The sequence below is a fragment of the Cyanistes caeruleus genome, chromosome 11 (genome assembly GCF_971803275.1).
Source record: "Cyanistes caeruleus chromosome 11, bCyaCae1.hap1.1, whole genome shotgun sequence".
NCBI classification, from domain to species: Eukaryota; Metazoa; Chordata; class Aves; order Passeriformes; family Paridae; genus Cyanistes; species Cyanistes caeruleus.
This window is the reverse complement of record NC_141711.1, coordinates 21,122,051-21,190,631: the sequence shown is the minus strand read 5'-3', so window position 1 is coordinate 21,190,631 and position 68,581 is coordinate 21,122,051. Positions and strand designations below refer to the sequence as shown.

Below are 68,581 nucleotides of genomic sequence, written 5' to 3'. Positions count from 1 at the left end.
CTGCCTGTGCAGATCAGCAGAGATGAGAGAAGCTTCTGTGGCTGTTTAGTTACAGGTGTGTCTGCAGGGAGGACTTTGCCAGCTCCTGGGATGGTTACTGCACACAAGCCCGGCTCCCATCACAGGAGTAAGTGGTGTGTCCCTCCTGACCCCACAGCCTAAGCAATGGTTTTGCGGGATCCATTCCTGGAAAATGGAAATATTCTGTTCTAAGCTCCCCAAAGACAGAAGACCAAAGACACAGCAGAAGAGGAATCCCAGAAACGATCTGAACTTATACCGCAAATGCTGAAGGAAATGCAGCAGGGAGGACAAGGTGGGTCCATGTCCCTCATCCTTCTCCTGAGACTCAGCAGCCGGGGGCTTTCTCTGCACATCTGGACACGCCGTGCCCGGCACAGCAGGAAGGGATCCATGGTATCCTCATTGCCCCACTGCTGCTTTCACGGCCTGCAGGGCTGTTCCCCAGCCTGGCCTGGCTGCAGCTTCTCCCCAGCCTCCACAGGAAGGCATTTGGCATCAGCTGACAGGGAGCCCAAACTGCACCACAGGCCGTGCACACCCTGAGATCCCCTGCAATTTCTCACTCTCCAGGTAGATCAGGTCTAGGGGCTGTTTGGAGAAGGGACCAACTTGGGACAATCCTGAAATCCTGGGTGTTTGCTGATCCTTATCCATGCCTTTCACAAATACTGCCTCCTGAAGATGGCACCTCCACAATGAGGAACAGCCCCATCTGATCCAGCTGTCCCTCTTCCATTCTCCAGGAATGAAACAAGAGCCTGTGCAGCAGGAAACCATTCCCGAAGGAAGCAGTGATTCTGTGCCTGACTCTGCTGCAGGAAGGGAGGCCATGCCAGGCACAGTAACACAAGGTAATTGCTGTGCCTCTGGGCCTGAGCCCTGCTGAGGCTTGAACTGCCATCTCTGCTGCTTGGCAGTGCCTGCCCTTCAGGGATGTAGCACAGAGCATGGAAAGGGTGTTGAGAGTGACCAGGAGGCAGCCCACAGCTCCCCTGGCCCCTCTGCAGCTTTGGCCATGTCCACTGACACCTGGCTCCCACGGCCTTACCCAGCCCCATTGCAGTACCCAGTTCCCTAAGGTTGAAGGATATCTCAGCACACTCTGAAAAAGGTTCTCATCTGTGCTCCCTTCCAGATAATGTTGCTGGCAAGGTTTCTCCATTAGCTTGGCTGCATAATGTTGTGAATCTCACTGGGCCTCCTGCAGGTATGTTCTTAGTGTACCATGGTGGAATAATCATTGACGACCTGTCAGGAATCAGGTGACAGAAGCTTCTGTGGCTGTTCAGTTACAGGTGTGTCTGCAGGGAGCATTGTCCCAGCTCCTGAGCTGGTTACTGCACCCAAGTCCAGCTCTCAACGCAGCAGTGAGTAGTGTGTGCCTGCTGACCCCACAAGCTGAGCACTGGTTATGTGGGATCCATTCCAGTAAAATGGAAATATTCTGTTCTAAGGTCCTCCAAGAGAGAAGACTCAAGATACAGCAGAAGAGATATCCCTGAAACAATCTGAACTTATACGGCAAATGCTGAAGGAAATGCAGCAGGGAGGACAAGGTGGGTCCATGTCCCTCATCCTTCTCCTGAGACTCAGCAGCCGGGGGCTTTCTCTGCACATCTGGACATGCCGTGCTCGGCACAGCAGGAAGGGATCCATGGCAGCCTCACTTCCCCACTGCTGCTTTCACAGCCTGCAGGGCTGTTCCCCAGCCTGGCCTGGCTGCAGCTTCTCCCCAGCCTCTGCAGGAAGGCATTTGGCATCAGCTGACAGGGAGCCCAAACTGCAGCACAGGCCATGCACACCCTGAGATCCCCTGCAATTTCTCAATCTCGAGCTAGATCAGGTCTAGGGGCTGTTTGGAGAAGGGACCAACCTGGGACAATCCTGAAATCCTGGGTGTTTGCTGATTCTTATCCATGCCTTTCACAAATATTACCTCCTGAAGATGGCACCTCTGCAATGAGGAACAGCCCCATTCTCCTCTGTCCCTCTTCCATTCTCCAGGAATGAAACAAGAGCCTGTGCAGCAGGAAATTCCTGAAGGAAGCAGTGATTCTGTGCCAGACTGTGCTGCAGGAAGGGAGGCCATGCCAGGCACAGTAAAACAAGGTAATTGCTGTGCCTCTGGGCCTGAGCCCTGCTGAGGCTTGAGCTGCCGTCTCTGCTGCTTGGCAGTGCCTGCCCTTCAGGGATGTTGCACAGCGCATGGAAAGGGTGTTGAGAGTGACCAGGAGGCAGCCCACAGCTCCCCTGGCCCCTCTGCAGCTTTGGCCATGTCCACTGACACCTGGCTCCCACGACCTTACCCAGCCCCATTGCAGTACCCAGTTCCCTAAGGCTGAAGGTTATCTCAGCACACCCTGAAAAAGGTTCTCATCTGTGCTCCCTTCCAGATAAGGTTGCTGGCAAGGCTTCACCATTAGCTTGGCTATATAAAGTTTTGAAGCCCACTCGGCCTCCTGCAGGTATGTTCTCAGTGTCCCATGGAGGAATAATCATTGACAGCCTGTCAGGGACCAGGTGACAGAAGCTTCTGTGGCTGTTGAGTTACAGGTGTATCTGCAGAGAGGACTTTCCCAGCTCCTTTGCTGATTAGTGTGCAGAAGCCCCACTTCCATCGCAGGGGTGAGTAGTGTGTCCCTGCTGACCCCACAGGATGAGCACTGGTTTTGTGGGAACCACTGGGAAATGGAAATGTTTTCTGTTGAGGTCCTCCGAGTGGCAAAGAGAAACGTACAGGAGAGAAGGAATCACTGGAGTCAAACAACATCTGGAAACAAATTGTGGAGGAACTGCAGAAAGGGCCTGGTGGGTTCTTGTCCCCCTAAGCCTCATCCTGAGACTCAGTAGCCAGGGGCTTTCTCTACCCATCAGGACACGCTGTGCCCTGCACGGCCCCCTGCTGCTTTCATGCCCTGCAAGGCTCATGAAAGCTGGCCTGGCTGCAGCTTCTCCCCAGCCTCCACAGGAAGGCATTTGGCATCAGCTGACAGGGAGCCCAAACTGCAGCACAGGCCGTGCACACCCTGAGATCCCCTGCAATTCCCCAGTCTCTGAGCAGATCAGAAAGGGCAGCTGTTTGGAGGAGGGAGGGCCCTGGCCCAGGCCAAATAACCTGGGCACTTTCCTGGTCCCTGTCACTGATAAATACTGGCTCCTGAAGATGCCACCACCCAAATGGGGAACAGTTCCGTATGATCCAGCTGGCTCCTTTCTTTCTCAAGACATGGACATACAGATTCTGTGGAAGGCAGCATTTCCTGCAGGCAGCGGTCACTCGTCGACAGCCTCTGCTGCAGGAAGGAATGGGATGGCACACATGAGTACGGGCCCAGACACAGGAGGTAATTGCTGTGCTGGGCTCAGCCCTCGGTGGGGCTGTGTGCCAGCAGCTCTTCCCCCAGGGCCGGCCCTTGCACAGTGCGGCGGCAGCCAAAGCTGGAGGTGCCTCAGCTCCAAGGCCTCTGGAGTTCGTTCCCAGCCCTTGGGAAATGGGACTCATGCACCAACATCACTCCCTCTGCAGCTGCTCCCAGAGCTGGTCCTGAGTGCCCAGAGGCCCAAGGCACAGGAGCAGGGAGCCCTGCTGAGAGCCCAGGGCCACTGCCAGCCCTAGCACACCATGGGAGTGATTCTCATCTTGGTTTACTTCTAGATTTGGTTGCTGGGAAGGCTCGTTCCTTAGCCTTGAGATATGAAGATTTGAAGCCCTCTGGGCCACCTGCAGGTATATTCATTATATATATTTTTATTATATATATAATAAGGAATAATCATTATCAACCTGTCAGGGACCAGGTGACAGAAGCTTCTGTGGCTGTTTTAGTTACAGGTGTGTCTGCAGAGAGGATTTCCCCAGCTCCTGGGCTGGATGCTGCACACAAGCCTGACTCCCATCCCAGCGGTGAGTAGGGTGTCCTTGCTGACCCCACAACCTGAGCACTGCTTTTCTGGGATCCATTCCTGGGAGGTTGAAATATTTTTTGTTAAGTTCCTCCAACAGAAAAGACCAAACACACTTCAGAGAAGAAATCCCAGGAGGGATTTGAAGTCATATGGAAAATGCTGAAGAAAATGCTTCAGGGAGGACAAGGTGGGTCCATGTCCCTCAGCTTTCTCCTGACACTCAGCAGCCAGGGGCTTTCTCTGCACATCTGGACATGCCGTGCCTGGCACAGCAGGAAGGGATCCATGGCAGCCTCGCTGCCCCACTGCTGCTTTCACAGCCTGCAAGGCTGTTCCCCAGTCTGGCCTGGCTGCAGCTTCTCCCCAGCCTCTGCAGGAAGGCATTTGGCATCATCTGACAGGGAGCCCCAAGTGCACCACAGGCCATGCACACCCTGAGATCCCCTGCAATTTCCTGATCTTGGGGTAGATAAGGAGGGGCAGCTGTTTGCAGGAGGGAGTGCTTTGGCCCAGCCCCAACAGCCTCAACATTTTCCTGATCCTTAACCATGCCTTTGACAAGCTTTGCCTTCTGAAGATGCCACCTCCCCAGTGGGGAATGTTTCCATCTGATCCAGCTCTGCCTCTTCCTTTCTGCAGAAGTGGATGAAGAGGCTGTGCTGAAGGCGGTGTTTCCCGGAGGAAGCAGTGGTTCACTGGCAGCCTCTGCTGCAGGAAGGGAGGCCATGCCAGGCACAGTCCCAGGAGGTAATTGTTGTGCCTCTGGGCCTGAGCCCTGCTGAGGCTTCAGCTGCCATCTCTGCTGCTTGGCAGCGCAGGCACAGCCTGGACAAGACCGGCACAGCCCAGAGGAATTATCCCCAGCAGGCTCAGGACACTCGGTACTGAGCAGTCCTGTTGGGCTCCCTGCATGGGAGACACGTCCCAAAACCCAGCAGTGGCTGCAAAAGGGTGCCCGTGGTGGGGAAAGGGCAGAGGGGGAGGTCAAGGCTCCACTGCATCCTGAGAGGGCCTGGCTCTGTCCCCTTGGGCTGTAGGAGCTGTCCCAGCAGAGGGAGGGCAGGAGGGATGGAGCGGGGAAGGGATATTTGTGGCACTGCCTGCTGTTGTTTTCCCCAGGGCTTTAGGGAGGTTTTTCTCTTTGGGAGGGGAGAGAGCTCCCAGGAGCCCCCGGCTACCCCACTTTCCTCTCCAGGGATGTTGCACAGGGCATGGAAAGAGGGTGGAGAGTGACCAGCAGCCAGCCCAGAGCTCCCCAGGCCCCTCTGCAGATTTGGCCCTGTCCATTGACACATAGCTCCCATGGCCTTAGCCAAACCCCTTGCAGTGCCCAGTCCCCTAAGGCAGAAGGGGATCCCAGAATGGACTGAAAAGGGTTCTCATGTGTGCTCCGTTGTAGATTGGGATCGTGATATGGATTATCTGGAAGCCCTGGTGGAAAATGGCTTGAAATTCTTGGAGGATGTTGGAGGCAAGTTCTCAATTCCCTTTTTACTTACAGAATAATCAATGTCAAGGTTGCAAGAGCTCAGCCATGTGCCATTTCCCTTAACATAATCTCAGCGGTGATGGATTCTGGAAATCTTGTCCCACTGCCTCCTGCAGCCTGGAGGGATCCCACAGGATTGCTGTCAGTGGGAGGAAGGAGCATTTAGCTGTCAATGTTCTTCCCATGTGCAATAGCAGTGTCTCTTTCTGCGTGCTCTGTGCAGCCACGGAGAGGAGCAGAGAGTGAAGGGGCCAGGCCCAGGGCTGTGCCCCGGGCCTGTGCCTTGCACAGCTCTGTTGCTGGCCCCAGGGACCCTGAGAATCTCCTATAGAGCCACAGCAGCTGTTCTGTCCTGCCTTTCTTTGCAGCCAAGCCGCTTGGTGAAGGTGATGCAGCTCCTCAACCCATACCCAGGACTGAGCCTCAGGGAGGTGGTGAGGGTAGGTCAAGGCCTTTCCCCCAGGGGGAGCGGCCAGCTCAGAGCCCAGAGCTCGGTCAGGGCAGCATCGCTGCAGGTGCCAGGACAGAGCCGTGCACGTGTGTGCCCTTGGCCTGCGCGATCCCCTCACAGCTCCTGCAGCTCAGAGCTGCCTGTGCAGATCAGCAGAGATGAGAGAAGCTTCTGTGGCTGTTTAGTTACAGGTGTGTCTGCAGGGAGCACTTCCCCAGATCTTGAGGTGGTTACTGCACCCAAGCCTGGCTCCCATCGCAGGGGTAAGTGGTGTGTCCCTCCTGACCCCACAGGCTGGGGACTGGTTTTTTGGGATCCATTCCTGGGAAATTGAAATACTTTGTGTTAAGGTCCTCCAAAAAGAAAGACCCAAGATAATGGAACCAAAAAGTCTCTATCATCAAATGATTTCCTGAGACCAACAGAGAAAGAAGTGCAGGGAGGACAAGGTGAGTCCATGTCCCTCAGCCTTCTCCTGAGACTCAGCAGCCGGGGGCTTTCTCTGCACATCTGGACACGCCGTGCCCAGCACAGCAGGAAGGGATCCATGGCAGCCTCACTTCCTCTCTGCTGCTTTCACAGCCTGCAGGGCTGTTTCCCAGCCTGGCCTGGCTGCAGCTTCTCCCCAGCCTCTGCAGGAAGGCATTTGGCATCAGCTGACAGGGAGCCCCAAGTATATCACAGGCCATGCACACCCTGAGATCCCCTGAAATTTTTCGGTCTTGGGCTAGATCAGCTATAGGGGGTGTTTGGAAGAGGGAGGGCCCCAGAGCAGTTCCAAAAGCATGGGCTTGTTCCTGATCCTTATCCATATCTTTGACAAGTATTGCCTGAAGAAGACCAGCACAGCGCAGAGGAATGATACCATGCAAGCTCAGGGGTTTGGGTACTGAGATGTCCTGTGCAAAATGGGGTGGCAAGGTGCCTGCAGGCCCCAGCTCTGGGGGAAACAGAGAACGTCCTGGCCATATCCACCGTGCTGCCAGCTCAGCAGCAGAGCACAGCACGGGCTCACGCTGCCCATTGCTCCCACAGATTCAGCCGGCACCACAACTCATGCTCAGACTATCTGGGAAAGTATGAGAAGAATTTTCAGCCCGGGAACACATGGTTTGATTAAGCTAATGGCCATTTTGGTTGCTGGAGCCCTTTTTCTGATGATGTGCTGTGCTGGAATCTGGTATTGCTGGAACAGAAAAGGGTGAGTGTTTTGCTGATCTCTACGTCAAACTTGTGGATAGTCCTTGGTAGCCCAAATATCTCTGCTGAGGGTTCTGATGCTGCTCAGCCCTTTTATTGGCCTCCTAATTGCTGGGCCTTGTCCTGGGGAGCCCACTTGGGCTGCAGCCAGTGCTGGCTGCCACTGAGGCTGCCTGGCCAAGAGCAGCCCCAGGAGCAGCAGGCAGAGGCAAAGCAAGGTGGGCAGGACAAAGAGCAGGAATGAGATTGCCCTTGAAAGGCAGAGGTGCTCTGGGGCCTGCTCCTGGCCAGGGACCCTGCCCAGAGCCATCCCCTGCTCGCCGGGGCCTTGAGGGGCAGCTCTCCAGCTGGGCCAAGCTGTGCCAGCAGCTGCAGCCGTGCTGGGGAGCCTTGGCCGCTCTGGGCCCTGCTGTGCAGGAGGGTCTCTGTGTGCCAGCGGCAGCTGGGGGCCTCAGCCACCTCCTCTCTCCACAGGAGCATGTCTGCACCTTCAGAAGACCAGCCAAAGACTCCACTCAGCGAGAAGCTGACCTGTCATCCCCAGTCTTTAAATCTGTCCCCATCTGCTGTGCTGCAGCCCCATTTTGAGGGTGTCCCAAAACCCATACCTCCAAAGCTAAACCCTATTCCCCAGACCCCCCTGGATCTGCTCCCTCGTGTGCAGGAGGTGCCCTGTGTGCCAGGAGCAGATGGGGCCTCAGCCGCCTCCTCTCTGCTCAGGAGCACCTCTGCACCTTCAGAAGACCTGACAAAGACTTTAGTCAGCGAGCACTTGACCTGTTATCCCTGCGCTTCAGCTCTGTCCCCATCTGCTTTGCTGCGGGTGCAGCCCCGTTTTGAGGGCGTCATAAAACCCAAACCTCCAAAGCGAGACCCTCTGCCCCTGAGCCCCCTGGCCCTGCACCCTGGCCAGGACTGAAGGTGGGCAGCCCCTGTCCACCAGAGCAAGCCTTGGCCCATGTTTTGTGTTTAAATATTGGCCCATGTTTTGTGTTCAAATATTGGCCCATGTTTTGTGTTCAAATATTATCCCATGTTTTGTGTTCAAATAAAGAGTTGAAACTGTTACCCCAGTGTCTGGCTGGTACCACCAGCAAAGCCCACAGGGCACCAGCCCCGGCTGAGCTCCATGTCCAGGAGCAGCTGGTAACTCAAGCCAGAGTTTTCCAGCTAGCTCAAATACAGGTTTTCTTCTCTCTCCGGCCCACTGCCAGGAGGGATCCCTGCCAGAGCTGCTGTCTGGGTTTAGATCAGGATTTGAGCAGTCCAATTCCCTCTGAGCACAAGTCTATAGACCAAGTAAAGAAGCTGTAATAAATTTTTATTATTTGTTAATCAAATTAAATATTATTATTAAAACATGATTGCTAAGGTTGTTTTAAAAAAGCTAACATAGCAGAAACGCCTAACCACAATGACCACATATGCGGCTGTGAAGGCAAGAAGCTGAAACTGCAGAGCTGGAGCTGCAAAATGTTTTCCAGCTGTACAAAGGGGAAGTAGAACATCTCCTTATTAAGGACAATTGCCTACCCACGACCACCAAGAGGCAGAAGAAGACCCCCTAGCAACAGGAGGCGCAGGTACTGATGCGATCCAGGAAGACACAGATGCAGGGACTGTATAAAAAAGGGAACCTCCTCAGCCAAGGCGCGCGCCATGTGCAGGAAACTTAGGAGGAAGTGTCCTCCGGCTCGCCCCCAGCTGGGTTTTTGCTTGCTTTACTGCTTGCTGAATTAATAAAAATTGGCTTTCATTAATTATTATATAAATTGTCCCTTCTATTTTGTCACGACAATTTATAACAGAAGCCACAAGGGGGACTCTTCTGGGTTATATTTCACAATGTATTCTTGCAAAGGGAACGCCAGGAAGAGGCAAAGGTTTGGGGGTCTGGGCTGATTATTTTAACAGGACTTCTTTGGAGGGTGCGAGTTTCAGAAAGAACCAATTATTTTTCACAGCTAGCAAACTTAAAAACTTTTTACAAATCAATGTTAAACACGCTAAGATAAGAAATAACAGACACAGACTCCTTCGAATGCCTACAAAGGTGTAGGAGTAAACTCACGGGAGGGGACCTGGGTATTCGGGGAGAGCGGGGCAGTGGACAGTCACCCGACCTCCTTTAGATGGGACACAGGAGACGGAAATGCCCCGGGGACCACCGGCGAGAACACTTCACTATCCTCGGGAGACCAAAAGGCTGAGTCCCCCGCACGTTCCTGGGCTGGGGCCGGAGAAACACGGAGCGGCCCCGACTGCTGGAAATGACAGCGGCGCTTTCTCTCCGTCCCCTCAGGCTCCCCGCTGCATCCCCGCGGCGGGGCAGAGGGGGAGGGCGGTCGGCACGGCCCCCGGCAGCAAGGACTCAAACAGAGGGGTCTGGAAAAAGGAAACTCCAGTAACAACGATAAACCCGGGCCCCGGCAGGGAGCGGGGAAGAACAGAGGAAAAAAGCCTCAACCTCTGGCGCTCCTCCTGGAGTGGGGTACGGGGGAGGAGTGGGCACTCCCCGAGCTGACAGCCAGAGGGGAATGACACAACAAGCTGGGGCTGACCACGGTGTGGGCAGGCAGGAGCCAGGCAGGGGCTGCTGTGACCAGCGGTGGGGCCCCGAGGGGCTGGGGGAGTCCAAGCTGAGCGTCCCTGGGCTGAGGGCACATTTCCTTCAGTGGCATCACCTGGGCCTGCACCTCATGAGGCACGCAGGGCAAATTTCAGCTCTCTCCTGAAGTGTGCAGGGTTCCCACATGAGGTGTGCAGTAGGGTTTAATTGAGAGGGTTTTTTACTCTTCTCAGCACAGCAAAGGGGACACTCTTGGCTGAGGTTTTGCAGTGCTTGGAGAAAACCTCTTGCGAGCCCTTGGGCCTTGCCTGTGGGCACAGTGGGCAGGTGGAGCCCATCCCTTGAGGCCAGTCTGGGCTGCTCAGGCCGGGCTGGGCCAGGTGAGGGCCCTGGCAGGGAATGGCCACAGCCGTGTGGTCTGATGAGGCTGCCAAGCTTCAGCCTGGCCCTGTGCTGCAGCCAAACACACATTTACAGCTATGGCCATTCTCTGGGGCACAGGAGGCACCCAGGGGTATAACTGTGGCAGTGGCTTCTCACCCTGAAGGGAGGCTGGCTCTCTTGGTTCCGAGGGCACAGCTTCGATCCCAGTTACCTTTGTGAACCTGCTGGGGAAGTGTTGAGGGGCAGAGAATTCCAACCCTTCTCACTGGGAAGCATGGCTGCTGGTGTGGCGTTTTTAAATTTTTTGCCCTCTAAATTTGTGTCCTGGCAGAGGGTTAAGTTTGCTTGCTCTCAGTAAGAGCCTTTTCATCTTGGTGCTTGGGGGGCTGCAATGCAGCCAGGATTGAAGAAGGATCAGCAGCTGCTTGGTCCATGTTTGTGGGATACCTTGTGGGGCACCTTTTGGCTGTGATTTATGGTAGTGCTTATGCAGGCATTTTACAAAAACTGGCTTCAGTTCTTTCATCTTGTCAAAGTTGGGAATAAATGTCTTTAACACAACTTTAATATTAAGAGCCAGGCATTACTTGCTTGAAGTGCTGCATGCACAGGCCATTGGAATCACAGGCCCAAGGCACAGGAGCAGCCCCGAGTGGGAGCCCTGCCATGAGCCCAGGGCCACAGCCAGCCCTGGCTCCCAACTGGGCAGGGCCTGCACTGGCTCCTGACAGGGCCTGGCTCTGTCCCCTTGGGCTGGGGGAGCTGTCACAGAGCAGGGAGGGTCAGGGATGGCTGTGGCTGCTCAGGGATGGCTTTGGCCTGTGTCCCTGGAACGAGCCACTGCCCAAGCAGCTGCGCTGTCCCTGGGCTCTGCTCCCGGCCTTCTGGGCTCTGTTGGGGGGCACAGCCTGTGCCAAGGGGCAGCAAGGTGCCTGCAGGCCCCAGCTCTGGGGCAAACAGAGAACGTCCTGGCCGTATCCAGCATGCTGCCAGCTCAGCAGCAGAGCACAGCACGGGCTCACACTGCCCATTGCTTCTGTAGATGTTATCACTGAAACAGGAGTCTATGTCAAGGATGCAGTGAACTGTCTGCCCCCAGGATGTCCACAGGTCCTGCATGATAGGCACAGTAGTGACACTGTTCACTGTGCCACTTGTCCTGATATGCTGCTGTTTTGGGATTTGGAAGCTTTACGACATGAGATGGAAAGTTGTTGATTTTTGTCCACAGTCATGCTGCTGTGCACTTGTGGGTAGTCCTTCATTGCCCAAATAATTTTGCTGAGAGTTGTGCTGCTGCCCAGGCCTTTCTTTGGCCTCTTCACTGCAGGGCCTTGTCCTGGGGAGCCCGCTCGGGCTGCAGCCAGTGCTGGCTGCCACTGAGGCTGCCTGGCCCAGAGCAGCCCCAGGAGCAGCAGGCAGAGGCAAAGCAAGTTCACAATATTTGGCAATCATTTCATGATAGGACAGAGGTTATTTAAGAGCTCATGTAAAGTTTCATGGTAACAGTGATGTTACTGGACAAGCAAATTTGCTGTAATTCAGTGTTAAAACAAATCCAACCTGATGAAATTTTGGCTTTGGCCTTGAGACTTTGCTTTTTGTGTGAGCCCTGTTCTGGATTGACTCCCAATCAGTCTTGGAGCCAGTTCTGGGTGAAGGCTCATCCCAGCCCTGACCCTTAGCAGATTTGGGCTCCAGAGGAAACTGAGGCTGCACTGCACGTGACTAGGCTGCAGGGCTCCATTATCAAAGGGCTTTGAGAAGTTTAAATGACTATATTTTTACTACATGGCTTTGTATATGAAATTAATTCACTTTTTTTAAACTTACTTTTAGAAAAACTTATTTTCCAGTTCTTTTTCCAGTTCTTTGATTAATTGAGTGTAATTGAGTAAATTACAGCATAATCATCCTATGGCTGAATTACAAGGCTGTAAGTACTATAAAATGAAATAATTTTTATACTCTTCTGTCTTTCACAGACTATTCAAACTTACATTGGTTCGATGTGACCAGCAGAAGAGTTTTACTCCTCTTTTACTTCAAACAAAGAGCAGAGCTGGAATCTGTTGGAAAGAATCTTTTCACTTCATAGCTTATGCATACTACCAGGGTTCTTTCATTTTTTTCCAGCTCTGGGCTGGAATATAAAAATATTACAACAGCAAATACTCCTGTGTTGGAATACAAAATAAAAGCTTTAATACATAAATGAGTATAAGCAGAAATTCTGTATTTATTTTAGGCTTGATGATGTCCACAGCTGCACAAGCATAGTGTGACAGTAATGACATTAATATTTAATACTAGTATATTTTGAATTGCAATATATAACAAATCAAGTATGTCTCATTTTCTGCTATTCAAAGAAAACTAATAATAAGCTGATAACATGCAGCTTGGGAACTATTTCGACACTTTTGGTTAAATTACCACTCCTGACTGTAAAACCCATGATAAATAACAATTTTAATCTACTACTCCTCAAAATAAAATAATTGTGACATCATGGCTGTCATAGGGTGACTTTACCTTTAAGATAGCTTTGGGAGCTAAGGAAGTTGAAGCTGCTGGTGGCTGATGGGAGTCTTTTCTCCTGACCAATTATTGGTCATTTCTGAGAATTGGTGGTGGTTTTAACCATTGAGAAGTGAGATCAACCTGTGAACACCACCTTAAGATGTAAAGCCAGGGTTCTCTTGCTCTCTTTGGTGTCCGACTTCTGAAGAGGTAACAGGCTCTGTCTCGGCCTCCTCCCCCTCCCCCGTCCAGGCCGGACAAGGCTGCAGAGGGTGGGGGGAAGAGAAACGGAGCCGGCCGGCCTGACTGGGTTTGCAGTTTCTGCTGCTGAACTGAAACCTGACACCATGAACATCTGCAGCTTTCCAAGACTTTAACTCTTTTACTACCTGGATGAGACGTACAGATTACTCCTTTTTCCCAGAGAGAGAGAGAGACAATCAACATGAAAAAAGACATCATAAAACCATCAAAGACAGTGAAGAAAAGAGTTAAGTTTTAGATGAGGAAGAGAGAATAAGGAGATGCTTTATAAGCTGAAATATTTTTCTTTTAAAGCTATGGAGATGGACAGTAGTGTTCTGAAAAAGCTCCTTTAATTCATGACAGAGTATATTGGGAGGAATGGAATGTTCAAAGTGTGGATTTTGAGCAAAACAGTGAAGTAGTTGTGATACAGTGAGGTGGTGGAACAGAGGAGAAGAAGTAATAGTTGAAGATTTGGGGCTCTGTTGTGGTTTTAAAATAGTAACTAAAAAATTACTAGAAAACTTACTTATTTCTTGCTGTGAGATATGGATTAGAACAAGAGCAAAACAGGGGTAAAACTTAAAAGGAATAAAGAAAGTTTATTAACAAAAGTACAAGAATAAAAAAACTAAAATAAAACTTCCAGAAAACTCCTTTTTTTCTCCCACTACCCAACCATTTCCTTGTTTACATGACAACATAGAGACAAAAACTTTGGAACTTTGGTGTTTAAACAGTCCCCAATTCCTGCTAGAATCTTTTCATCAGTCTCTGTAGAGAAACAGAAGTCTTCTTCTGCAAATCCATGGAGTTTCTCACAAGAAAACTATTTCTGTTACAGTTTTCTATTTCTCTGATGCCTGCTGACCAGAAATCTGTCATCAGTCCTCTCCTCCCATTTCACATCACTCTGAGGTGTGTATGGGTCCATGAGTCTAGGGATGTCATTTTTAAGGATGAGTTATTCAAATGCAGAAGTTCTCTTCATCTGTCTCTGTGAGCCTCCCTGGAAACAGAAGTTTTCTCTTTGCCCTTCAAGGCCCCAAATCTTCAACTATTACTTCTCCCCGCTCTGTTCCAGCACTTCACTGTATCACAATTACTCCACCTTTTGCTCAAAATCCACACTTTTAACACTCCATTCCTCCCAATATACTCTGTCATGAATTAAAGGAGTTTTTTTTCAGAACACTATTGTCCATCTCCATAGGTTTAACAGAAAAACATTTCAGCTTAATTAAGGCATCTCCTTATTCTCTACCTTTTCTGAAGCTTAAATCTTTTCTTTACTGTCTCTTATAGTTTATAAAGTCTCTTTACATGTTGATTACTCTCTTTTTCTCTCTCTGGGTAAAAGGATTAATCTGCAAGTCTCATCTGGGTAATGAAAAGGTTAAAATCTTGCCCAGGCTTTGTAGATGGTTCTGTGATCTCTGCCGGAGCAGCAGCTGGAGATGTCTGCAATGGAAGATTCTTCATGGCTGCTCTGGAGAGTGTGGTCACTGTCTCAGCCCGCCACAGGTCAAGAGCTTTCTCTCTCTTTACTCAGCAGTCTGTGGTGAATTCAGTCACAGCAAAAACTGCAGCCGAGCCAGGGACCGGCCTGGCCCGGCCAGAGCCCAGGGCAAGCCCCGCAGGCCCCATCTCCCGGCCTGGAGCCGCTGGGCCCAGCCCAGCCCCTGCCCGGGCCGCATGGGCTGGGCCGGGGACGGGAAGCCAGCTGGAGCTCTGTTACCTTTCACAGCCAGGAAACAAAGAAATTCCCAGGCTTAGGTCTTAAGGTGGTGTTCACAGGTTGATCTCACTTTTCAATGGTTAAAACTGCTGTCAATTCTTAGAAATGGCCAGCTGTTGGCTAGGAGACAAACTCCCACCAGCCTCCAGCGGTTTTAACTTCCTTAGGTGTTTCTCTTTGTTTTCTTAAATGCCAGTCTATCACAGGCTGCTTGAGGCAAAGAAAAAACTTCTTTTTCCTGGGAGGATCACAGAAACAGATGAAGAAAACTTCTGCCTTTGAATAACTCATCCTTAAAAATGACATCCCTAGACTCATGGACCCATACACACTTCAGTGATGTGAAATGGAAGGAGAAAATCTGATGACAGATTTCTGGTCAGCTGGCATCAGAGAAATAGAAAACTGTAACAGAAATAGTTTTCTTGTGAGAAACTCCATAGATTAGCAGAAGAAGACTTCTGTTTCTCTACAGAGACTGATGAAAAGATTCTAGCAGGAATTGGGGACTGTTTAAACACCAAAGTTCCAAAGTTTTTTGTCTCTATGTTGTCATGTAAACAAGGAAATGGTTGGGTAGTGGGAGAAAAAAAGGAGTTTTCTGGAAGTTTTATTTTAGTTTTTTTATTCTTGTACTTTTGTTAATAAACTTTCTTTATTCCTTTTAAGTTTTACCCCTGTTTTGCTCTTGTTCTAATCCATATCTCACAGCAAGAAATAAGTAAGTTTTCTAGTAATTTTTTAGTTACTGCTTTAAAACCACGACAATGGCATTAACATTAAAAATTATATTCTTGCATACATAACACAGAACTTTATCAAATACTAAAATGTATTGAAAATCTATTAGGTAATTGCTTTTATGTGTTCTGTGAATACAGCAAATTACCATACTCTAATGTTGCTAAAATATAATTTTAATGTATCCAGTTTCTAGAGTGTCTATAGTACAAGAACAAATATATGCAAAGGTCTGGTTTCACTTCTAACTTCTTCCAAATAGTTGTGTCTAGTCTGCTGCATTTATTTTAGTATTTTGATTCTGGTTTATGATATGGATTAAGACAATGACAAAATTCTTGGTCTTTTCAGCTACATACTGAAAAATTACATACATAAGAAATTAAAAGCCTTACCTGAATGAATTTACCTCTCAGAGACAAATTATAGTAAACACGTGCCTATCTTTGGTACAACAGTAGTTTCTGTCTGAGCATTCCTGCACAGTGTTGAAATGTTTTTGGTAGATCTTCAAGCATTTCCCATCTGAGGCTTTTTTCCTCCATAGTAATCCTGCAGAAAGATAAACCTGAAAACTTGTTGGTAACACATTCAAACAAGTCACATCTAGGTATATAACAGCGAGAGAATGAAGAAAAAATTTTGGGTGGTCTAACAAGCATTGAAAAGAAACAAATTCTTTTTCTAACACAATAGGCCCACAAAAGCTAAACTGACTGAAGAACACTGGGTTTTCTTACCAAGGCAGAGCAAGATGTTACCACCTGTCTAGAGGATATTCATAATAATCCCTTCAAAAGTACTGGAAAACAACTTTTTTTTTTTTTTTAATTAAAAATACAGTCACACTGTTAAATTATCACATTGGCCATATTCACTGTTTTTCAAGTATTACTGTTGGAGGGTAATTTTCTCACAAATGGGATGGGACCACCGGCTGAAGCTTTTATTTCAGGCACCAGTCTCAGCTACAGACACAGGAGATGGCACAAGCTCACGTCTACCACAAGCAGCTCCAAAATCTCTTTGTTACAGAACATTTTATAAGTTTTGCAGGCAATAGCATATTGCTAAAGCTTACAGACAGTTGTTCTAGCCAAACATTAAAAGCACATGTACACCTCCAAACAATGCTTGTTTGCTTTCTATTAACAGTTTCTAATACTCTATTACTAAGCTTAAAACCTTCTACTATTTTGTAAGCATGTTTTTCTGCAGTCTTAAGGTCCAGCTTAGCCAAGCCTAACAACTCAACTATTGTTTCATGTCCTTGCATATTGTACCTTCTTTACTTTTAGGCTTTGCAGCTGCAGCTAGCTCTAAGTTCTCTGCTTTTTCTCTCATGAGGCCTATTTTCACAGCTTCTGAAAGTCCTCTTACCTTTACTGTTTCCCACATATTATGTTCAAATGACATTTTTCAGAGCATATACAAAGAAATATTCAGAATGCCTAAGTACCTTCCCCTGCCTTGGCACAGATTCTCTTCAGAAGCAGCCAGGACTGGGAGATACTGGAATTGCTCACCAGAGAGTATTGCCATGTCGCTGTCACAAAAAGTCAATCTCAGACAACTTCCTGTGCCCAAACCTCACCTTAAGAGCTTACCATGTGTTTTATATAAACCAAAAATACTTTATTACTGGATTATTATTTTATTACCAAAAATATTTGTTTACTGGAATTGTTTTGAAACACAAAATGGAATAAAATTCCTAAGTGCCTAAACATCTTAGGCATTAATTTGAATAGTTTTGCATGGCACATATCTCAGTTCTTTAGAGTACAGCTGAAAGAAACCATATAATAATTTTCTTAGAGAAGGGGAATGGAACCAGGTTTTTTCCTCATTTATTCCTATCAATGGAATATTGAGCACAAGAACGTAGTGTATAAAATATATTGATCTTGGACATGAAAATGTTGGAAAGACAGGCATACATTAAAGGTGGCTGTGGGTTAAACTTGATGAACTACATCTACAAGCCTTCCCCCCTCAGCATTTTCTCTAGTATGGGTAAGAGGGGGAGGTGCATACAGTGTTCCAGGAATGACCAGAGGATATCAGGAAGCACAGTAGTGCTAAGACAATTTAAAAAAAAAATAAATTGGATTCCAGCTTTTGAGGTCACTTTATCTGGCAGTAGTGCAGTAGGATTCCTGAGGGTGCTATCCTACTGTAAAACCAACTTAGAGCCGCCCATTTGCTATTGAAGAGCAGCTCAAGCAGGACATAGCCCTTGTTGCTGAGATGCACCCAGAAGGGTGGGTTTAGCTTTGTTAGTGAAGCTTGTTTTCCACTGCGTTATCTGCTTGCTTGAACATCATTTCCCCGTAGTTATCGATTTCCTGCTTGTGCATGAAATTCATGTGTCAATTCACTTCCTGACTCCCTAAGCTTATTTTCCTTTTCTTAAAACCAAAAGCCAGTGAAAATCGAACTGTTCTGCAGCTGCTGAATTATTCTCTACATCATGTCTTTACCAATGCTGAGGGGCTGCATCGTGCAGCTGCTTATAGGAACTGCACTTGAGATCATCCCACTGAGTGGATGGCGAGGGACGCTGTGTAAGTCCCTGGGTATTAACACCGTGGGAAGAGGGAAGATCTTTCAGTTCCAGTCTTTCTTAAAAAGATGTAGTATATAAAATGTTCCAGTTACATAAAGGGAGGACAACAGGGGCTGCAGCAGAAGAGGAGCTGTGTGAGTCAGAAAAGGAAAAGAAAGACGTGCTGTGGTGGCTAAGGATCGACCCCCAGCCCCTCTCGTGGCAGGTCTAGTGCCTGCTGGAGCCTCTGTCTCATCTGAGATGCCACCTCAGCAGCCCAAGCCCGCCCAGCTCCAGCATCCGCCACCACCACGTCCTGCTCCGCTACCCCTCAGAGGAAAGGGGCTGGAGAGCTGCGGACCCGCTCTGGGCCACGTCCCTCCTCGCTACCTGCATCGGGGCTCGGCTGGGCTCGGCTGGGCTCGTCTTGCTTCGGCTCAGTTCGGCTCCATTCGGCTGGGCTAGCCTTGTTTCGGCTCCATTCGGCTCGGTTTGATTCCATTCGGCTCCCTTTGGCTCCATTGGGCTGGGCTCGCCTTGCTTCGGCTCAGTTCGGCTCGGTTCGGTTCCATTGGGCTGGGCTCGCCTTGCTTCGGCTCAGTTCGGCTCGGTTCGGCTCCATTGGGCTGGGCTCGCCTTGCTTCGGCTCCGTTCGGCTCGGTTCGGCTCCATTGGGCTGGGCTCGCCTTGCTTCGGCTCCATTCGGCTCGGTTATGCTGGGCTCGGCTGAGCGCCACTCGGCTCCGCTCAGTCGGCAGCCCCGGCCCGGTGGACGCGGAGCGGAGGGGGGTCGGTAGGCGCCGGAGTTGTCCGGAGACCTTTCAGGCCGCCCCCGACTCTGGGAAGGCGGCGCCATCTCGCGTCTGGCAGGGCAGACGCTGGGCCCGCGTCCGCAACGGGGCCCGGCCTTGCTCCAGCGGGTCTGGGCTCTCCGCCCCATCTCGGGGGCAGCCGGGCACTGCTCGCCGCTGGTGCCGGCGGCGGCGGCTGAGGGGCAGCGGGGACGTGCGGGGGGGGCGGGGAGCAACGAGCTCTTGCGGGCCGGACTCGCGGGGATTCCCGGATCCGCGGCAGCCGGGGCTCCCTCTCAGGGGGTCGCGGGCCCCATGAGGCTCTGCGGAGGGGGCTGGGGGTTGCCGGCCCCGGGGCGGGAGGCCACTAAAGCTCCAGGGACCTCGGCAGAAACAGGTGCAGGGCAGCACAGCTGAAGACGGGGTGACCGTCTGCTCTAGGTCTGTCCTCGGATCCTGCTCAAAAATAGGCGCTATTGAAACGGACACTCCGATCAGCCTTTTGCTGACTGGTAGGAGAGTTCTCTCTGCTGATGTCCCCTGGAGAAAAAAACCTGCATGTAATCTTTTCGTATGACAGAACGAGATGTGGTGAGGGGGGTTAGGACTTAACCTTTGACTGTCCTGCTTTGCTAGTCTGGCGTTCGGGGAGAGAGATGTTGTTGAAACCATTCACCTATCCATTGCCAGAAACAAGGTTTCTTCATGCTGGCAGGCATGTGTACAAGTTTAAAATCCGGTATGGCAACTTCAACAGGTACGTGTGTTAAAGCCAAGAAGTCAGCCTGCTGTCTGTTGACTGCATGTGGTAGTGAGTTAATACAAGACCTTAAAACACAGAATACAAGTGGGTAGAAAGTTCGCACAGAGCAATCTTTGGAATAAGGGATTTTTTTTAAGAGTAATAAATGAGAAATTAATCTGCCTGTTAAGTATTTTTTCCTGTGGGAAATTCAGTGGGAATTATGTTTTGTTGCTGTTTAAACTCTTACATGAAATGTAGCTTTGTTGCATTTTGACTGGGATGGTTCCAGCTCTCTCTTTGTTTCACAGTTCTCCCAATCTCAGTCTCACTGAAAGTGCTGCCAAGGAGTCAGAGGTAGGAGCTGAGGCAGGTCCATAGGACCTCAGATGGGTGTTAGGTGAGCAAATGCTTGTTATGGCACTGACAGTATTTTGTCAAATGCAGCATTTCAGGTGTGAATAATGGGGAACTTCCTGGAGAGTCTGAGTGTGGAAAAAAAAAAAATTACATTAATGAAAAATATTCCTCAACAGACAAAATTTAGTGTAGAAGAGTCATGCTTTTGTTTGAAATATTCCAAAGAAGCTACTGACTCTTAAAATTGGACAAATGGAAACTCCTGTTTCCATGTTTCAACATTTCCTGTTGAGTTAGTGACAGTTTCTATCTGATTCCTCTTCAGAGTGATTCTTGCAGGAGCTCTTTCTCAGGATTTTAGTCTCCACCTCAAAACTGACCATCAATTTCAAGTTGTCCGGCTTTACTGGCTGTTAATACCCCTTGGTTTTTCAGGAGCTGTGGCAATACTGGTGGGCTGGCTTGATGGAGGCTAATCTAATGCTAAATTGCATGCGTTTTCCTTGCAGCTGTGGAACCCATGGGTGTTCTTTTAAGGATGCCATTGCTTTGTGTCCAAGCACAAATTGATGGTCACAATTGATGAGTTGTGTTATTATCTTCTTCCTGAGACATAAGAAGGACTCTGCCATTACTGAGAAATTGAGACAAATATATTGCCTGCTTAAAAATGTTCCTTCCTATTAATTTCTAAAGATATTCAGAATATAGTAATAGCAGTAAAAACCTTACTGAAGAAAATGTGCTGATTTTAATTGATAGGAAGAATTACATTTCTTTTTTTTTCACTTTTGAAAATATTAAAAGGTATTACAAGAAAAAGTTTTGTGTTTGTAGAGGAGGAGCTTGTTGGGGCTTAACTGCAGTTTCCTTGTAACTGATTTGGGTCAATATTCAGAGAAAGAAGAGTAGGTAAATGCTATGTGTGTTTTGCTGGAAAAATGAAATGACACTCCTTAAATTTAAAGCTTCTTAAATATAATTTTCCTCATTTTTCCATAGTAATTCTTCTATATTAATTTTAGATTAAGATACTCATTCACCTAAATTTCTATGAGTCTGTCAGTGCAGTGCACTCTAAAATGGCAGGAGGGAGTGGGGAGGAGAAGGGGAGAAGGAAAAGCAGAGTATATAGAACCTGGTCTTCCATAATTCAAACCTGGTCTTCCATAATTCACAGAAACGGTAAAGTAATGTTAATTTTTTCCCCAAGCCTTGAAAGTGTACTTGACAGTGGAATTGTGACGATGTTTTTAATATTTTTCCTTTGTTTATTTTTTTGGCCTCTCCAGGAAGTTTTTCGAGTAATCCTTGGAAATCTTGATGATTTACATCCATTTTCTACAGACCACTTCACTGTCTTTCCATGTATCCTTTCTTCCCTACTCGTAGAAGATTCAATGACTTGTATCTTGTCTCCTTTGGGACCAGTCAGCAGATCTTTTCCATCTTCCCTAAAGTTTGCAGAGGCGTTGGGCTGCTGTCCACAGACAGTGCTGTAAAAGCTCTGTGCAGTTGCACAGCATGGTCATAGAGAAGCTGATACTATACATGAATATTGGCATGCACAGCTTTTGAGGAGTGTGGTTTCCTGGGATTTCACTTTTGATACAGAAGTGCTGTGGCATTTGAGATTGGATTATTCTAGCTAGCAGCTGTACTGCAGGCTCCTCTGCTTTCTAGGTGTTTTTTCATCAGAATGCACGGACTGGCCTTCGTTTTTGTCTTCTGGCTTGTGCAACTGGACAGAATTTAGTCGTGTCTGCTACATATTCTGCAGATTGTTAATTTAAAACAACAGTAATTTGAAAAAAGAGATGACTTCATATTTCTGTTGTAGTTGCTGTTGTGTAATGGGTTAAGAAGTTACTCTCCTGAGGCTTTTGTTGAAGAGAAAAGTAATTCAGTTAAATGTTAGCATTTTCCATCTTAAAGGTGTGTCAGCTTTTGGATCAGATCTGGCATCACCTCCTGTGATTCTGAGTGCCCAGGAGTCATGAAGAGCTCCAAGGCATTCCCCTCCTGTCTTTGAAGACTGCATTATGCCTCCTAATAGCAGACAGGAATGAGGCCATCCTCTTTCTCTGTTTGAAGCAGGTACATACGACAGCAACCTATTCCTGTTAGAGGCAGGAAGATAATGTAGCCAAGAGCATCATTATACAGGAGGCAGCCAACCCAGCCATTATTGGTTTGCTTCTCTAAGCTCAGCCAGTTCTGCCTGTGTGTTGAGGAGTGTTTGGTTCACAAACTTGTATTTCTAGAGCTTGTAAGTCCATCCACATGCTCAGGCAGCACTGGGCCTGGAAGAGAACTGTGAGCTCAGAGGCCTGGCATGAGGAGTTGTCTTTCAGTTGGTGTGTCAGGCTCCTCTCTGTAGAGTGACTCTTTGTTAATCACCAGCTATGAGTCCTTCAAGCCAAAACGCAGGCAATTTCAGTCCTTAAAGGAACTGATTGTATCAATGTTTCATCATCGTCTGTCCCTGGGATGTTAGTTTCTGCTAACAAATGTGGACTGACAGTATACATTTCACCTTTTTCTCCCTGAGATCAGAGGTGTGTGAAGAGACATGTCCAGCACCAGTTGTTCTTCCAAGCAGAAGCTCCTGGATGTCAGACCTGCACTCACATGAAGGAAAGGCTATAACTGTGGTGGCTGTCATGTAAATTATCTTTTTCCCCCTGTTTTGAACTGTGAAGTAATGATGCTGCTTCTATGAATCCAAATCTTTTTCAATTTTTAAATAAAATTTTAAAATAAAATTTTAAAATAATTCCTTTTTAATTGGGAAGACTGCTGAGGGGTTTTTATTATTCATAGGTTTAGAAGAGCCTGGCATGGTTTTTTGCAGGAGGGTGCCAATACTAAAGGCAAACACAGTTAAGGGAACAGAACACTCTTAATACAGGTGACTGACGGGGCAGTGTGGATAAGTAAACCTGGATAAGTGTTTCCTGTAGTGCGTTACACAAGTTAATAGTAGCTGGTTGTATTTGCTCCTTTGTGCACATGTGCAGTGTGCTGTGTCTTTTGAAGCTTTAGGAGATATCTTCAGGACTCGTATTCCTTTGAAATGTTAGTGTTGTGTTTTTAAATCTTACCATTCTTCTCAGATTTGAGTAAATGGGAGCGAGTATCAAAGATGAAATTCAAACATGAGAATGTCCATCTTGTGCCTTATCCCTACATTTGTAAGTTGTACCTAGAATTGAACTCATTTCAGCAAAGTATATCTTGTGGTAAGTCACTGTGATTGTGTTTGGGTAATTTTGGGAAACATCTACGATCTATGTCTTGCTTTTCTCTTTTCCTTCTCCTACTGTATCTGAATCAGAGAAAGCAAAACTGCATGTGGGATAACTGTACCATGAGTCTGAAATAGAGCATAACAGGGTGTTCTTTGTTGTCTCATATTGCTTTTCTAAAATTCCCTGAATTTCCTGTTGTCTTTCCAACCACAGCTGACTCTTTAGTTGGTATTTTTATGAAGCAGTGCCCATTGGCTCCCAACCTTCATTTTTAATGTCAGTCATTGGGCTGGAGCCAGCACATGCATGTATATGGGACACCTTTTTCTTCCTTGTGCTTTACTATGTTTGTTGACAGAGAACATCCCACTCTTTGTTGCTATTTTACTAAAGAAAGAATGGATTTCTGTAAAAAAATAATGATAGTAATCATGGTAATAGCCTCTTTTATATAATTAGCAAACATTTTCCCCTCAACAGTGTCTCGTTTTCCAGGTTTTCTGTGAATTCTCTGAACAACCTCAGGCTGCAACTAAGGCCTCCTTAAGGACTCTACATTTAAACTTCTTTTGTGAAAACTGAGTATTCTTACTATTTCCTGTTCTGATTATCAAGCTCTGAAAAAAGTTACTGGTTTTTTTTCTTTTAATGACTGCTTAGCTGATAATGTGATCTTTATAAAATGACCAAGAGAAAGAAGAAGTCTAAGAAACTAATAATTTCTTAGACTATCAAACATCCCATGTTTGGATGTAAAAGCTTCTAGCCATGGAGAGTTCACGAACTTCCCTCTACACCTGTTCCAGTATTTAATTGCCCTATCCAGATAGTTGTAGTGCATTACTGTTCTAAAATTAGGATCAGTATAAGGCTCTGTTCCTTTCAGACTTGATGTTTCAAATTTCTGTTGGTGGGGATTTGTCTTCAGGGAAATACATGTGAACCCCATACATCCTACAGCTGGCCAGTATTCTCTAGGGGCTGTGTTCCAGATGTCCTTGCATCTTCCATCTGGTGCCCAAAGCACAGTGAGATGCTAACTGTTCTTCAGGCCCTTGTCTTCTGAAGACACCTTTGACTTCTTGAAGACAAGCAATTGTCACATCCCATTGATATCTGGTGTTCATAGCCAGGAATTCTGGTTCAGGAAGAGCTGTATTTGAACATTTTCAATTTCAGTGTATCTTGTGCAGGTCCAGTAGTTTATCTTGCTCCTGGAAGAGGAACTGCAGTGCAAAAATGTATTTTTCAGTTGGTTAAAGTCCAGTCTAAATACTCACCAAGTTTTATACCTCTCTTGCAGGTAAAGAAGTAAAAAAGGGCAGTGATAAGCTTGTAAGTTGTGCATCTGGTTTTCTTTTGTTGTTCTAAGTATTCTTGAGAAGCAGAATATATGCCTTTAGGCAATGCTAGAGTTCTCCTACCACTAGGAGTTAGTCAGTCAGTGTAAAGTGGCACCAAATTCTCACCTGGAACCATCCAAGGGAGAGAAGTTCTTGTGGTAGTTCTGCTGGGCCTGGAAAGCAGTCTTGTATCAGGACCTAAGAGCCTGCTGCCTTGAGTTCCCCGGATTTTCTGCCAGCCTGAGTGAGCTGTCCAGTCTTTTCTCACTGGAAGAATCTGTGAGGTTGATATTGCTGAGTAATTTAGTTCCCCAGGTACTGTGTTGTAAACAGCAAAGTTATGCTTATTTGAGGAGTTTTTGTGTAATGAGAGCTCAGGGTAGGTTTATTTTCAATATAGGTAAGTGTCTGAAGTGAATTAAAGAAGAATAATTCAAATCCAAATTTCCCCAAAGAAGTGTCCAGATTCCCCTACGGATTTTTTTTCTACCTCTGCATTCCTGCTACTTACATTCCTTGGCAGTCCTCTGAAAATGGAGGAAATAAGATATCCTAGAAAGAAATACTTTGTTTAAAACGGTTGAGCATAATTCTCTGGCTAACCTGCCAGTGCTTGCTTCTTCAGTCCTGAATCCTTTTTTGGTTTTCAGTGTATAAGCAGGGACAATTTTTGCAAAATATGAATGTACATTAACTATGAATTTTGTTCTAAAATAGAAAAGTCAAAATCAATTGTTATCAATACCCAGTTTGCAATGTTTTGAAGGTCAGGAGAAGAAACGAAGTGTCAGAAAGTACTGCAACGAAAGAAGCAGTGAAGAGGAGAAGAGTGGAAGTCAGAGATGATATCTCATGCCCACAATCATGTATGGACAGGTCAGTTGACTCCAAAAGAGTCTCCCAGGACACATATTAATATTTTTAATGTCTCTTGTACCTTCTTCATGTTTCATTTCTGTGCAATCCTTTGCCCCATTTTTCTTCTTCCTTTTCTTCCTTGGGTAACACAATCTAAGCATCGTTGCTTATATTGGGAAGAAAGTGGTCCTGTACTTTCCAAGTTCCCATACCATTCACCAAAGCTCTGCCTGTTTAATTCCTCTGTGTTCACATCACCTTTTGAGTCACAGTGAGGTGATAGCTCAGCAGCCAGACAGAACAGTGCACTGACTTGCACACCTGAGTTTAGGACAGCAAGGGAAGAACTGGAACCAGTTTTCCACCTGCCTCCCAGCCTGCTCCATTGAGCCAGCTGATGAATTCTGCCCTCTTGGTTCAAGGCTGATGGCAAAACACCTTGGAACTTGCTCTTTTCCAACTGCTTTAAAGTCTCGAGAAATTGCATATGTTGTGTGTACACAGGAGTATTCTCACACAACTTCACCATGTGTTTCTTCTGTAGCTATACTTCTCATGGTGATTCCCAAGTAGATCTCTAGCTTTGGATTTTACAGAATGGTTGAGGTTGGACAGGTCCTTTGATATCATCGAGTTCAAGCCCTCCTGCTCAAGCAGGGTCACCCAAAGCAATTTCCCTCAGGTCTTGAGTAGACTCTGAGGGTGGAACCACCACAACTGTGAGAGAGAGCCACTTGCAGTGTATGACCACAGTTCTAGTCAAAAAGGTTTTTCTTGTGTTCAAATTTAATTCCATGTTTTGCAGTCTGTGCCTTTTTCCTCTTGTCCTGCCAGAAGACAAGAGGGTTGAAGAGAGCCTGGCTCTCTGTTCTTCATTCCCTCCTATCAGGTGTACATTGGTAAGATCCCACCTAAGCCTTCTCCAGGCTAAACAGCCTCATCTCTCAAAGCCTCAGTTTACCCCGGTGAGTCCCAGTCATGTACTGGGGTTTCTGCTCCAGACTGGGACAGAGGTGCCTCAGCAGCCTTGAGCAGAGGGCAGAGATCACTGCTTGAGGACAGTGATTTGGCAGAGCTCTGCCTAATTCAGCTCAGGGTGTTGTTGGACACCTTCAGTGTGGGGGTATAGAACTGGCTCTTGGCTAACCTTGGGCTTAGTTCTTGACTACCTCTCAGAGACCCAGTGTTATTTTCAGGCTGGCAGGCTTCTTTTATTTTTTTTAAAAGAAGAAAATGTATACCTGTATTGGATCCTCACAAGTATGTGTCAAACAGTCGTGGATCCATCCATGGTCAGAAGTGTTTACACACACCTTTCCCCTCCCATGTACAGACTATATGCAATTATCTACCTTGTTGCCTTATATCCTTCCCAATTCCCAGATGTGTTTCATGCAGGGATATTAACAAAGTTTGAAGCCAGTTCTTCTCCTGCTCATGCAAATGTAGTCCTTTAATCCCTCCCCCATCCCCCTGGCTTGTTTCTACTTGCAGTACAACTGTTGGATATGAGGGAAGAATGAGCCCAGGATTCAGAATGCTTTTATTTCTTTTAGCCAAAGACAATCAAGTTGTAGATTAATAAAATACAAGGTGAAAAAAGACTATTTCATGATCCAGTCTAGCAGTTCTCTGTAGGTCCTGTATCTTGCCTCAGCAGGTATGATTAGAACAATCCATAATTCCTAAGTGTATGCTTGAATTCAAAATCAAATTTGTGAGCATTAGCTTCAAGCCTTCTGTCATTTTTTTCCAGTTACACTGTTATACTGGAGAGCTCATTCAGGCTGAGCATCTTCCCTGCCCCAGGAAGGAGTGTGTCTGCTGTAGTGAGACCAGCTCTCTGTCTTCTTTCTGGACAAGCTCTTTTGCTCCTAAATTCTCTTGGGGGGGTTGGGTTTTCTTGGGGTGCTACTGAGCATTGAGAAATCAGAATTTCCAAGTGACACTGCCAGTGATTCTGATCACCTCAAGTGAAGCCGGGATGGTTTTTCTGCACATGCATCCCTTTGTACTTCTCCATATGGAGTTTCCTCTGTCATTTTAATGCCCCACAACCAAGCCTTGCAAGATCTTTCTGTGGTTCTTTGCTATCTGCTCTGGTAACCTTGTAAGATTCACAAGCTCTCTCAGCTATCTGCTCATCCCCCTTTTCATTTAACACTTTTTAACTGCTTGTTTGTCATAGAAAAGCAAAATGAGTGCATATTTTCATTTTTAAGGAAGAGTTTGAAACATGAGTGCAAATACAGATTAAGGGTATCTATCTTGTTGAGTAGAGTCTTACTATAGTCCTGGTTTCTAGTGATGTACTTGGAGTAGCTGATTCCTTCTTGTTACTTATTGTAAACTCAGTTTTTATTTGCTTATCTTTAGAACTGGAGCAGAGTGTCTTCACCAGATGAGTAAAGCAGAGCATGGATTTGAAAAGGTAAGCTACAGAATATTCAGAAAGAGACAACAGCACCAATTAATCCTGGACCCTTACAGTGGCAAGCATAAAAATGCCTGCAGGTAATTAGTCTCCTTTTTCCCTGCATCACCCTAATAAATTTTTACTCCTCTCCAGACTGCAAAGGGATGAATTATGTTTTTTTTGAGATGACACAAGCTTTTCTGACTGTCAAGCTACAAGCTTGGGGGTAAGCTCAGCCTCTGAGAGGTGAGCCTGAGGGATGCCCTGCCTTTTCTCCAGGACTCCAGTCCTCTGTCATCTCACATGCCCCTTTATGGAGGATTCCACAAAGGGCCAACAGTAGATGCTGGCATCTTTACCTTGCCTTCGCTGTGACCATGTGCCACTCCCCACCTCTCTCTGCTGATGGCCATGCAGGCATCACCCTGTGGCTGAAACACTGCCATGCCTTTTCTCACTATGGCATCAGAAGGCAGATTCATGATAGGATTGTTCCAGAGGGATTGGCTGTTGGTCTCTAAAGCCACTGTTCTCCAAAGACCTTGTTAGGAGGAGAAGATTCTTTCTCTTGTAGCCCACAGGCTCCAAGGTTGCTCAGATAGAGCTGCTCTTAGGCATACCCCAATGCCCGTGTCCTCCTGGCTGTTGCACATCCTCCCAAATACACTTCATCTATTTTCTGGATACCCATTCTAAATTCAATTCAAATCCCTACCACACTATCACCTTTCTGGCTTTTCCCCCCCTCTCTAACTCTTTGGAAGTGTTTTTTTTTCCAAGGAGGCGAACACATTTCTCTTGGGTTTGCCCACAAAGGAAGCCCAAAACTTTCTTTCAGAGCAGGGTTTTCTGACAGGTCTGTTGGATTTGCAAGACAGGAGAAGACTGCCTGGTAACTCCTTGGGAACATTCAGTAAAGAATAACTTCTCTTAAACAAGCAGGTTTATTTGTCTGTAAAACTTGTATCCCTTTTCCCCCCCAGCTCTGTTTACCTTTGCAGTATTAGTGACAGGTGTCTACACATGCCTTCTCTGGCTTTTCCTCAAGTACTCAAAGCACTGTTGGTGAGATAAGGATCGTTTTCTGAATGATGCTTTTTTATTCCCCACTTTGCTATAATCAGTGTCTCCAGAATTCCTCTGGTTTTTGTACAGTTTTCAAGACATTAGAGTCCTTGAAAGCTGGAGCTCCAGGTTAGCAGCTTGGACCCTGAGAAACATACTACAGGTGGCAGAGATCACTGCAAGTTCCTTTTGTGTTAACTAATGTGGGAGGACATGTCTTGAGCACTTTCTGGGTAAACTGGAACTGTGATGTAAAAATCAACTCAGCAGATACCAACTCAGGTGAGAAGAACCTTTTCTGGAGCAGCTGCTTGTGGCATCATTACTTGTCCTCAAAATTGTACTAGTCAAGGCACTGTTACACTGAGAGGGATGTCTGGACACTGTTCTGTTGATGAACACCAGATCAGGTGTCACTAGTGCTGTTGAAATCATGGGCAGAAGTCCTCTTCCTAACATGCATTCTTAGAAGATGAAAGCCAAATATTTGTGTGACATGCTTTCCATTTGGTTTTGTTGGGTTTTTTTCCTTTCAATTCAGGATGAGAAGAAAGATTAGGTTTAAGATAAAAACATGTCAGTAGCTCCTGTACTTTATCAGAGCTTTTCTGGTCATTCTTCCAACACTCTTTCTCATTTTTTCAACAGTGTATGGCTTTGGTTTCAAATCCACCCAGTATTTTATAATGCTTCTCAAAAAGAGAAGGGTCTCATTAAACAGGAGGTCAGTCAGTCTACATAGTACACGTGGGATTGACTTTAGGATGTTGGATTTGGAACGAGGAGTAAAGAAGTGCCACAGGCACATGACTGTTAAATGGATTGCATTTTCAGCTGTCATCCAGATGTCTCCCAGGCCTGTGATGGTGACATCTGGTCAGGATGAATGTAGTCAAACCTGCGTGTCTTTTCACTTACACAGTGCACCAGTGAAAGTCAAAGAAAGAAAGAGACACTCTGCCTGTCATTCCAGACAATTTTCCTAACTTAATTAATGCTCTCAGACTAAACTGCAAAGATCTCAGGCCATCAGAGGTTTGGAATTTTGTGTTAACCTGAGTTTAGGTGTGGCATTTGGGGACAGGGTTTATTGATGGCTTTTGCAGTGCCCAGTTAGCAATCAATCTTACGGGGCTTTCCAACCTAAATGGTTCTGAGATTAGTGCAAGGGAAACACCATCAGGACCTGTCATTGTTTTAGGGTTTACTCTCTTTTAGAAGCTTACCTGCTGATTTTGTTGTGGTTTTATATGTTTCTTTTGGTTTTTTGTAGTACTTTGTGTTGTTGATCAGTGTTGATTAGTGATACCTAATGGGTATCCCTGGCCCACCTCTTGCTTCTGGCACTTTTCATTTTTGTCCCTTGTGAGTTAAGTCTATATCCCAGGACTATGTCTTAGAAGGGCTAGTGCCCAAGGGCCTGCACTGTCCAGGGACTGGCATTTCCCACAGCTCTTCATGTTTTTTGAAATCTCTGCTTATTCCATAGCTACTATTAGTTCACTGTCTGCTATGCTAAAGTCTTCTAAATGAATTACATCTTGTTATGTCCTGATGAGGGAGGTGTAAAAATACCTTAGTGAAGAAAGCTTCATCATAGCAGAAAAAAATCCCCAAATGAAACCACACAACAAGGAGTGTAGAGCTTGCTTTTTAATACTTTCAGGAAGCAAACCAACAAAAATTTCTGTACAATAGAATTTAGTATTATGTAACAGTTCTTGGGTTTCTTTTCCTTTTAGAATTCCTCCAAAGTAAATGAGCTTGAGTTTAACCCAGCATCCCTTACTAAAGACTGTGACCAGCTGAGTTGCTGTGAGTAAGGAATTCCTGGATTCCACTGAGTTTTCATTCCCCTGGGTACACAGGAAGTGTGTAGAGCGTGAGGTTGTGGTTTTGTTCTTGCTGCTGTTTCTTACAGGGGAACCTGTGGAATTTGCCCCTGAACAAAAAAGAGTAGCCAGTCAGGCTGAGGGTGCAGTGCAGCTGCTGCAGCAAATGGAGCAAACAGGAAAGAAAGGAAGCACAAAGTCAGAGGGAAGAGGTCTTTCACAGTTCTGGAGAAGGTACTAATCCTGCACTGATGAGCAGAGGCAATCCTGGCGCTGTCCAAGCCTATGTCAAAGGTTGGCAGTGCCAGGTTGTTTTCCATCATTTTGAAGAATGGAGACATCTTTTCTGTGATGGAACCAAAGTCCCCCAAGGCAAAGAAAGGGATGTTGTTTTATCTTGTGCTAAGGGGCAGCATTCCCACTAAATGTTCCTCTTCTGAACTGTCTTTAGGAAAAACTCCTGATAAGAGAGTCACTGAATCTCCATCTCAGCCCTTATACAAAGTGTCTTTCCTCAGCTGAGAAGTGCCAGCTAAAAGGGTCTTCCCAGATGGACCTTCAGCCCCATTAAGCTTCATGTGACCTTTATTTGGCCACTGAGCAAATCTGGACTTTGTAACTCTGACTCCCAAAGTCACCATTTCAAATGGAAATCAGTGTCACTGTGCAGACACCTGCTGTTTGCCTAAAGGAGTTATTTCATGCTGCTGAGGCTGGATCCTGTGAGTGCTGTCCATCACTGCACAGCAGCAGCTGGATATTGGCAGCTGCTGGTTTTTGTTAGTGTTTTAAAAAATAAAACTCCTTGTTAATTGTAATGTGTGCCATTCCTTTAATGACTGAGACCAGACCATTAGTGCACAAGTTATTGTTTCCTCTGTTTTTTCAGTTTCCCTTTGTATTGTTTTGTACTGGCATTGTGTCTTTCTATTGGACAGAAATTAGCTTTTTCATGATTTTCAGAGAAGTCTAATGTGCTTTTTTTTTGTTGTTATTGTTTCCCCAGCATCTTTTCACCACTACAACATCTTTTTGGTGGAAAAAACTGACCTGGAAGTACTAATTGTTGCGGAAAGGTAGATTTGTAGTATGAATATTGGGTTGCAATGTTTCTTCTGTAATTCAGCTTTTGACATTGCATATCTCAGCTCTTAAATGCTTTAAATTAAATTCTACTTTGCTAACGTTTTCAAAGTAACATTCTGAAGATGTTGGGTTAGAACAACCTGTTGGGTTTTTCTTCACATCTTAGAGGTTTTGGAATAGAGCAAGATTTTGACCCTTAAGTGTCGTAAATTGTGAATTTTACGTTATGTGGTATTCTAATAAAACTAGAATCAGCTTGGAACTGTGTGTTATTTTAATCAGACTTACCCATGCTGAAGATACTTGTCAGGAAAATTAATCCACAAACACCAGAGGTTTATGTCCAAAAAGGAGACAGAGGAGTCCTTTTACTTTATTCAAATAAAGGGAGAGGCCATGGGGCATTCCCCTGGGGTCTCTCAAATTTTTGGAGGGCGCAGCCTCCTTTTTTATCCTAATTCCCGGCCACTTGTCCCTTCTCCCTTTCCCCATAGGCTGAGGTACTTGAGAGGTACAGGCTTCCTGGAACGCCTGATACCGGCGGTGATACCTTCCCCCCCCACCCCCAATGCATAATCCCTTCTTAACTTTTATGGAATTCATAGTGTTCTTTCAGTGCCTCTTTGATCTTCTACTGGAATCCATCCCATTGTTTCTGTTGTCTCTCACTGATAGCTACATCTTATCAACTGACCCACAGCTTGTTTGTAAAGACAAGCTCATCATTCCTCTCAATCCCTCCTCTTTTAATTTCTGTTAATAATTGTCTTTACAAACTTTAGTTATCATTGACCTAATTTCTTGTTCTTGGCTCTTTTTTGGCTTTGCAATTATTTGCAGTGGCATTACTTTCTGCTTTTTTGTAGCTATCTCTGGATCAGTAGGCACGGCTACTACCTGCATTCCTTTGATCACATGTTGAATGAGTTGTATTAAGCAAGGGATCATGCATGGTAAAAAGATTAGAGTTGCTACAACACATAAGAGGAAAAAAGCATTTGTTTGACTTATAGGCTACCAGGTAACTATGAAAACATGTCCCATTCCCATCCTTTCCATGTTTGGACCGGTACATGGGCTAACTTTTTTATTCCTTTTGTTATTTGTTTTACCACTTTTCTATTGTCATTTATTTGCAAACAGCAGTTTGAGTCATTAAATTTTCTATACCCCCCCCCCCCCCGTTTTCTGCTAATAAATAGTCTAATACCATCCGATGTTGAAATATTGCATTTCTCATCTGAGTAGACTGGTCAGCAAGAAGGTCAAGAGCTGTAGCTGTCTGGTTGATTATCATTTCAAAGACAGCTTGCAACCTAATTATTCAATTTAGATTATAAATGGGTTCTCTGGCACCTGATATTAATTCATTTGGGTTCCAGGTAGCTGGTCCATAGTGTTGTATGATTTGTTCAGGTGGCCATTCATCTTTTCCCCACTTTTGGGTGCTCCTTCCAACCAGGGATGTATCAATAGACCACTTCTCTCTAATTAGATCATCATATACTTTGATTCTTAACTGATTTCCTTGAACTTGTGGTAGTAGAAAGAACAATGGTCTAATATACCCCACATAACATATTTCTGACCAGTTTGGAGATAGCCTGCGGTAAGCATTTTGGCCACAAATCCAGTAATGCCCCTTTAGAGCCCAGGTCCCATTAGTGAAGGGACCTTTCCAATTTTTATCATCAACTGGTGGGTCAAAATACAGCTTGCTTCCAGGGCCTAGGGGTCCACCAACAATAGTTGCCTTGCCATAAGAATCACAATATTTACATTTCTAACCTCCTACATGAGGTTTCCACTTGCAATCACATCCCAGATCTGTTCTATTAGATCTGGACCAGAACTTACTGAAAAGGGTTTGAGTTTCATTCTGGTGTTGCCATTTCCACTGATAATCTCGGACAACATGTGTCTGACTTGTGGAATTATCCCGGGGGCAGCTTAAAAATAAAGGGTCAAAAAAAACTTATCCTTCCCCACTGCTTTACAGCCTTCAAAATCTTCTTGGTAATTATGGAAGGAACACCTTACTCAGCTACCATTAGTGAGCTTAACATGAGTTTGATTCCATCTGCCTCGATATCTGGAACAGTCATAAGGAGGGCAGTTGGGGGTCCAACAATCTAAACCTAAAGTCCAGTCACAAACGCTCTTTCCCACATATGTGCTTCTTGTTCTGTTTAAGCAATAAATGCCTCTTTCAGAAGAATGAATGCCATGGACTTCTTTATTTGTCTCAAAATCTTGTTCTATTATGGACTTCACTCAGGGTGCTAACCCACCATTTAGGCTCGACTGGGCTGGCCACCCATGGCCAGCTTTCAGATCCCCCTGGCCCCCCGCAGACCCAACAGTTTCTAAGGTTAAAGGTCTTTGCTACTTGTTCTCTTAAAGTAAAAAATTATTTTCCCACTTTAGACTCCAACTTAACTGGAAATATAAAGGTAAAATTATTAAGAGAAACATTCTAATAGTGTTATAACCTAATTTCTAATTTTCAATTTCATGTTGTTTTCTACACCACCTGTGGCAAGTGAAAGCACAGAAACAGCTTAGCATAAAGAAAGCAATGACAGCCAGGATTGGCTCCCAGTGTCTGGAGATTTGAGAGTAGGGATGCAGACTATTTCAGCAGGCAGTCTGTGGGGAGGCACTCGGGGCTTCCTCCGATGTCGACGCACCAGCTACTGCTCTGGTCCACTCCTGTGGAGTGTCAGTCACGGCTTCCCATCCTTCTCCTCCAGCTGAGATGTCCAAATCTCTGGAGCTTCAGAGACCTTGACTCGAGTGTGATGTGTCCACCCGTGTTCAGCTGTCTTGATGGCAGTTTCTGTGGTCAGCAACACTTGGAAAGGTCCAAGCCACTTAGCCTCCAGTGGTGCTTCTTTCCACTCCTTAACTAGGACCCGGTCTCCTGCCTGGATGTTGTGAACAGCAAAGTCCAAAGGCAGGGTCTGTGCCAGCTGAGTTTCCTGTTGAAGAGATTTCACAAGAGACAGTATCCGAGCCACATACTGTTTTAGATATACATCACTTATCTCTACCCCCGCCCCAGGCTGAGAATTACAAGGATAAGGAATTCCAAACATCAATTCAAAAGGAGACAGTTGAATATCTTCCCTGGGTCTGTCCCTTATTCTTGCTAAAGCCAGTGGTAAGAGCCGCAGCCATGGCATTTTCGTTTCTATCACTAGCTTCAGAAGATGTTTTTTTATTTCTCTATTCATCCTTTCAACCTGGCCTGAGCTTTGGGGATGCCAGGGAGTGTGGAGGTTCCATTGTATCCCTAAAGCAGTCATTACTCCTTTAAGAACTTTTCCAGTAAAATGAGTTCCTCTATCTGAGTCTATCGCTTCCACAATCTCATATCTTGGAATTATTTGTTCTAAAAATACTTTAATAACTGACCCTGTAGTTGCTGAAACAGCTGGGAACACTTCTGGCCACCCTGTTAACTGACATAATATTACCAAAAGGTATTTAAATTTCTCCACCCGGGGCATCGCAGTAAAATCCACTTGGCATCTTTGGAAGGGACTACAGCCCAAGGCCTCCCTCCTCTGGCCAGTTTCTTTGTAACTTTGTTATTTGTCTTAGCACAAATCAAACAACTATCAACAGCTTGTTTTGCCAGAACAAAAAGACCCACAGCAGCGTACATTTTGAGGAAGGCTTCTGCTATCCCTCGGGAGCCCCAATGACTCCCTTCGTGGAGCTGTTTTAGCAGTTGGGAGGCTAAAGCTTTTGATATCCACTGCTTACTATCCCTTGTAAACCAATTACCCCCTCTTTCTTCTGCCCCACTCTTGTTAACTATCTCAAGTTCTTCTGGTGGAAAAGACAGCTTCTCTGGCAAGGGGGCGGTTACTGGGAGCAAGGGAAGTAACTTAGAGATTTCTGGCAACAATGCAGCTTTCCGAGCTTCTTCATCAGCCAGTCTATTTCCTACTGCCTCTTCCGAGCACCCTGCCTGGTGTCCCTTGATGTGTATTATTGCTACCTTTTTTGGTAAATTCACCACCTCCAATAGGCGGGAGATTAAGTTCTCATGAGCCAACGTTTTTCCTCTGCAGGTTAATAAACCTCTCTCTTCCCACAGTTTCCCAAATGCGTGTATCACACCATATGCATATTTAGAATCAGTAAAAATATTTACTGTCTTGTCTCGGTATAACTTGCAGGCTCTCACAGGGGCATACAGCTCGGCCGTCTGAGCTGACCAGGTGGCTGGTAACCTCCCCCCTTCCTTTAATTGCTTTCCATTTAGGACAGAGTATCCTGTAAATCGTCTTCTTTCTATCACCCTTGAAGACACATCAATAAACACGTTTTCCCCTTCAGGCCACGGGATGTCTTGCAAATCATTCCTTGCCCTAGTTTGTAGATCTATTACTTGAATACAGTCATGGAATTTGCCTTGGCTCCCCTCCTCAGGGCCATTCAAACAGGAGGCTGGGTTAAAACCTTCCTTGCTTTTAAATTCTAAATCCTCCTGTTCTAATAAACAAGATTCATATTGCAACAACTGAGAGCTGGTCATCCACTTAGAGGCTCTCTCAGTTAACAACGCTTTAATCTGGTGTGAAACTTTAACAATCAGATAACCCCCCTTGTCAGCTTTTGGGCCTCAGCCATTATCAGAGCTGTGGCTGCCCAGTTCTGCAGACAATGGGTCCAGCCTCTGGCCACCGGGTCTAACAGTTTTGAAAAATAGGCAACAGGCCTCCGTGTTCTCTTATGCTCTTGAACTAAAATTTCCTTTGCACGACTTTGTATAAACATGATTTAGTTTAGCAGCAAGTACTGCCACTGTTTCAAGCTAATTACATTACAACTACTCTCTATCTCAATTTTTTGCATCAAGTCTATCTTAGGCATAGGGAGGTGACTAACAAATAAATTTCCATTAAGGAAACTTTAATATTTATAACATTTTATAACTTTTAACATTTCTTAAAAACGAGATTCACTTAATAAATTATAAAAAGAATTTAATATAAACAAAAGACAATTAGGAGACAAAAAAAATAAAGCAAAGGGTTAAAACGGCTGGGTACCCTGGTGGGTTGCCAGGAACACACCTGGTATTTCAGGGAACCCTCTTTTTTATCCCTCCCTGCTGTGAAGGTTTAATGCATATTCAAAGTGTCCCCTCCCTGATTCCACCTTCTTAGATCATGCTTTTGTACAATTTTTATTTTATGCTGGTCAGCATTTACTTTTGCTGGTCATCATTATTCTTGCTGATGAGCATTATTTTGGAGTTTGGTTTCCTTTCTTTTGCACATGGTCACTTGTTGATGACAGTCCGGGCCCCTCATCCTTCACCTGAGGTCAGCTGGTCTTCATATCTTCTGCTGATAACAGTTTGGGTTCTATTGTTCTCCTGATAACAGCTTGGGCCCCAGTGTCCTTGCCCTCTGGGGTTTCCTTGCTTTGTACCGAGGAAATTCTTTTAAACTTAAGACTTGTTAGCAAGAAAAAAAGTACATACATAGCTAAAAAGTATTTAATATATAATATTCATCTGCGAAAGCCAATATCACAATACAAATTTATAACATCTGGAAAAAAAGAACCCTGGCAGTTTGCTTAAACTATGAAGGGAAGAGATTCTTTTCAATGGGTTCCAGCTCTGCTCCTTGTTTGAATTAAAAGCAGAGCCAAACTCTTCTGTTGGTCACATCAAGCCAACATAAGTTTGAACGGTCTGTGAAAGACAGAAGAATGTAAAAAATTATTTCATTTTATAGTACTTACAGTCTTGTAATTCTGACATGGGCTAATTCTGCCATAATTCACTGTATCAAATAACTGGAAAAAGAAGTGGAGAAGAAAATTTTTAAAAAAAAGTTTAAAAAAAGTGACTTAATTTCCTCCATGTTCTAAGTGCATATTATATTATTGGCTTTTTGCAAATATTAAAATAAAAGTTATATGTGTAAGGTTAGAAAACTTTGTGCGTTAATATAGGTTCTTTTATTTCTGTTATTGATGAAACTTAGAAATACTGGTATAATACATATAGATGTTAGGCTATAACATGATATTTAAGCACAAACTACTTTTGTTTATATAACCCAGAGACTGAAAAGATAGTCAGAGACCCCCCTGCATTCTTAGATTACCTTGTCCAGATGAAGACAGCAGTCCTCCAAACCCTCCAAGAGAGGAATTTATTGCACCCGTTATAGGAGAGGGTAAAACCCAGTGGCACCAAGAAGATTGATCTCTTGAGAAGAGGGGAAGTTAAAAACTAAACAAAAGAACATCTAAAACTTAAGAAGAATGTCTGAATTCTGTATGAGAATTTATGACTATGTAGTAGGGTTTTGCTTTTAAGGGACAATCCTTTGTTAACAAAGTGTGCTCTCTTAGCTGAAAGCAGAGACACCCGGCCACATCTGTATATTTTACATTATCTCCTATGATATGAGCAGGTCTTGCCTAAAATCGGGGTTTTTGACAAAGTGTTCTTTACAGCCTCTGTTCCAGGTTCTGAGTTAGAAGTGTTCCGGTTCTGAGTTCCATGTCAAAGTGTTCCTTGTTACCCCTACCCTATCACTGCCGGAGTTAGAGACTTCCCAACATGGCGACTGGAGACTTCCCAACATGGCGACCGGAGACTTCCCAACATGGCAACCGGGGTTTCTGTAAATTAGACACCGAAAAACACCATCCCAGATGAAAAACCTGATCCATGGAGCATCGGAACACGGAATAAAGAAACCAAGAGCAGTGCCCTGGAGTCGGGATCAAAAGACACTATCCGCCAACTCCGCTCTCCTCGCCATGACTGATAAGAGACTCGCTAGAGATGATACCCCTGGACTTTCGAGCCAAAGGGGACTCCGGGTTTAACCGTGAGGACAGAGATCCCAGCTTTGCCTACATTGCACCCCGTAGGAAGAGTCGCATTCCTCCTCCTCCACCGAGCCGCTTCAGGGAGAGACGGCAATGTGCGCATGCCCCGTCGGGCCCCCACCCCAAGCTGATTCTAATAAAGGCTTTAAAACAGGAGAAGAAGGTCTCCTAGCCCTGTTTTTGTCATCCTACTTGTCTTTCTATTAGACTTCTAAATTCCATTTTAAAAAATGTGTACCTCATTTTTCACAAAACACAAAGCTATGTAGTAAAAATATAGTAATTTACACTTTTCAAAGCCCTTTGACACTGGAGCCCTGCAGCCTAGTCACGGGCACCGTCTCCATCTACTGAAGACGTGCAAGCAGTGCCGGTCTGTCGGCACTTCCCAGCCGTGGCTCCTGCCGGCGGCCCCGGGGTAGGAGCGGCCCCGGCGCTGCCATGGCGGGCTTTCCCTCAGGTGTGGGCACCTCCAGCCCGGCCCGGCCGGGAGGCCCTGGCAGTGCCACGCCGCACGGCAGCTCTGGCACTGCAGCCTCGGCCAGCCTCGGCCAGTAGCGAGATCTGCGGGCCGGGGCCCAGCAGCGGCCGCACGCTTCTCCCAGAGCCCGAGCAAGAGCCGCACGGCTCCCGAGCGCGGGCCGGGAACGCTCTGAGGGAGCAGCGCCAGCCCGGCTCTGGGCACCAACCGCCCCGGCCCTCGCGCCCGCCCTCCCCTTCCCGCCCTCCAGCCCCCGCCGCGCGGCGCCCGCGCCGTCATGGCGGCTCTGGCCCAGCAGGGAGCGCCCTGAGCCCCGGAATGGCGCCGCCAGCGGTCTGGCTCTCAGGAAGGGGCGGGCGCGGAGCTGTTGCAAACTGCGGCCTAGGTCACATTTCCTGAAGAAAGGATGGCCTTTCGTGCTTGAGCTTTACACACTTTCAAGCCTGATCCATAAGAAGAGACATCTCACCTGTGACACACACAGCAGCCTGCGAGCTCCAAGTGATGTCCAGGTGTTAGGAAAGCAAAGGGCTTGTTGCTACAATTGTCTTTTTAAGGCTCAGTTTCACGGATCTCAGCCCCAGAGGGAGGCTGAGAAAGCTTGAGAAGAAGGATGCCCACTGCCAGGGGACACAAAGGATGCAGGATTTAGGGGCCATAAAGACATCTGGTAGAACTGCCAAGATAAGGAAAACTTGGATAAAGTCAACTCAGCAAATAGGCTGAACTCAGCTCCAGCTGGGTAAAAAAAAGAGTGTGATGTTTGCAGGCAACAGGGCTTTGGCACCAACATCATCCTGGGCCTGACCATGGGATGGTCCCGGTCACCAGAACACAGGTAAAGACGGCGCAGTGCGAGCGCTGGGCATTGTGCTTCAAGAACCCAGCTGAGAAAGCTGGCCAGACTGTGCTGGATTCTGGTGTGGAATCTCCCCCTTCTCTCCTCCTTCTCAAAATATATTGTAAGGCTGACTAAAAAAACCTAGTTAGAGCCATGCTGACTGCTTTATTCTGAAACCTCGCAGTCGACTTACACATTTAGTACCTTACAGAGCAGGTTGGAGGCCCTGGAAGTGGAGGCTCAGACAAGCGATGAAGTGGACAAAAGTCCTTCTGGAATAGAGGGGGCATCTAGGGCAAGACACTGTGCATAATGATCACACTGTGTCCCAAAGAAAGACAGGGTCCTTGCAGGCCTTCCAAAAAGCATATCAGGGGAAGCTTTCGGTCTCCCCTGCCCCGTTTCCTAGACTTGAGCCAAATCCTTCCCTCAGAGAAAGACAGGAAGCTCAGGTGTGTTAGGAGATAACTGTGAGCATTGGCACAGGTGAATGGTCAGGAATCCAGAGGCTTTTGCAACCCTCCTCCATGGAGAATCCCTTGTTGTGTATTTTTGATAAACCGGAGCTTAAATGGCGAGTCAGTGATTGGAGAAATACACCACTGAGACTAAAAAAAGCTGTAAAGTGCCTTGTTTGGAGGAGGGACAAGTAGGATGAGAAAAGTTCAAAGAGCAAGTACTGAGAAGACAAAGAAGAAAACCTGGTTCTTTGAAGGTTCTCTAATTTTTGTTTTCTTCTCTGTGCCTTGTTGTCAGGGAAAGTAATCCCCAAACACCAGAGGTTTATATCCAAAAAGGAGACACGGGAGTCCTTTTACGTTATTCAAAAAAAAAGAGAGGCCATGGGGCATTCCCCTGGGGTCTCTCAAAATTTTTGGTGGACGCAGCCTCCTTTTTATCCTAATTTCCCAGTCCCTCTCTCTTTCCCCATTGGCTGAGGTATTTGAGAGGTACCGACTTTGCAGAATGCCTGATACTTACGATTCTCCTCTAATGTATAACCCTCCCTCTTCATTTTTAATTCCTATAGAATTTTTGGGTTTTCCCCATTGTTTTTTTCATCTCTCAACATCCAGTTTCATTTACCAGAAAATCTACAGTTTGTTTGTAAAGGCAAATATGGTTTTTTCCATTCATTAATCGGTGGAATCCTTCTCGTAGTTTTATATCTCTCAATGCTAGTTTTATCCACCAGCAGACCCACATCTTCTTTGTAAAGGTAAATCTGTCATTTCTCTCACAGGGAAGATGTGAGTTAGTATGAGAAATCTGCCATTGTGTAGTATTTCTGTAGTTAGTCAGTACTCAGAAAAAGAAGTCTGTTGTTTTGTGCGAGCATGGATGCTGATCCCTGATCCATCCATGCAGGTTTCCTGCAAAGGTGATGTTTTAGTAATGGACTGTTGCAAAATAGGTGTTTTCTGCTGGTAGGCTGGTACGAACACGTTCCTTTCTGTGGTAACAAACCAATGGCGCCTGCAGCCATTGGGCTCTCAGCCCACAGCACCGGCCCCAAGGGCTGCTCTGTCCCTGCCTGCGTGCCTGGCTGATGGGCAGGGATGGAGGCCTTGGAGAGCAGCGGCCATTGCGGGCACGGGGCTCCCAACAGCTGCCCCCTGGCCCAGCTGGGCCCCACTTGGGGAGGAAGGAGGCTCCCAGCCCTGGCTTGGCTGAGCAGTTCCTGCCTGCCCCGGCCTCTGCTCTGGGCCCCACGCTGGCCACCCCGACAGCTCCTGGGCCAGGCTGTGGGAGGGCTGCTTTGCCCTCACCTGGCTCCCTGCCATCAGGGCCCTCCTGCTCCCTGTCGCACATGGCGGCTGTCAGTGCTGAGTCCCTGTCCAGGAACGCCGCTGCCTCCGCCAGGTGCTGGTCCTGTCTCTCTGTGGAAGGAAGAAGGATGTGGAAAGTTTGCAGAACAGGCCCAGAGCTACGAGGGTGCTACTCCCTGGTCAGTCCTGCGTGAGCCCTGCTCCTGTCTGCCTTCTGCTCCCATCGTTGCATTGAGGAACACCGCCGTCTCCTCTGGATGTTCCTGCGCTGATTCTGGGAAGGGAGAGGCAGGTGAGCCTGCAGCACAGGCCCAGAGCCCCGAGGTGTGGGGCCCCTCTGGTCCCTGGGCAGCTGCTTCCCTGCCTTACCTTCTCCTCCCGTTGCCAGGTCGCACTGACACACGGCCTGAGCCCAGCCTTCCCTTTTGGGGCCAAGGGAAATCTCTGCTCCTGGCCCCGGCACTGGACGCTTTCTCAGCTGGTCAGGGAAGGTGATGCTCCACGAGAGAGGCATGAGCATTGCAGGCAAGCCTACATCACTGCAGTCTTGCCAAAGGGCACCAAGAAGAAGCCAAGAAACTGCAGGGCCATCAGCCTCTCCTCCATCTCCCGACAGGTGACAGAACACCTCCTCCTGGATGTCGTCTCCAAAGCTCGGGAATAACAGGAAGGGAAAACCCTGCTTGAGGAATCTCATAGCATAGCCACCTCTGCTGCAGTGACTGGCTGGGTTTGTGTGGGGAGAGCAGTGGCTGAGTTGTCAGCTGTAACTTCAGCGAGGCTTTGTCCCTGCCTCCCATCACATGCTCCTGAGGCAGCTGAGGGAGAGTGGGGTGGAGAAGTGGACAGTGGAGCTCCAAACTCAGAGGGGTTGTGACCTCAGGGGGCCGTGCTGGGGCCAGCCTTGTTTGCCTTATTCCCCAGTGACCTGGCAGAAGGGACGGAGCGCTCCCTCAGCACGTTTGCTGATAGCACAGAAGCGGGAGCAGGGGCTGATGCACCCCTCCAGAGGGACCTGGACAGGCTCGACAGCCGAGCAGAGAGGGACCTAACAAAGTTGCTCAGGACAAAGCCTCTAGAAGAGCTTGACGCTTTGTAATTGCTAGGCAAGAATAGTTGTTTTGCATATTGGAATGTATAAGGTCGTGTGGTGATGTCCAGTCAGGGGAACCACTCAATCTCTATAAGTTACAGAACCAGTTCCTTAACTGTGTAAAGAAAGTCTTTGAGGCAAACTGCAAATTCAGAAACTTCTCCTAATATGAAGCTGGATGTTCACAATTTCCTGGCATGCTGGATGAAGCATAGGGATTCCAAAAGGGATGTGAAAGCAAGCCAATAAATCTTCTTTTAGAGTTCACACGTGTTTCCTGCTTGTTCCTTGAAGAACTTGCCAAACAATGTTACTTTTGAAATCCATTCAAAGATCTAATAGGAAAAAATATTGTCCAAAAGTGTTAGCCTGTGTTTCTGAATAGGAACATGTTTCTTGTGTCAATTCAAGATTTGTACCAGGGTTTGGGGTTTTTGGTGTGTATGCTTTGAATGTAAGTTGCTTCTTTGCAGGACTTTGAATAATTAGACTTTTAGTAATTAGATTGTGCAGCAGAGACAACATTTTACTGCGTGGTGCTGAAAAGGGTTGAGAAAGAGTCGGTGGCTGTGTGTCGATGCATAACTTGCGGGAGCAGCACCGGAGCAGTTCGCAGGGCCTGGAGAAGCAAACGGGTTCCTGGTGCTGAGGACAAAGTGTCCACAGCTCAGGATTGCATGGCTGAGCTCTTCTGGCTCCTTCTGCTTCAATGCCTTGCCGAGACACAGGTTCCCTGCAGAGCCCCGGGTGCAGCTTCCCAACTCTCCCCTTTTCTTCTGCCTCCTCCCTGCCTCCTGGATAAAGACATTCCCTGGCATTGCACCTGCTGTGCCTCCCTCCTAGTTCAGTGAAAGCATTGTTTTCCACCCAAGGGGGCTCTCCCCTGGAAACAGGAACGTGGATGAACTCCCGGTGCCCCAGCATCAGGCAGGTGCAGGGTATCTCTGCTTGTCATCCCCTGCCCTCTTTCCCTGGGATCCCGCTGACTGTTCTAGCAGTCAATGATCTGGACTTTGCAGGAGCGTGTTTGCAAAGACGTGAATGCAAAAACTCTACAAGAACTGTTTTTATGTGTCATGTCTTGACTTTTTTCAAAATATTTGCTAGAAGGAAAGCATGGACCAAACTGACAAAGTTCTTTAATGTGGGAAAAACATTTGACTCCCGAGTTGGGTACTGTTGCATGCTCTCCAGTCAGATACAAGGTAATCTTTCATTGAATTTCCTGGGTTTCCATTGCGTCAATGTAAAGAATGAGCTTTCTAAGGAGCTTAATACTAATTTTTCCACTTAATATGAAATGTCAAATTCATTAGATGGTTAGATGACAGAAGAATTGAGGTTGGGAGGCAGCTGCAGTGGTCCCCAGCTTTATCTCCTGTTCCCAACGGTGATCAGCACGGGCATGAAATCAGGTTCATCTCAGTTTACTGCAGAGAGGTCTTGAGGAAAACGTCGGTGCACCAAGAGCAGGTTTGGAATCTGTGCAGTGCAAGAGACTCTGCACAAGCTCTCTGGGCAACTGACTGTCAGGGGCAGGAGCCCTGGCGTAGCCGTGCCTGAACAGCACCTTTCTGCCTACAGTGCCACCCTCGATGACTGCCCTGGGGCCTGGGATTGGACCCTGCACTTGCTGCAGGTGTCCCTGGCCTGGTTCTGTGCTGACCAAAGGCTTGGAACCATCTCAGAACCTCGGTTCCCAAGGGGGCGGCCTCAAGTGGCTGCCGGGCAACTGAGGCCATGGCTGCCTGAACCTTGGGAGCAAGATGCTGATGTCAGAGTGGCCATTGTGACGCGTGCGACCAAAGCCCCAAAAGGGAAGGCTGGGCTCAGGCCGTGTGTCAGTGCGACCTGGCAACGGGAGGAGAAGGTAAGGCAGGGAAGCAGCTGCCCAGGGACCAGAGGGGCCCCACACCTCGGGGCTCTGGGCCTGTGCTGCAGGCTCACCTGCCTCTCCCTTCTCAGAATCAGCGCAGGAACATCCAGAGGAGACGGCGGTGTTCCTGAATGCGACGAAGGGAGCAGAAGGCGGACAGGAGCAGGGCTCACGCAGGACTTACCAGGGAGTAGCACCCTCGTAGCTCTGGGCCTGTTCTCCAAACTCCCATCACTCTTCTCTCTCCCACAGAGAGACAGGACCAGCACCTGGCGGAGACAGCGGCGTTCCTGGACAGGGATTCGGCGCTGACAGCCGCCATGTGCGACAGGGAGCAGGAGGGCCCTGATGGCAGGGAGCCAGGTGAGGGCAAAGCAGCCCTCCCACAGCCTGGCCCAGGGGCTGTCAGGGTGGCCAGCGTGGGGCCCAGAGCAGAGGCCGGGGCAGGCAGGAGCTGCTCAGCCAGGCCAGGGCTGGGAGCCTCCTTCCTCCCCAAGTGGGGCCCAGCTGGGCCAGGGGGCAGCTGTTGGGAGCCCCGTGCCCGCAATGGCCGCTGCTCTCCAAGGCCTCCAGCCCTGCCCATCAGCCAGGCACGCAGGCAGGGACAGAGCAGCCCTTGGGGTCGATGCTGCGGGCTGAGAGCCCCACAGAGCTGCTCATGCCCGCTGCCATTGCCTCTGTCCCCTGCAGAATGCGTGTTGTGTCGCCGTGTAGAGGCTGACCCGGACATCTGCGGCGACAAACGGGAGAAACACGGGCTCTGTGCCCACGTCTTCTGCCTGGTGAGTGGCTCAGGGCACTCCACCCAGCATTGGAATGGGCAGTCCCTGCCACCCTGTCCTCATCAGCTCTTCCCATTTTCTGCAGTATTTTGCCACACTGCTTTTCCAGCAAGCCAAGAAACATGTTGGACTCCTGGGTTTTCTGCCTCAAGAAATCCAACTTGCAGTCAGGCGGGCGGCACAGGAGGTGAGAGCCTGGCAAAAGAGCAGGGACATTTGTGCCAGGACAGGCTGGCCAGAGCTTATCCCAGACCCCCAGCAAGAAAGGCCGGCCATGCAGCCGGCTGTGGGACAAAGTCTGGCTCCCAGCAGCTCTGTGGAGCCTCTGGCACAGGAGCTTCCCTCACCAGCTGGCTCTGAGGGCTGAGAGCCAGCAGCGGCCCCATCCTGCGCCCTGCCCGCAGCCCTGGGGCTGCGTGGGGAGATCCCCAGGCTGCTGCTGATGGGGCTGCCTGGCTCATTCCAGCACTGCTGTGTCTGTGGCCAGAGCGGGGCCACCATCATGTGCTGCAGGGAAGGCTGCGACAGATGGTTCCACCTGCCCTGTGCCAAGGAGGGCGGCTGTGTGACACAGTACATTGCCCCATTCAGGTAGCCCCTCTCCCCTCCTGGCCACCCCCAGGGAAGGACCAAGACTTTCTCATTATGCCCATCCCTTTGCCCCCAGGTCCTACTGCCCTGAGCACCGTCCAGAGCAGGACGTGCAGGTGACTCCAGAGCCGGGCACCGAATGCCCCATCTGCATGGAGCCAGTGGAGGATAGAAAGACCTTCAACACCATCGTGTGCCCAACATGCAAAAGAGCCTGGTTCCACAGGGACTGCCTCCAGGTGGGAGCCATGCCCTCAGGCCTGGGACACAGCAGGTGCTCAGCAGCACCGGGGCCTGGCTCACACTGCTTCTGTTTGCCCTGCAGGGACAGGCCATGTGTGCTGGTCTTTTTTCCTTTCGCTGCCCCCTCTGCAGAGATCATGAGGATTTCCTTGTTGAAATGTTCTTTCTGGGGATCCGAACCCCCATCAGGTTGGTGTCCTTCTGCGGGGCTCACAAGACAGGAGGGTGCAAGTGCCGTGCTGTGCCAGGCCCTGCCCCAGAAGTCCAGACCCTGCCCCATCCAGGGAGTCTGGACTTCCGCTTCTCACGGGACTTGGAAAAGCATTGGAGGAAGAGCAGGGACACCCTTTTACCTCCATGGGGTCAGGGCAGCAGAAACACATCAGCTTTTCCTTTCTCCATTAGAGACCCAACATGGGAGGACAATGACGCCTTTGCAGATCTAGGAGAGAGGCACAACACGTGCACTGCCAGGGAATGCCTTTATCCAGGAGGCAGGGAGGAGGCAGAGGAAGAGGGGTGAGTTGGGAAGCTGCACCCGGGGCTCTGCAGGGAACCTGTGTCTCGGGAAGGGCTCAAAGCAGAAGGAGCCAGAGGAGCTCGGCTGCACAATCCCGTGCTGGGACACTTTGTCTTCAGAGCCATCAACCCGTTTGCTTCCCCAGGCCCTGGGAGCTGCTCCTGTGCTCCTCCTGTGCTGCCGAGGGCACCCACAGGCGCTGCTCTGGCCTGACAGTGAGGACAACCCACTGGGAGTGTGAGAGCTGTGCTGGTCTCGACACAGGTATGAGGCAAAGCAGGCGGGTGTCCCTGGGCTGGGGCCAGTGCCCAGGCTGGGCACGGCAAAGCCCATGGGCTCCTGGAGGGCTGGGGGCAGTGCTCTGGTCGGGCATGGCTTGGTCCAGGCCTGTTTGACATTCCTGTTTGCTTTTACAGGCTCCAGGGATGAGCCGGAGCTCAATGGCCCCAGCCTGACCAGACAGTCAGGACTGGAGTCTTCTCAGGGCCTCTCAGAATCTGAGGCCATCAGCCCCACCTCCAACACCCCAGTGTCATCGGGTCTGGCTCCCCGTTCTCCATCTCCGGAGGCCAGCAGCCACAGCAGCCCCCGGCGTGCAGCCTCATCCTTGGCAGACAGCGGCAGCCCAAGCACATCAAGGCCAAGACACAGCAGCTCCATGGACCCTGAGGACAGGGTCCATTCCAGATGTGCTGGGCCTGACCACAGGCAAAGCCGCTCTCGCCAGCAGAGTCGGGCCACAGATAGACCCGTCCGGTCACGGAGTCGCCGTGACAGGAGCAGCGGGACAAGACCAAGGGCTGAGAGTCCCAGGCGCAGGGAGACACCATCACAGGCTTCCCCCAGATGCAGCTGCTTCTGCTGTCAAGCTCGGGCCTTAAGTCCACCTGTCTGGTCAAGGAGTCACTGTGACCAGAGCAGCAGGACAACATCAAGGGCAGAGAGGCCCAGGCGAAGGCAGACACCATCGCGGGCAGCCCCCAGACTCAGCCGATCCCGCCGGGAAGCTCAGGCCCAGAGTCCACCTGCCCGGTCGAGGAGTCGCCGAGACAGGAGCAGCAGCACAACATCGAGGGCAGAGAGGCCCAGGCGAAGGGAGACACCATCGCAGGCAGCCCCCAGACGCAGCCACTCCCGCCTACCACGTCAAGTCTTGAACCAACCTGTCCGGTCCAGCAGTCTCCAGGACAGGAGCAGGAGGACAGCAGCAAGTGCTGAGAGGCCCAGGCGAAGGGAGACATCCTCAGGGACGTCCCCCAGACGCAGCCGCTCCCGCCTGCAACGTCGAGCCTCAAATCAACCTGTCCAATCCAGGAGTCACCAGGACAGGAGCAGGAGGACAGCAGCAAGTGCTGAGACGCCCAGGCGCAGGGGGACACCATCGGGGACGTCGCGCTGGAGCAACCGCTCCCGCCAGCCACGTCGGGCCTCAACTCGGACCTCTATCAGCAGCACGTAGTGTCATCTTTTCTTTCTAGTCCTTCCGTTTGCTGCTGTAAGTGAAGGTGAGAAGGGTCAGTACAGGGACCTTGAGATTTGCAGGTCTGTGGGAAAACCCGAATTAGCTCTTGGCATTTCTATGATTCTTGATTTCTGTTATCGTGTATTGTTAAGGAAAAGCCACTTAAGGACATAGCTAATTAAAAAGGACACTCATTGCTGCCTTTAGACAGATATTTCCCCACTTCTTACCCTTGAAAGTGAACCAATCCTTAATGGCTTGGATACGTTTAGGGAGACATGCAAAGCAAGGTGGCTCTTAGGGAAGCTGTCTTTGAAAAGGCCGTGTGCTGAGTTGCTATCCTTAAACCATCTCATTTCAGTAGAGCCTTCCTTCAGTGAAGCAGAAGAAGAAAGTAGAGAGTGAGACACTGCCTCAAATGTCTGGAGAAATCGATTGTGACACTGCTGCTGATTTTAAAGACTTGATTGGACCTTCAAAGATCAAACCAGAAAAGACCGTGGAAATAGCCTGGGACAAAGAGGATGCGCAGGACTCTGCCCCAGACGAATTTCCGAGACCTTTGCCTGAAAAAGACAGAACTCAGGAGTCGAGTGCGTTCAAGTTTTCCTTCTTTGGAGACACAGAGGAGTTGGGCATCAAAGAAGGTAACAGCAGAACCCTCCTAACGGAGCCATTTCTAAGGAACGGCTTCTGGCAGGCACTGTAGAGCAAGATGGTGTAAAGAAGGTCATAATCCAGAGGATGATCAGCAGCAGAAATCAGTACTTATGCTGAAGCATTTTGATCTTCATTGCTACTTGCCAAGGTTGTGGGAGATTAATGAGAGGTAACACCTGCTTGCATCTCAGGAATTTTGAGAGGCACGCCTTGAGAAGGCATTGGGATTTTTGCAGAGTGGTGAAAAAGCTTGTTGTCATGCCCTAAAGTTCTCAAATAGGGACAAAGGTGACACAGCAGTCATACCAAGTTACATGGAACACAACAGGATTTTAAGGAAAATGGGTGTTAAGGTAGAGGGAGGAGCAAAATCCTGGAGTTGACCCCAAGCTCCATGACCATTCATTAGTTACCGAATTCTATTCCTGGACCTTCAGAAAAGTGAAACTGAATGACACTGAAGGATCATTGGGGTGTCCTAAGCTCAGATAAAATAAGGCCTTATGAAATGAAGATGAAGGAATATTTAATCAAGTCACAGTCAGATAGGAATGAAAGGAAGCCGTGCCAAGTTATCCAAAATATTAACAAACAACACAAAGCAACAAGCCCCCCACACTTGTGCTGAATTCAGAAGCTATTCACTGTCTTCTGGATGCAATGATAAATGTTGAAGAATACATAGGAGATGCCTTGAACAAAGTGGAAGATCCTGGAGCAGAGCTACAGCTCAGAAAATCAGGGAGGAGAAGATTCTGTCCTTCCTAAATCTGTCTTCTCCAGTGTACATATTTCACTTGAAAGAAGGAATTTTTCCTGGCAAGCAGAGAAATAATCTGGTTTTGGCTTGCTTTCTCTTTTGGTGCTGGTTTTGCAGAGCCTCACATACTTGGGACGATAAAACTGGAAAAAGTCAGGTGGCAAGAGGATTCACATTTCCAAGACCTCACTTCTGAGGGTGCTGATGAGCCTGAGATGTCAGAAATTGAAAAGCACCAAGAAAGGCAAGTTCCATTTGTATTTGTTGTCTACTTGGCTGTAGTAGTTGGATGCTGTGGGAATATGAATGGCAGCACTGAGGAAATGGGAAACTGACACTGCACACCTCTGAGCAAGGAAAGTCATCTTGAAAAACCATTGGTGCTGTGTGGAGTCCAGAGTCCCAGCAGCCCCTTGGATGTGAAGTTGAATGTGAAGAGAGAGAAGATGAGCACAAGAAATTGATTGGGTTGTTTTGGTTTGGCCAAGCCCAAACAGAGTTTTGCCAAAAGGCAAAGACACAGTCAGTTTTCTTGTAAAAAGTGGGGTTTTTTAATAGAAGGCTTTATTTGCATACTATGGAGCAGAGCTCTTCCATGTATACCATTTCTCTGAGGCACTACAGCTCTAACTCATGCTCATGGGATTTGATAGGACCTTTTAGGATGCTAAAACCCCTTTGTACTTGTCTAGGGTTTTTTCTCTACCATGCACAGAAAATGCTGGAGTTTTCTTCTTCTCTAAAGATGATGAACGCCTAAGAGGTACGACACAACTTCTTCAGCCCCTTTTGTATATTTTTCCCTTTTAAACCCTTACTGGACTTGAGTAAGGAGGAAAAAATGTTATGAATGCTCTGTAGTCAAAATTTGCCATGCTTTCTTGTAGTCAAAGTTGTGGTAGATCCCATGAGAGAGTCCTGGTAAAAAATAAAGGCTGAGCAGCTTTCTGTCTTTCCTTTCTTTCAGATAATTGCCTCATAGCTATAGGAACTTTTAGAGCTTAGGAAAAATATAGTCACTAGACAGGTTACTGAGACATTTAGGATCCTTTCAGGTAGGTCTATCACCTTTAACTTTTTCCTGTCTTTCTGGTGTTAATCTGAGGAATGCCGAGTGCTCTTGTCAGTGACATATGTGCGTGCGGTTCTTCATCCTAATGAATCTGGGGCTTTCTCTTCTGAAGCCAGTGAATTTTCGATTTAAAAACAAAGACAACAACAACAAAAGAAAACATACACAGCCCCCAAAAATTACACAGGGCGCCAAAACAATTGCTTGTTCTATTTTGTAGAATATAGTCTCAAGTCAGGCTTAAATGACGTTTGTTTCTTGAGATTTGTTAGATAACGCTGATGAAATGTATGGCTGTGTTCATACAGTTACTGCCCTGCAATCTTCCAGCCTGTCTGATTTACAGGGTGTGTTAGAATGGAGATCTCAGCCCTTGGCAGGCAGCACTTCTGGGGGCAGCTGTGGGATCCTGCTGCTGAGCATTTAATGCAAGAGCTGCTGTTTCACTGCAATTTAGATTTCAGCAGGTTCAGGGAGACAGCTGCTGCCTTTCATTTTTCTTAGTACACCAGGCTGCAGTAGGGAACATTTCTGCTGAAGCCGACATGTGGTGGGGGGCAAGAGAATAGGAGGGACGTGAAGAATAGAGCTTCTGACTTGACTGTTGTGTTGTTCATTCATGATTGTTGGGAGCAGCAGCAGAATCAGAAGGGTTGAACCCTATTGATTGGTGTTGTGTTTTGTTTTGTGCAGAGGGCCCAGAGTTATTTTGTAGATCTGTAGAGCTCAGTGAAGAAAAAGTGGGTTGGGAAGACAGATGTAGATTATTGTTTGAGGTGAGTATGGAGCATCTGTTCCCTGGTAACTGTGGCTGAATGCTGGGCATGGGGAGGGAACACGGCTATGGATGTGCATGCAAAATTAATTCAGGACCTCCAGAAGAGCCTGAAGCTTTGTAACTGTCAGGGAACAAAAGGTTGTTAGTATACTGGTGTGTGTAACATGATGATGTGATGTCCAGCCAGGTAAACCACTGCATCTCTGTATGTTACAGGAGCAGCTAGCTAACTAGATGTAAGGGAAGTATTTAAGAGAAACAGTGAATTTAGAGACTTCTGCAAGTAGTGGATTCAAAAACTTCTCCTAGGAATATGTTAGGTTTTCATTAATTTCTGGATCGTCTAAGGAAGCATAAGAATTCCAAACGGAAACTGAACCCAAACTAATAAACCCTTTCTTGAAAAGAATCCTGTCCTATTTGTTCCTTGAAGAAGTTGCCAAACAACTTTACCTTTTAAATCCTTCCAAGGATCTAACAAGAAACAATACTGGCAAACCCGCTTAGGCAGTGTTTCTGAGCTGGCGCTGATGCTCTCGGGTTCCGGGGAGCCACGGGAAGGCTCCAGTCCAGACTGTCCGGTCAGGCTGGGGCCATTGAGCTCCGGCTCAGCCCTGGAGGCTGTGAGGGCAATCAGCAATGTCAAAGGCCTCCCAGGCCTGGGCCAGGCTGGGCCGCAGCATTGCCCCCAGCCCTCCAGGAGCCTACGGGCTCTGCCAAGCCCGAAATGGGGCTTGGCCTGACAGCCGTGCCCAGAGCAACAGAGCTGTCACACTCCACGCTGGTTCTGGTCGCTGTCAGGCACGAGCAACACCTGTGGGTGCCCTGGGCAATGCAGGAGCAGCACAGGGGCACTTGCCAGGGCCTGGGGAAACGCAGGGGTCGGCTTTTACAGGACGACACAACACGCATGCTGCAGGGGAGAGAGCCAATGGCAGCGGGCATGAACAGCTCTGTGGGGCTCTCAGCCCGCAGCATCGGCCCCAAGGGCTGCTCTGTCCCTGCCTGCGTGCCTGGCTGATGGGCAGGGCTGGAGGCCTTGGAGAGCAGCGGCCATTGCGGGCACGGGGCTCCCAACAGCTGCCCCCTGGCCCAGCTGGGCCCCACTTGGGGAGGAAGGAGGCTCCCAGCCCTGGCCTGGCTGAGCAGCTCCTGCCTGCCCCGGCCTCTGCTCTGGGCCCCACGCTGGCCACCCTGACAGCCCCTGGGCCAGGCTGTGGGAGGGCTGCTTTGCCCTCACCTGGCTCCCTGCCATCAGGGCTCTCCTGCTCCCTGTCGCACATGATTCTGGTCAGTGGTGAGTCCCTGTGCAGGAACACCATGGTGTCCTCCACGTGCAAGTCCTCTCCCTCCATGGCAGAAAGGAAGAATGCTCGACTAACTACGGAACTGCTACATAGCAGCATACTTCTCTTAATACTTACTCATGGTTTCCCTGGAATCAAAGCACTCAGCTCTCTTTACCTGGGGTATTTGAGGGGCAACTGTATCAAATCCCAGCATTACATTGTTAGAGCTGCACAAAGGAATAACTGACTGCTTGGTAAAGAGTTTAACATACTTGCAAAATTATGAAGGTGGCCCTTTTTAATGTCAGTTACACTTGGTAGGCTTTTCCTTGTGCCTGGTGGAACATTGGGATGCATTGAGACACGTTGGGGGATGGATAACACATCGGGGGATGACCAGGATGTGTCATCTTGCGATGGTGTCTCCTTACACCTCAGCCACTGCTCCGGGATCTCTGCTCATCCCTGCTGTTCCAGCTGACTGTTCCTCAGAGCCCTGCAGGAGCACTGGGACTGCCCGCCCGAGGGGGTTTGTGAAGCAAAGCCTCTCCTCCATCCCTTCCCGTCTCGGCCAAGAAAGCTGCCACGGGGTCCCTGGTTCTGTTTTCTTGCTAATGCTGTAGTTATTGTTGTTTGTTTGCCTTGTTATAAATACTAGTAAAGAACTGTTATTCCTATCCCCAGATCTCTGCCTGAGAGGCCCCTTGATTTCAGAATTATAATAATTTGGAGGGAGGGGGTCTACATTTTTTTATTCCAAGGGAGGCTCCTGCCCTCCCTAGCAGACACCAGTCTTCTAAAACCGAGACACCAAGGGCAAATGGGGAGGCCTTACCAAGGGTAGAAGATGGAGACGCTGACTCAGTTGGGCTTAAGAAAGAAAACAGAAAACCTGATAAAGACAAGAGTAAATCAGAAAGGCTCACTAAAACAAGAAACTAAGAGCGCAGACAGACGCCCATCTGGCCCATTTGTCATCTTACCCTGAAAGGTAGGAAGGTCAAGATGCATTCCTTCCTCCCTTCCAGGACCACTACTCATAAAAAGACCACCGACTTATTTCAAAGAACAAACCAGGCGTGCTTAATTTCCTTTTTCCTCATTAACATGAGAAATGGAGAGTGGGTGGTAACTGAGTTATGAATATGTATTTGTATTCAATAATTTTGTAAATCAAAGCCAATTACCATTTGTACTCAGGGCTGCGTGCACATTAGGGATGACCCAGCACCAGTCCAGCGCTAATTAAACATATCCTTTCTAATTAAAACAATTAGAGAGTTTTTGTCCATCCAGTTGGATATTGATACTAGATCATATCCATATTTTGGTAAATCCCCTGATACCTAAGATTCCCCTCTAATGTATAACCCTGCCTCTTCATTTTTAATTCTTAGGAATTTATGGTGTTTCCCCATTGTCTCTTTCATCTTTCAATATCCAATTTCATTTATCAGCAAACCTACAATTTGTTTGTAAAGGCAAATATCTTTTTTCCATTCATCAATCAGTGGAATCTTTCCCATTGATTCTTTTATCTCTCAGTGCTAGTTTTACCTACCAGCAGACCCACAGCTTATTTGTAAAGACAAATCTGTTATTCCTCTCAATCCCTCTCCTTTTATTTTTTTAATAATTGTCTTTCCAAACTTTAGTTATCATTGACTTAATTTCTTGTTCCTGGGTCTTTTTTGATTTTGCAATTATTTGCAGTGACATCAATTTCTGTCCTTTTGCAGCCATCTCTGGATCAGTAGGCATGGCTAATACTTGCATCTCTTTGATCACACGTTGAATTATTTCTACTAAGCAAGGGATGATGCATGTTGTCCTGGGGTAACTTTATGATACTGGTATCCCCAATCATCTGGTTTATGTTATATATTAAGTTCTGCACCTTTAAGACTGGCTTTGAGAGCAAGGGAAAGAGAAGAAAAAGCGTGCAGTGTGTTAAAGAAAAACATCACTCCCACACATCCCGCTCCTGGACTGTGGTGTCTGCAGCACGGACAGACAGCGGGACAGAGCTTCTCTCTGGTTTTTAGTTAGTTTTAGCCAGCTGAGGTAGAGGAGTTTCCTGGACCTTTGTTTTTTTCCTTTTTTTTTCCCTCTTAGATCTGTGCAAGCCTGCTCTAGACTGAACACCCAGCCAAACCCCGGGAGCTCATGCCTGTGGCCCACCGGGGCCTGGGCCTTGGCACTTTCCAGCGCCGAAAGGACTGATAAGAACCTGAGCGAGCCGAGCTACACCACATGAAAAAGACTTTTGTTCCTAGACTTGCCATCCCATCGAACAGCGAGAGGTTTTATTATTTAGTATTATTCAATTTCTGTAAAATAAACAGCCTTTTCCACTTCTCTCCAAAGAATTTTTTTTTTCTTTTTTTTTCCCTCTTTCCTGGACCAGGGGTGGGGAGGGGGCATTTCCCTGAAGAAATCCCCATTTAGAGTTTTCCTCCCTAATTTGCCCTAAACTAAGACACATGGTAAAAAGGTTAGAGTTGCTGCAGCACAAAAAAGCATTTGTTTAATCTATAGTTCATGAGGTAACCACGGAAAAATGTCCCATTCTCTTGTATATGCTTCCTGTTCTATTTAGACAATAAATGCCTCTTTCCGAAGAATGAAGCTGTCATGGATTTCTTTCTTCATCCCAAAATCTTGTTTCTATTATGGACTTCATCCAGGGTGCTAACTCACTATTAAGGTTTGACTGGGCTGGCCACCTATGGCCTGTTTTCAGATTCCCCTGGGCCTCTGCAGACCCAGCAATTGCTAAGGTTAAAGGTTTCTGCTACTTCTTCTCCTAAGGTTAAAAAATTATTTTCCCAATTTTGGCCCCAGCCTGACAGAATAAAGGTAAGATTATTAAGAGAAACATTCTAATGGTGTCATCTAATTTCCCCACCTAATTTTCACTTTCATGTTGTCTCCTGCACCACCTGTGGTGAGGGAAGGCACAGAAACAGCTTAACATAAAGAAAGCCATGACAGCCAGGATTGGCCTCTAATGACTGGAGGTTGGAGAGAAGGGATGCCCACACAAACTATTTCAGCAGGCAGTCTGTGGGGAGGCACTCGGGGCTCCCCCCGATGTCGGCGCACTGGCTCCTGCTCTGGTCCACTCCTGTGGAGTGTCAGTCACAGCTTCCCATCCTTCTCCTCCAGCTGAGATGTCCAAATCTCCGAGGCTTCAGAGATCTTGACCCAAGTGCGATGGGTCCACCTGTGTTCAGCTCTCTTGACGGCTGTTTCTGTGGACAGCAACACTTGGAAAGGTCCAAGCCACTTAACCACCAGTGGTGCTTCTTTCCACTCCTTAACTAGGACCCGGTCTCCTGTCTGGATGTTGTGAACAGCAAAGTCCAAAGGCAAGGTCTGTGCCAGCTGAGTTTCCTGTTGAAGAGATTTCACAAGAGTCAGTATCTGGGCCACAAACTGTTTTTAATATACATCACTTATCTTTAGCCCTGCCCCAGGCGGAGAATTACAAGGATAAGGATTTCCAAACATCAATTCAAAGGGAGATAGTTGAATATCCCCCCTGGGTCTGTCCCTTATTTGTCGCTCTATTGGGAACCACGAGAAGAACGACACATACTCTCTTGTGGAGTCGAACTGGAAAATTTCTCTCAGTTCATTATCTCAGGTCTTCTTTATAGACCGATACGTGAAAAGTACAGAAAGGAAAACTCTTATTGGTTAGTAAACTAACACATTACCATCATTTCTTAGTGGAGTTCACCACCCCTCAACCTTGTCTTGCAAGAAAACAAGGAACAGACACACAGCACCTGCAAGGCTGTCTTCTATCTCTAAAGATTGTTTGAATTCCTCTTTATGAATTCCCAGGCCACTTTCCCAGGCAAGACTGAGAAAGGTATGTGGCCTGCTATTCCACAGGCACTTGTGCTCCCTGCTTCACTGTTAGCATCCATACTTACTCTTGCAAAAGCCAGTGGCAAGAGCTGTACCCACTGCATCTTAGTTTCTATCACCAGTTTCGGAATGTGTTTCTTCATTTCCCCATTCATCTGTTCAACTTGGCCCGAACTCTGGGGGTGCCAGGGGGTTCCATTGTATCCCTAAAGCAGTCATTACTCCTTTAAGAAATTTTCCTGTAAAATGAGTGCCCCTATCTGAGTCTGTTGCCTCCACAGTCCCATAGCTTGGAATTATTTGTTCCAAAAATACTTTAATAACTGGTCTTGTAGTTGCTGAAATGTCTGGAAATGCTTCTGGCCACCCTGTTAACAGACATACTATTACCAGAAGATATTTAAATCTTGCCACTCGAGGCATTTCAGTAAAATCTACCTGGCATCTCTGGAAGGGATGTACAGGCCAAGGCCTCCCTCCCCTGGCAAGTTTCATTGTAACTCTGTTACTGTTTTTAGCACAAATCAAATGCCCCTCAATAGCTCGCTTTGCCAGAGTAAAAAGACCCACAGCAGCGTACATTTTGAGGAAGGCTTCTGCTATTCCTTGGGAGCCCCAATGACTTCCTTCATGAAGTTGTTTTAACAACTGTAAAGCTAGAGCTTTTGGTATCCACTGCTTACTATCCCTTGTAAACCAATTACCCCCTCTTTCCTCTGCCCCACTCTCTTTAACTATCTCAAGTTCCTCTGGTGGAAAAGACAGCTTCTCTGGCAGCGGTGTATGGATGCTAACTGTGAGCAAAAGCAGGGAGCACAGTGCCTGTGGAAAAGCAGGCCGCATAACTTTCTCAGTCTCGCCTGAGAAAAGTGGCCTGGGAAATCGTAACGGGGAATTCAAACAACCCTCAGAGATAGAAGACAGCCTTGCAGGTGCTGTTTGTCTGTTCCTTGTTATCTTGCAAGAGAAGGTTGAGCGGTGGTGTACCACACTGACCAATGATGGTGATGTGTTAGTTTACTAACTAATAAGAGTTGTACCTTTCTGTACTTTCATGTATCGGTCTATAAAAGAAGATCTGAGGTAATAAACCTCGCTCTCCTGTTCAATGCACAAGAGAGTCTGTGTCGTTCTTCTTGTGGTTCCCAATAGAGGGACAGAGGTGTATTGAGAGACCGCCAGCTATTCACGGCTCTTCACAGAAGGAAAAGTGAACGCTGTTTATTTCTATCTTTAGCACACCTTTTATAGGGTTCTACAGGGTCTGCGGGCTAAGCAAGTTACCATTGGCTAATACACACAGGTTTACATTTTTCCTCCTGTACACAAGGATATTGTTTTGCTTTACTCTCTCTTCTGCAGGGAAGTTTCAAGGACTTTAGCCTTTAATATCACGACTTATTCCAGAGGCTGGTTTGTGCAGACAGGCCTTTCATGCCCACCTTCTGTTAGAATATTATCTACAGTTCCCTGATTCTCTTTATGCACAAACCAGGCTTTGGATGTGACTTGTTCTACATTTTTGCCAAGACAAGATAACATACAACTTAAAAGTATCATCCCAATTACATTATAAGTAAAATCCATCCCCCTTCTAGCAAAAGAGGCCTCAGCCATCCGGTGATGCCCCAGCTGGCGAACCAACTTCCAATGGTGTCACTATCTTCTTTCAGGGCATGTAACCCATCCTGTAGCTGTTGTAGTTGCTTATGGATGGAAACTGAATGATCAGTAAGATTCAAGCAGCACATGTCTTCAAACTCCTCACAACCATGGCCTTGTGCTAAGAGCAAAAAGTCAGTTGCAGCTCGATTTTGCAATACTGCATGATGTACACTTCTCACATCAGCTGAAAGTTCACTTAACATTGTGGATGTTTAGTAGAATTCTTTTCTAGTCCAGCAAGTGAGCCTTTTTAGAGTTGACAAGACTTTAGCAGCAGCTGCTCCTGGAGTAAAGAAGGAGGTTGCCCATATTATACCACAATCCCAAAAGTCTGGGTCTCTAACATCATTACATTGTAATTCATTCAGGCTTCACTTTGACTGTTTAATGTTTTTTATTTTATCAGTTACATTCAGCAATTGATGAAAGCTTGGATGGAACAAAGTAAATTTCCCAAGATAACAGGGTCCTCCATGTGGACTAGCAGGAATTGCACTCTATGCTCTACCTCCACAGATTAGGAATATTGAACTAGGTAATTGCCTTGGTAATTGTCCTGTGAGATTGCACCATGAATAAAAGGCTTTACTTTCAGTGTGAGTAACGAGATCAACTATAGGATTGAGTGTAACCCAGTGTTGCATTACTTTGTTGGAATGGCTTTATGTCAGGGGCTCAAGTATTATCCTGAGGTATTGGTGAAACCTAACAAGCCTAATTCTTCTGGGGGCTCTATGGTAATACTGAGAACTTTGATAATTTTTGCTTGCCAACAGGCTTCAAGTTGTCTTAATGTGAAGCCAACAGTGCAACTGCACTCTCATAACATTGCCAATCGATTCAATCGAGTCTCGTTACTAAATAAACCTTTAAATGCTTGAGGATCCCATTCAGGGACTCCTGTGAGACAGGTGTGAAAAGGATCTCCAGGTGTGGCTAGGCTAAAACACATCGACATTTTGGCCACTCAAGTGTGCCTGAGTGACCCAAATGTTCTGTCACTTTTGGATGTTAGTTAGCAGACAGCTGGGACTATACACAGCACAATTACCATAAGCAGTGTGTTCCATGCAAATGACACCATGCCTGCAGACTCACAATTAAGGCATTAATGTGAAATGAACTTTGAAATATGCTTATATTAACTCTTGAAAGGGGAATACTTATACATCATACTAATATCTTTTCTAAAGTTATCAATAACCTACAAATAACAATTATCACAAAAGCTACACTCTTTATCTTAAACTATTATCTAACTACTTTTAACACATGTGCTCTGGTATTTATGCAATCTAAGCGTGAAAGCAATTTGCTGAAAGGGTCAAATACAATTACAATTTGCTTTTATATACAGTTAGATGGAGTCTCTACACTCTTCTAGATCTTCTATAAAACTCTTCTCACAAACAGTGATTTAACGTGATTCAGTCTTGGAATGTCCGCTGCTCCTGTGATGTCAACTGGCAGCTGATCGGTGACTGAGTGAGGGCATCGATGTTCAGCTTGTTCTTCACATCCTTCTAAATCTTAAAACAGAGAATAACTGAAAAATTGGTAGAGACACAACATCATGAGAACAACACAAAATTTCTGTTGGCAAACTGTCTGTGTAGAGCTCAGACACAACTGTGTCCTGACAGCTCCACTTTTGATCTTGTTTGGAGTACCAAGGTTGTGTGGTGATATCTGTGTTTATTGGATCTCATGTGTTCAGAGGCAGACAATCTGGTCAGATGAACAGGTGACCTTTTTGAACCTGGCAACAAAACACAGACTCTTCTCCCCTTGAAGTTAATGAAGTATTTTGGCTTAGCTATGGTTCACCCAATTGGAAATTTAAGTTATATGATCTTTCTAAACTTTCAATATAAATATTTCATTATTGTGCTCCAAATTTCTAATGCACATATTACACTAATATGTGTAAATGCTTTTAGGGTATCAATCTCCCCCCGTTTTGTTTTTTTTTTAAAAAAAAAAATAATAAAATGAGATGTACTTCTGTCATACACATCAACGTTAACACAAAACCATATACACAATAAATAAAAACCCATAGCAGTTAAAAATCAATCAAATCAGAAACATTATTAATAACATATATAATATCAAACTACCACTAACCAATAAAACACTGCACCAGCATCATGGGGTCTGCAAACAAACAAAAGAAATCAGTGAAGGATTGGACAACCACCTCCAGAAATGATTCTCCAAGCTCACTTCAAAATTGATCCAGCTGTCATATTAATAGGGTCAAATTGCTGAGTCAAAAAGTGACTCAGATAGTGATTTGGTACAGAATACATCTGGATCTGTTGGCAAACATTCTGTCCAGCTAAAGTCAAGGCTTGGCCAGGGCCTGGCTTTTAACTGGAAAGATGCCTCAAAACTCATTTCTAAAACAAGGTTCTCAATAGTAGCAGCTATGAGATGCTTACAGCACAGCAAACTGTTAAAATGCATTTGTACAAAGCAAATGATCAGAAGCCTCAGGTACCAGACCAATTCAACCATTCAGCAGTTGGCTTAATCTGAAGCCTCTCCCATGGCAGCTGACTCTCAGCAATGGTACATTTTCTTGGAATTCTGGAAACACTGAAAAATAAGAAAGCTATAAAAAACAAAAACTGCAGTGATTGCAACAACCAAAAGAACTCCCAATGAAATCAAGGGTGTCACAGACTGCATTCACTTTTATCCACAAGCAGGTTCATCAGTGTTCTATCACAGCTGTTTTAGTTGTAGTCATCTCCATCTCTCTAAAAGAAATAACTATCCGTTACAGTTTAAACAAATATGTTTAACAAAACATAGAACAATTCAAATTAAACTATACTTAAACACGATGAAAATTACTTATAACAAAAGGAAATAACAAAACATGAAAAGAAAATCAAATTTATAAAACTTAACTTAAAAACATTCAAACTTAAACATAATAAAACTTAGTTTTGCTTTATTCTATTAACACTTAATCTATATCAAATAAAAGCATAACTTAATCTTCCTCTATTATTATAAAAAGGCAACTGAAAGTTTGGCATATACTTTTTAGACACAATATAACAGTAGCATGGATTCACTACAATGATTATAAAAAAATAAGAAATACACAAGAATTCTATGTCAATTGGCTCTAATAAAAACTCACAATAATTGCAAATGTTGCTAAAATACTTATTCATAAAAGGAATTTGCCTAGTATATGTTTAAATTGGTTAGGATTTTAAAGTGCACTTTTACTAAAGAAAAACCACAGCAACACATGATTTGGCAAGTTGCCATTCAGCTTTTGTAGCACTTTTCAGAAACATCAAGTCCAATTCTTAATTACAATCTGAAGTCCAAATTGGAATATATATTTACATGTTACGCGTGTTTTTTATAACAAAAAACATTGACATTGAAATTATCTTATTAAAATTGTGGAAAAAACAAACAAATGGGTAATATATGCTTAACTTCACTTTGTCTTTTACAGTAAAGTTCTCCTCGCTAATTATTTTTGAAACCATAAATCTCTTTTGTAGATAACTTTAATTGGAAGGTTATTTTCTTAGGAGCTGTAAATCATACAACATTTTAACACTGGGTTTTAAAATTAATTATTGCAAGGTAACTTTTACTTCTGTTAATATTCACCTTAAACACTTTTTAAAAAGGGACTTTTTAAACTTCCAAAGAATCACAATACTTTTCCCCAAAAAACTGCAACTGCATTAACTCATAATTACTTAAAACACAAAATTCACTCTAACAGGGTATACAGAAACATTTTAAAAACCCAATGAATCATGACTTTTTAACAAACTGGATACTGTCCCGGTGCTTTTTCTTAGAGAGGTAGCGGGGGGTGAACTGCCCGCTCTGCTGCTGCTCTGCTGCTGTGTTATCTCTAGAAGGTCTGAGTAATGTCTCCATCATCCCCCACATACTCTCGCAGAGAGGAAAAACCGAGAGAAAGAAAAAACCTCACAAAGTTAACTTTAACAAATGCAGTTCTTTCTCTCAATATTTCTCCTGTTGTTCACAGAGAGAAGAAAAAGGGCACCATTTTATAAAAACAGGCGATGTTACACGAAAAGCCTCTCAGGGCCAGGTGGTAACAATGGTGACCATTGCAGCTTATCAACTTTTAATTACAGTGATGAACTTCAAACTGGATACCATATAGTTAGCGATTTTTTGGCTATTTTGTCTCTCTTTGAAGCTGTCTGAGCCACCTGTTTCTGTTTCAACTGTTTCCATAATTGCTGATATTTGTCCAGTGTGGCCTTGGAGCTTCTTCTGCACTGCCTCTGCCCCGGGGGTGCCTTTGTTCTCTGTGCACACTTCAGTGCTTTCCCCCATGTCCCCCTGGTTCAGGTGGAAATCATTTTAAATCAGGTTTCTCTTCTTGCAGGGTAGTAAAGTTGGAACTTAGGTAAGACTGTGGTGCTAAAAGTGTCTCCAAAGTTGGAGCAAATAGTTCAGGATGTATCACATCCTGCCGTTGCTGAACAGATTCTGTTTGTTGTTTTGGCATTTGTTGTGAAGTTTCTTTCTTCTTATTTTCTTCTCTTTGAATCTCCCTCCCTCTCTCCAAGGACAGCATAGACAGGAATGCTCACCCAGCAGTGGGAGGTAGAGATGGCTGCTGTGACACAGGTAGAATTACAGGGCTCACAGCCTCAGTGTATCTCGCTTTTCTGTTTTTTAAGGTATTAATTACAATCTGCCAAGTTGGACCGAGAGACAAAATGTCCTTGATCCTCCCTGTAATCATTTTCTTCTACAAATCCCCCACGTCTTCCCATTCTTCTACTGCAAAACACAGCGGCGGCACCGAAAAGCGCCAATTTTCATTGGCCCATAAAACGAGCTTGTCCAGGTCCTTTTCCCTGACTGCTTCGCCTATTATCGTATTAACGATAATACTCAGAAACAGTTTTTCTGCTGCTGCAAATTCAACTTCCATGCTGGTGGTGCAGGGTGGGGAGAAGGTTGCGACCCCTCACTCCTCTGCCTCTGGTTTCCCCCAGCTGCTCAAGACAACGTCTCCCCGCACACGGGCGAGCCTACCCGGTACCGATCCGAGACCGCGTCTCTCCGCACATGGATCCGCTCCACCAGCCCTGGTCCGTAACTGAGTCTCTCCGCACACCGACCTGCCGAAGCCCCCAGCCTTCAGGGTCCCTGTTTGGAGCGCCAGATATTGAGAAACAGCTCAGACTATTCACCAGTCTTCACAGAAGTATGGCAAGCATCGTTTATTTCTATCTTTAGCACACTCTTATAGGGTTTTACAGGGTCCGCGGGCTAAGCATGTTACCATTGGCTTATACACACAGGTTTACATTTTTTCTCTTAGACATAAGGATATTGTTTTTCTTCATTCTCTCTGCTTCAGGAAAGTTTCAAGGACATTAGCCTTTAATATTGCAACTTATACCAAAGGCTGGTTTGTGCAGACAGGCTTTTACTAAAATATCATGCCCACCTTCTGTTAAAATATTCTCCACATCCTAATATAATTCACAGGCTCTCACAAGCCCACACAGTTCTGCTGTCTGAGCTGACCAGGTGGGCAGTAACCGACTCCTTTTTTTCTTAATTTCTTTCTATTGACGATAGAATATCTTGTAAATAATTTCTCTTCTAGCACTCTTGAAGACTCATTTATAAACACATTTTCTCCCTCAGGCCAGGGACTATCTCATAAATCTTCTCTCATTTGCATCTGGAGATTTACTACCTGAATGCAGTCATGGGTTTCTTCCTGTCCCCCCTCTTCAGGGCTGTTCAAACAGGAGACTGGGTTAAACCTTTTCCTAATTTTAAATTCTAAATCCTCTGGTTCCATTAAACAAGACTCATACTGGAATAACTGAGCACTGGTCATCTACTTAGAGGGTCTCTTAGTTAACAAAGCTTTAATCTGATATGAAACTTTAACAATCAGATACCTTCCCCCTTGTCAGCTTTCAGGCTCTAGCCATGATCAGAGCTGTGGCTGCACAGTTTTGCAGACAAAGGGGCCAGCCTCTGGCCACCGGCTCTAAGGGCTTGGGAAAATAGGCAACAGGCCTCCGTGTTCCCCCATGCTCTTGCACCAAAATTCTTTTAGCATCACCCTGTTTTACATTCACATATAGTTCAAATTCTTTTTCTGAGTCAGGAAGGGCTGAGACTGCGGCATTAACCAATTTGTATTTTAATTCTCTAAAGCTTTGCTCTCCTTCTGGTGTCCATAGGATGACATTAGGATTGTCTTGGGTTAAAAAGAAATATAAAGGTCTGGCCACAACAGAAAAATCTTCAGTCTATACTCTGCACTACCCCAATAACCCTAAAAACTGCTGTAACTCTTTTTTCGGCTGGGCTAATGGTACCAGTAAAATCTCTTGTATTCTTTCTGGATCAATATACGTAACATTCCAGTCAGAATACGTCCTCAACATTTGACCTTTTTTTCTACTAACTGTCCTTTTTTTTGGACACTCAAGTCTTTTTTTAGCAAGAAAATTAAGCAGCTTTACAGTAGCCTCTTCAACTACCTTTTCCTGTTTCCCTGATAAAAGCAAATCATCCACATACTGTAACAACCTAACTCCTGAGGCTGGAGTAAACTCTTATCATATTTTCTGCAAAGCTTTCCCAAACAAAACCGGTGACTCTGGATATCCCTGCAGGAGGACTGTCGATGTCAATTGTTGCTTCCCTATTTTCTTTCCTTCCTCTTGTTCCCACTCACAGGCAAAATACTCCTTACTGTCTTCTGCAATTGGACTCCTCTAGAAAGCATCCTTCAAATCCAGGACTGAATAATACTGATGTGAAGAAGGGATCTGGTTCAGGATTGTATAGGGGATCTGGAACTGTGGCATGCCTTGATCTGACAATTTCATTTATTATTTTTAAATCTTGCACTATCTTGTAGGTTCTAGCTGGTGCTTTAACCAGCAGGATAGGGGTGTTGTAGGGAGACATACACGGCCCTAAAAGACCTGCTTGTAGCGGGGACTCAATGACAGGCTGTAACCCCTTCTTTCCCTCCCTTGAAAGAGGGTATTGCTTTTTAGACACCACTTGTCCTGGTTGCTTCAAAGTCATTTGGAGAGGCTCTGTGTCTAGTTTTCTGTATTTCTTTGGGTCTCACCACACGTCCAGGTTTATTTTAGCATAAGCCTTTTCAGACATTTTCCACAAAGATATTACAGTGTTGGACTCCGTGTCATTTTTTACAATCCTAATTTGCATTTTCACTTTAGCCATCAAATCATTTCCTCTTAAATTACAATCACAATTAGGAAGAAACAGGAATTCATGCATTTTAAACCTGTCCTCCACATCTACTAAGAGAGGTTGAATAAAATGCACTGCTTCATCCTTTCTACTCATTCCTTGAATAACCAATGATCTTTTTGGCAGTTTCTGCCCCTTAGGTATAAAATTTAAGGTGGATCAAGATGTCCTTGTGTGTGTACCAGAACACACCTCCTCTCGATCCAGACCTACCTTAAAAATTCTCAAGGGCTCTAAAGTGGTGGGTCCTTGATATCATGGGAGCTCCTGACACTCTTAACAATCCATTTTCATGATCTTCTGGACTTCCTCCTCCTGAGGATCCAGCTGTTTCTGTGGACATTCCCTTTTCCAATGCCCTTCTGCCTTGCAGGCAGCACACTGGTTCCTCCCCAGCCGCTGTTTGGGTCGGCTCTCCCTGTCGAGGAGGGAACGCCTCTGCCACTTCCTTGTGGCCAACGCCGTCCCCTCTGCCCCGGGGGACCCCTTGAACCCTGTGGTGTATTCATTTGGGGTGGCAAAAAGTCTGCAAATATTTTCACCTTAGCCTTTGCTTTTTCCTCATCCCTTCTTACATATATTTGCTGGGTTTTCTTAACCAATTCCTCTAGAGGCTTCTTCTGCCACTCTTGATCTTTCTGTAACACTTTCCCTATATCAGGCTAGGCCTTAGTAACAAATTGTACCTTCAGTCATGTGTCAAAGGCTGGTCCTTCAGGATCCATCCCCCCTATGCTTCCGCAAGGCATCCCTAATCCTCTCTAACCAATGAGAGGGGCTTTCATGTTTTTCTTGTTCTAACCACATAGCCTTAGCTATGTTGTTAGTTCTGGGAGCCACTGATTTGATTGCCCTAATCAAGTAAGCATGCTAATTGCAGAGGTGAGCCACACTGGCCTGTTTATTTGGGTCCCACTGGGGCTCTGCCTGGGGCTTGGCATCATCCACTGTAGGTGCATTAGGTCCAGACCCCTCCACTGCTTGTGGATGTTCATCTTCCCACAGCTGCCCAGCTTTCTGCAAAATCGTTTGTTTCTCTGATGACCCAAACAAAACCCCCAAAAGAAAATCTCAGTCTTTCTCGGTATAATCTGCATTGCCCAAATCTTCTTCTATCATTTCCCTACCCCTATGGGATCATCTTAATATGGGGGTAATTCTTTTTTCAATCCACTTATATCCTGGGTGCTAAGTGCTACAATTACAAAGCCAAACCCTCCCCCCTGACCTCCCAAAGGAACTTGGCTGAGTGGCATCTGGTGTACCCCTGTCTCTTGGGTCTGGGGGGCTTCTAATGCCCTAAACTGAACCCCTCTTCTAGTTCTAGGGGGTGGTATGATATGCTTCTCCCCTCCCACTACACCATTATTATTTGCAGGCGGGACCATAGGAACAGCATTGCCCTGATCCCTTTGCTCCAGAAGCTGAGGATACAGGGGACCTGCAGCTGGCAACACTGGCTTACAAGACAGGGGAAGGTGCTGAAAAACATCCTAATCTTCACTGTTTTCCTCTTCCTCCTCTTTCTCTTGACACATAGATTTCTCCTGCTGCTTGTCAAAACCATATCAATCTACATTCCCTTTCAGTCTATCTTTTCCAATTCTCCTCTACCTAGTTCCATAAAATGCGACACAAACAAATTCCATTGGTTTTATAAGGCGGCCATATAAGCCCCTTTGGCAATTTATATTCTGGCCACACAAAATAAGAATATTTTACCATTATCTCCCCAGTTACCTCCGGGTGAATGCACAATCTGTCCCAAGAGCTCAGCATTCTCTCCAAGGGATTTTTGGGGGCTATTATGGGACTGTCATTCCTTTTGCTGGGGGCCCTTCCCAGCTTTACCTTTGCAACCCTCCATGGGTGCGCTCTCAGGTTTGCTCCCCAAAGATTCCATTTTACTCACCAGTGAGATTTTCCGTGGTCCTTCCCTGTGGACTCTTCATGGACCCCCCTGGTCCACCTCTCGTCTGTCTCCTGGACAGTCTCGGGAACCCAATCGATCGCCCGGTGCTGGCCACCACCAAGGGGAGCTGGCCACCAAAACTGGGTGAGGCGCCTTCAGCTGCGCTCGCTGCCCACCGCCCTGGATGGTGCAAATATCCCGGACAAAGCCACCATTTGTCAGGAAAATCAATCCACAAACACCAGAGGTTTATGTCCAAAACAGAGACAGAGGAGTCCTTTCACTTTATTTGAATAAAGGGCCAGGCCATGGGGCATTCCCCTGGGTTCTCTCCAATTTTTGGAGGGCGCAGCCTCCTTTATATCCTAATTTCCTGGTGACACATCCCTCTCTCTTTCCCCATTGGCTGAGGTACTTGAGAGGTACAGACTTCCCAGAGTGCCTGATACCTAAGATTCCCCTCTAATGCATAACTCTCCCTCTTAATTTTTAATTCTTATAGCATTTATGGTTTTTCACCATTGTTTCTTTTCTCTTTCCATATCCAATTTTTATTCCTCAGCAGACCCACAGCTTGTTTGTAAAGGCAAATGTGTCATTCCTCTCAGCCCCACAAAGATGCTGCTTAGATTCTGCAGACCCCATGTGCTGGAACCAAGCTCAAAGTTCTCCACAGAAGCCCAATTATCCACAAGTGAGCCAAGAGCAGCTCCAGAAGCTCCAAGGGATTCTGACAGATGAATTTCTGTCCCTCAGGAAGGCAGGGCTGGTTCTGAAGGTAAAGGGTCTGACCCGGCACCCACCTGTGCATGGCAGCAGCCGGCCCATGCTTTGTGCAAGGCACACACTTCATTCAGCACAATACTTTTGGAAGTAAAAATATTTGTTGAGATTAATGGTGTTAGCACTGGCTTAGTCAATCTTAGAAAGCTCTTAAAAACATCTGCCTGGGCACAAAGTGATCTTTTCTTTTTGGTTTGTTTTTTGTTTTTTGTTTTTGTTTTTTTTTTGTTGGTTCTTTGCTTTGGTGCTCAGAGATTATAGAGGGAGGGGCAGATTTTCTGTTCAACTTGCCTGTCAGTGTGCAGGGGGCAAGAAAAGAAGAAGAGCAGTTCACCAGCTGCTTTAGGAGCTCAAAAAGCAATTGTGATGTCCCTAATGAAGGGCTGGGGGCACTGCTAA

The 68,581-nt window shown here is 46.5% G+C and overlaps 3 protein-coding genes and 1 long non-coding RNA gene across 41 annotated transcripts in view; 3 read left to right on the top strand and 1 right to left on the bottom strand.

The window, feature by feature from the left end:
* Positions 1–8,138, top strand: part of LOC147651106 (uncharacterized) — a 9,550-nt gene extending 1,412 nt beyond the window's left edge. The window contains exons 4-24 of one of the 18 annotated variants that reach the window (XM_086846422.1): positions 50–127; positions 215–316; positions 768–875; positions 1,160–1,231; positions 1,314–1,391; positions 1,479–1,580; positions 2,029–2,133; positions 2,418–2,489; positions 2,578–2,649; positions 2,734–2,832; positions 3,249–3,368; positions 3,680–3,751; positions 3,851–3,928; positions 4,016–4,117; positions 4,570–4,677; positions 5,330–5,401; positions 5,788–5,859; positions 6,056–6,133; positions 6,221–6,319; positions 6,906–7,071; positions 7,545–8,138. In XM_086846422.1, coding sequence (XP_086702548.1) covers positions 50–127; positions 215–316; positions 768–875; positions 1,160–1,231; positions 1,314–1,391; positions 1,479–1,580; positions 2,029–2,133; positions 2,418–2,489; positions 2,578–2,649; positions 2,734–2,832; positions 3,249–3,368; positions 3,680–3,751; positions 3,851–3,928; positions 4,016–4,117; positions 4,570–4,677; positions 5,330–5,401; positions 5,788–5,859; positions 6,056–6,133; positions 6,221–6,319; positions 6,906–7,071; positions 7,545–7,989 — 2,300 coding nt within the window. In that variant the 3' untranslated portion in view covers positions 7,990–8,138. Of the gene's footprint in view, positions 1–49; positions 128–214; positions 317–767; positions 876–1,159; positions 1,232–1,313; positions 1,392–1,478; positions 1,581–2,028; positions 2,134–2,417; positions 2,490–2,571; positions 2,650–2,733; positions 2,833–3,248; positions 3,369–3,679; positions 3,752–3,850; positions 3,929–4,015; positions 4,118–4,569; positions 4,678–5,329; positions 5,402–5,787; positions 5,860–6,055; positions 6,134–6,220; positions 6,320–6,905; positions 7,072–7,544 lie in introns of all 18 variants that reach the window. The other 17 variants (XM_086846431.1, XM_086846427.1, XM_086846439.1 and 14 more) reach the window with 17 other exon arrangements.
* A 7,953-nt stretch (positions 8,139–16,091) lies between these two features.
* On the top strand, positions 16,092–38,592 carry LOC111945977 (membrane-anchored junction protein-like). 14 transcript variants are annotated; one of them, XM_086846552.1, is made up of 12 exons: positions 16,092–18,608; positions 19,247–19,367; positions 19,664–19,709; positions 21,005–21,080; positions 22,829–22,954; positions 24,267–24,298; positions 25,073–25,182; positions 27,541–27,595; positions 30,388–30,460; positions 30,567–30,711; positions 31,484–31,553; positions 38,056–38,592. In XM_086846552.1, exons 1-11 carry the CDS (start codon positions 18,533–18,535, stop codon positions 31,524–31,526), a joined length of 903 nt encoding a protein of 300 aa, XP_086702678.1. In that variant the 5' UTR covers positions 16,092–18,532; the 3' UTR covers positions 31,527–31,553; positions 38,056–38,592. The 14 variants fall into 14 exon arrangements, with proteins under 14 accessions (XP_086702678.1, XP_086702679.1, XP_086702682.1 ...); XM_086846553.1 differs by lacking the exon at positions 38,056–38,592 and adding an exon at positions 32,430–32,513; XM_086846556.1 differs by lacking the exon at positions 38,056–38,592 and having other exon boundaries at positions 22,829–22,906; positions 31,484–31,825.
* On the bottom strand, positions 31,900–39,090 carry LOC111943845 (uncharacterized). The gene is made up of 4 exons (XR_015275101.1): positions 38,725–39,090; positions 38,020–38,223; positions 37,333–37,386; positions 31,900–34,544 (listed from the first exon to the last, which is right to left on the bottom strand). It is a non-coding gene; the product is annotated as an uncharacterized LOC111943845 (long non-coding RNA).
* Positions 39,091–44,226: 5,136 nt separating this feature from the next.
* LOC111943933 (uncharacterized) lies at positions 44,227–55,019 on the top strand. 8 transcript variants are annotated; one of them, XM_086846503.1, is made up of 16 exons: positions 44,227–44,490; positions 44,586–44,859; positions 45,187–45,278; positions 45,364–45,465; positions 45,745–45,869; positions 45,946–46,108; positions 46,195–46,301; positions 46,518–46,631; positions 46,778–46,896; positions 47,049–48,137; positions 48,456–48,741; positions 49,632–49,758; positions 50,207–50,277; positions 50,482–50,569; positions 51,280–51,362; positions 54,769–55,019. In XM_086846503.1, exons 2-10 carry the CDS (start codon positions 44,817–44,819, stop codon positions 48,089–48,091), a joined length of 1,908 nt encoding a protein of 635 aa, XP_086702629.1. In that variant the 5' UTR covers positions 44,227–44,490; positions 44,586–44,816; the 3' UTR covers positions 48,092–48,137; positions 48,456–48,741; positions 49,632–49,758; positions 50,207–50,277; positions 50,482–50,569; positions 51,280–51,362; positions 54,769–55,019. The 8 variants fall into 8 exon arrangements, with proteins under 8 accessions (XP_086702629.1, XP_086702632.1, XP_086702627.1 ...); XM_086846506.1 differs by having other exon boundaries at positions 48,456–48,923; XM_086846501.1 differs by lacking the exon at positions 54,769–55,019 and adding an exon at positions 51,581–51,773.
* Positions 55,020–68,581: the final 13,562 nt, after the last annotated feature.

Coding starts and splice junctions, on each gene's coding strand:
- LOC111945977 (XM_086846552.1), top strand. CDS start 18,533: ATGCTGGGCTCGGCTGAGCGCCACTCGGCTCCGCTCAGTCGGCAGCCC. Junction 18,609..19,246: donor TGGACGCGGAGCGGAGGGGG/GTCGGTAGGCGC, acceptor CTGCTTTGCTAG/TCTGGCGTTCGGGGAGAGAG. Junction 30,461..30,566: donor CTGTGACCAGCTGAGTTGCT/GTGAGTAAGGAA, acceptor TGTTTCTTACAG/GGGAACCTGTGGAATTTGCC.
- LOC111943933 (XM_086846503.1), top strand. CDS start 44,817: ATGTGCGACAGGGAGCAGGAGGGCCCTGATGGCAGGGAGCCAG. Junction 44,860..45,186: donor CCCTGATGGCAGGGAGCCAG/GTGAGGGCAAAG, acceptor TGTCCCCTGCAG/AATGCGTGTTGTGTCGCCGT. Junction 45,279..45,363: donor GTGCCCACGTCTTCTGCCTG/GTGAGTGGCTCA, acceptor CATTTTCTGCAG/TATTTTGCCACACTGCTTTT.